This window comes from Salvelinus alpinus, chromosome 11 (genome assembly GCF_045679555.1).
Source record: "Salvelinus alpinus chromosome 11, SLU_Salpinus.1, whole genome shotgun sequence".
Lineage (NCBI taxonomy): Eukaryota > Metazoa > Chordata > Actinopteri > Salmoniformes > Salmonidae > Salvelinus > Salvelinus alpinus.
In genome coordinates this window covers 63,423,300-63,495,388 of record NC_092096.1, presented here as the reverse complement: position 1 = coordinate 63,495,388, position 72,089 = coordinate 63,423,300, and the positions used below count along the sequence as shown (strand labels likewise).

General features: G+C 43.5%; 3 protein-coding genes across 3 annotated transcripts; all 3 read right to left on the bottom strand.

Annotated features, from left to right (window-relative positions):
* Window positions 1-21,684: 21,684 nt before the first annotated feature.
* Window positions 21,685-49,010, bottom strand: LOC139533359 (macrophage mannose receptor 1-like). Its single transcript, XM_071331403.1, has 5 exons — window positions 48,962-49,010; window positions 45,929-46,208; window positions 22,149-22,519; window positions 21,743-21,949; window positions 21,685-21,692 (listed from the first exon to the last, which is right to left on the bottom strand). The coding sequence occupies exons 1-5, from the start codon at window positions 49,008-49,010 to the stop codon at window positions 21,685-21,687; spliced, it is 915 nt and encodes a 304-aa protein (XP_071187504.1).
* Window positions 49,011-52,679: 3,669 nt separating this feature from the next.
* Window positions 52,680-55,047, bottom strand: LOC139533357 (putative C-type lectin domain family 20 member A). Its single transcript, XM_071331402.1, has 3 exons — window positions 54,732-55,047; window positions 53,949-54,532; window positions 52,680-53,115 (listed from the first exon to the last, which is right to left on the bottom strand). Exons 1-2 carry the CDS (start codon window positions 55,045-55,047, stop codon window positions 54,111-54,113), a joined length of 738 nt encoding a protein of 245 aa, XP_071187503.1. The 3' UTR covers window positions 52,680-53,115; window positions 53,949-54,110.
* Window positions 55,048-62,463: 7,416 nt separating this feature from the next.
* Window positions 62,464-65,159, bottom strand: LOC139533440 (macrophage mannose receptor 1-like). Its single transcript, XM_071331466.1, has 4 exons — window positions 64,792-65,159; window positions 64,236-64,592; window positions 64,002-64,126; window positions 62,464-62,634 (listed from the first exon to the last, which is right to left on the bottom strand). Exons 1-4 carry the CDS (start codon window positions 65,108-65,110, stop codon window positions 62,473-62,475), a joined length of 963 nt encoding a protein of 320 aa, XP_071187567.1. The 5' UTR covers window positions 65,111-65,159; the 3' UTR covers window positions 62,464-62,472.
* Between the last annotated feature and the right edge of the window lie 6,930 nt (window positions 65,160-72,089).

Here is a 72,089-nt window from a genome sequence, read left to right as displayed (position 1 = left end):
TAAAGTTTGAAAAAACAATAATAATACATGATAAAACAATTGAAAGTATCTCAGATAAAGACCTGTTTCAGTTAAACAGAGACAATCTAGACCAGTACAGAATATTAATCTAAATGAAAATAGAAATGTAAGGAGAACATTTAACATAATACGAGTTCTCTCTTTATCGTCATCCTCTTCTTCCTCTTCTTCATCATCATCTTCATCTCCTCCTCTTCTTTCTTGGGAGACCCCTCTTCCTCCTTGTGGAAGACTTTACCATCTTTCTGCTTTTTCCACATCACTTTGGTGTCTGCAGGTAACCCCTGCTCCTTCAGCTTGTTCCTTATCTGGAGAAACAAACATACAGAACCCCACATTATTTCACTCTGTATTAGTCATTCTGAAGATCTACAACTACCATTCCTTCCTGCTGTACTGAGACGTTCTACACTTCAAACCTTTGACTCTATGAGGAGACGAGGCTTATATTTGACCTATTTCACATATGTAAAAGTGTGTTTTAATACACATGTGTGAATTGGACACCCACTCTCCCTGAGAACCCTCGGAGAGTGGGGTAATGGCCATGAGAGAAGGTCATCCACAACAGACTAGGACCCAGATCAGCGAGGAGGTCATCCACAACAGACTAGGGCCCAGATCAGAGAGGAGGTCATCCACAACAGACTAGGACCCAGATCAGAGAGGAGGTCATCCACAACAGACTAGGACCCAGATCAGCGAGGAGGTCATCCACAACAGACTAGGGCCCAGATCAGAGAGGAGGTCATCCACAACAGACTAGGACCCAGATCAGAGAGGAGGTCATCTTCAAACAGACTAGGAGGTCATCCACAACAGACTAGGAGGTCATCCACAACAGACTAGGAGGTCATCCACAACAGACTAGGAGGTCATCCACAACAGACTAGGACCTATACCAGAGAGGAGGTCATCCACAACAGACTAGGACCAGATCAGAGAGGAGGTCATCCACAACAGACTAGGAGGTCATCCACAACAGACTAGGACCTATACCAGAGAGGAGGTCATCCACAACAGACTAGGACCAAGGTCAGAGAAGAGGACATCCACAACAGACTTGGACCCAGACCAGAGAGGAGGTCATCCACAACAGACTAGGAGGTAATCTACAACAGACTAGGACCCAGACCAGAGAGGAGATCATTCACAACAGACTAGGACCCAGACCAGAGAAGAGGTCTGCAGGGTCACTGAGGTTCAGATTTTGATCCTTTGGGGTCATCTTCACTCTCACCGGCTCTTCAGTTGGGGTTTCTCAGGGGTCTCCACAGCTGGGCCTACAAGAGAATGCAATCCCACAATGACAGTAATGAATCATTGGGCAACTTTAGAGTTCTCCTGTCATCATCATAGCAGGTAGATCATGTGAGAATAGGGTACAGCATCAATTCAAGCTCTTAAAGTGACAGTACGCTACCTTGGGTGTACAGTTTTTAATTAAACCATTATTTATTCTGCAGTTATTCAGTTATTCTATTTATTATATTAGCAATAAAATGTACAGTACATGTTAATAGTATCTTCTGATTACAATTATTATGTCTATATCTATTCTCTTCCAAAATGTAAGTATGTTTATCTAGCTGTCCGATAACACATTCTGATTGAATGTCTTTGTAAAATCCCAGGGTGCATTGAGTGAATGTTGGAAAAAGATCTTGATTCTTTTCTAAACATAGAAATGTGAAGCAAAGAGGACTCTGTCCACAAAATAGGTGAAGTGAACTAGCAAAGAGTTGAGTCCTCATTCAAATCCAGAGACAGAGTGAATACAAAGAGAACAGAGTTATGTTGCTCTCTTTTTTACCACAGTTCACTTTAAACAGGACTGAGATCAGTTATTTTAAACAGGACAATATTTGTTTTATCTTTATATAACATGGCAAGCCAGTTAAGAACAATTTCATATTTACAATGATGGCCTTAGAACCAGGGAGTTAACTACCTTGTTCAGGGGCAGAACGACAGATTATGACCTTCTCAGCTCGGGGATTCAATCCACCAACCTTTTGGCTACTGGCCCAATGTTCTAACCATTAGGCTACCTGCCACCCCAAATATGTGAAAACACCTAACAGAAATTAAGGCTCATAAATATTACAATTTATTCATTCATTTAGCAATATTTGATTTAACTTGTACTAAATAAATGATACACACTGCTCAAAAAAAAAAGGGAACACTTATATAACACATCCTAGATCTGAATGAATGAAATATTCTTATTAAATACTTTTTTCTATACATAGTTGAATGTGCTGACAACAAAATCACACAAAAGTTATCAATGGAAATCAAATTTATCAACCCATGGAGGTCTGGATTTGGAGTCACACTCAAAATTAAAGTGGAAAACCACACTACAGGCTGATCCAACTTTGATGTAATGTCCTTAAAACAAGTCAAAATGAGGCTCAGTAGTGTGTGTGGCCTCCACGTGCCTGTATGACCTCCCTACAACGCCTTTGGCATGCTCCAGATGAGGTGGCGGATGGTCTCCTGAGGGATCTCCTCCCAGACCTGGACTAAAGCATCCGCCAACTCCTGGACAGTCTGTGGTGCAACGTGGCGTTGGTGGATGGAGCGAGACATGATGTCCCAGATGTGCTCAATTGTATTCAGGTCTGGGGAACGGGCGGGCCAATCCATAGCATCAATGCCTTCCTCTTGCAGGAACTGCTGACACACTCCAGCCACATGAGGTCTAGCATTGTCTTGCATTAGGAGGAACCCAGGGCCAACCGCACCAGCATATGGTCTCACAAGGGGTCTGAGGATCTCATCTCGGTACCTAATGGCAGTCAGGCTACCTCTGGCGAGCACATGGAGGGCTGTGCGGCCCCCCAAAGATATGCCACCCCACACCATGACTGACCCACCGCCAAACCGGTCATGCTGGAGGATGTTGCAGGCAGCAGAACATTCTCCACGGCGTCTCCAGACTCTATCACGTCTGTCACATGTGCTCAATGTGAACCTGCTTTCATCTGTGAAGAGCACAGGGCGCCAGTGGCGAATTTGCCAATCTTGGTGTTCTCTGGCAAATGCCAAACGTCCTGCACGGTGTTGGGCTGTAAGCACAACCCCCACCTGTGGACGTCGGGCCCTCATACCACCCTCATGGAGTCTGTTTCTGACCGTTTGAGCAGACACATGCACATTTGTGGCCTGCTGGAGGTCATTTTGCAGGGCTCTGGCAGTGCTCCTCCTGCTCCTCCTTGCACAAAGGCGGAGGTAGCGGTCCTGCTGCTGGGTTGTTGCCCTCCTACGGCCTCCTCCACGTCTCCTGATGTACTGGCCTGTCTCCTGGTAGCGCCTCCATGCTCTGGACACTACGCTGACAGACACAGCAAACCTTCTTGCCACAGCTCGCATTGATGTGCCATCCTGGATGAGCTGCACTACCTGAGTCACTTGTGTGGGTTGTAGACTCCGTCTCATGCTACCACTAGAGTGAAACCACTGCCAGCATTCAAAAGTGACCAAAACATCAGCCAGGAAGCATAGGAATGAGAAGTGGTCTGTGGTCACCACCTGCAGAACCACTCCTTTATTGGGGGTGTCTTGCTAATTGCCTATAATTTCCACCTGTTGTCTATTCCATTTGCACAACAGCATGTGAAATTTATTGTCTATCAGTGTTGCTTCGTAAGTGGACAGTTTGATTTCACAGAAGTGTGATTGACTTGGAGTTACATTGTGTTGTTTAAGTGTTCCCTTTATTTTTTTGAGCAGTGTATAAATAAATACCTATACATAAGAGATATAACTGATAAGTTTCCATAAGGTGGTCATCAACATAATTTTGGGGACCAAATGGGCCCAATACGGACAGCAGATCCAAAGAGTGGGCTTATTTCAGGAACAGTGAAGTCTGTCCTCACCAGATATGAGCTGCCAACACTGGGACACACTGGGCCAATGTCTTGGGGATAATATGGAACCGATTAGCTGGGACACACACACAGTAAACTGACCTGAGATTAGCAGGGTGAGATACAACAACGTTTCCATCACAGTGAAATGTAACGGATATATGATAAAATTAATGCATTTCAAGGTTGCAACACTTTACCAATGCAAACTGTATTTCTCCTTATTTACTGATATGATGTGACAGGACACGTGAAGGTAATGCTCCCCACATAGAGGGTTATCACCTGTTCAGAGACAGGAACAATCAGTGATTGTTAGGTTAGGTTTCTAAAGTATTGGAAGTGGGTATTGGTGAAAAACCTCAACATAACGTCTCCAGAGAGCCAACAAGGGTTAGAACACATTGTTGATTATTCGACAATGGAACCTTCAATTGGGGAATAAATAAAGTGTTAAATTAAAGTCAAGAAACAGGATGCACTGAACAGGATTCCTATGGTCACACACTGCCTGACTTTAAACACAATGAAAACACAATGAAGGGTTTTGAACACAAGACAGAGGATATACTTTTTCACAACACTGTATATCAACATAACTACAGATAACTCATTTACAGACATGATGTGTGAAAAGTCTATCTTGAGAACACGCCCTGTAATAAAACAACCAAGTCAAGAATATTATAGAGAAAAACATGTCATGATAAAACACTATTAATGTCCCGTGTGGCTCAGTTGGTAGAGCATGGCGCTTGCAACGCCAGGGTTGTGGGTTCATTCCCCACGGGGGGACCAGGATGAATATGTATGAACTTTCCAATTTGTAAGTCGCTCTGGATAAGAGCGTCAGCTAAATGACTTAAATGTAAATGTTTATAATTAAACAATTTACTTAATAAAACACATTTAATTAGGGCGAGAAAATACATCCCAGTACAGATTATTAATGTAAATAAAAAAGAGAAATGTAAAGAGAACATTTGACATAACTAGAGTTCTCCCTTTGTCATCATCCTCTTCATCTTCTTCTCCTCCTCTTCTTTCTTGGGAGACCCCTCTTCCTCCTTGTGGAAGACCTTCCCATCAGGCTGCTTTTTCCATGTCACTTTGATGTCTGCAGGTAACCCCTGCTCCTTCAGCTTGTTCCTTATCTGGAGAAACACAAAGACACACAGAGACCCACACTTTTATACCATCTATTGCATCTCATCTATACCGGTTGGTCATGGGCCATCCATATATTAATATGTACATATTCTTATTCCATCCCTTTAATTAGATTTGTGTGTATTAGGTAGTTGTTGTGGAATTGTTAGATTAGTTGTTAGATATTGTTGCACTGTCGGAACTAGAAGCACAAGCATTTCACACACTCGCAATAACTGCTAACCATGTGTACGTAACCAATAGCATCTGCTAACCATGTGTTTGTGAAAAATAAGATTTGATTTGATTTTAATATTTCACTCTGTATTAGTCATGTGTTTTTGGATATCCCAATGTCTCTGAGACACCCTTGGAGAGTGGGGTCACGGCCAGGAAAGAAGGTCGTCCACAAACAGACAAGGACCCAGACCAGAGAGGAGGTCATCCACAACAGACTAGATCCCAGACCAGAGAGAAGGTCATCCACAACAGACTAGGACCCAGACCAGAGAGGAGGTCAACCACAACAGACTAGGACGCAGACCAGAGAAGAGGTCATCCACAACAGACTAGGACCCAGACCAGAGAAGAGGTCATCCACAACAGACTAGGACCCAGACCAGAGAGGAGGTCATTCACAACAAACTAGGACCCAGATGAGAGGAGGTCATCCACAACAGACTAGGACCAAGACCAGAAAAGAGGACATCCACAACAGACTAGGACCCAGACCAGAGAGGAGTTCATCCACAACAGACTAGGACCCAGAACAGAGAGGAGGCCATCCACAACAGACTAGGACCCAGACCAGAGAGGAGTTCATCCACAACAGACTAGGACCCAGAACAGAGAGGAGGTCAACCACAACAGACTAGGACGCAGACCAGAGAAGAGGTCATCCACAACAGACTAGGACCCAGACCAGAGAAGAGGTCATCCACAACAGACTAGGACCCAGACCAGAGAGGAGGACATCCACAACAGACTAGGACCCAGACCAGAGAGGAGGTCATTCACAACAAACTAGGACCCAGATGAGAGGAGGTCATCCACAACAGACTAGGACCCAGACCAGAGAGGAGGTCATTCACAACAAACTAGGACCCAGATGAGAGGAGGTCATCCACAACAGACTAGGACCAAGACCAGAAAAGAGGACATCCACAACAGACTAGGACCCAGACCAGAGAGGAGTTCATCCACAACAGACTAGGACCCAGAACAGAGAGGAGGCCATCCACAACAGACTAGGACCCAGACCAGAGAGGAGTTCATCCACAACAGACTAGGACCCAGAACAGAGAAGAGGTCTCTACAATTTGTATCATTACTGAGTTGGTTCTTCATGATCAGGGTGAAACTCACCTATTGTAAGATGGCATCCTGAACAGCAGGATCACTGAGGTTCAGATTTTGATCCTTTGGGGTCACTTTCATTCTCACTACCTGTCTCTTCAGTTGGGGTTTCTCAGACGTCTCCACAGCTGGGCCTACAAGAGAATACAATCCAACAATGACAGAAGTGAATCATGGGGCAACGTTAGAGTTCTCCTGTCCTCATAGTATCTGGAGGAGAATATGGTAATTTACCATAGCAGATGAAAGGATTGCGGACGTCACAGGGCAGATTTCTCAATTTAAGATAAGAATAATTATCATCATAATAAAAATAATATTCATGAAAAGAAAGATCATAAGACACCACAGTGCAGTTATAACTCTGATCTTTTGTAGGATATCCTGGCTGCTAGTTTCTGAATGAGGAGTCACTCTGGTCTGACCATCTCCAGGAGTCTTGAAACAGACCGATCCACACAGGAAGTCCCCTCAGTGATATCTTCTTCTTTATCTCTGTGTTCTCAGTCTGGTTCTTCACACTGACCAGGTCTATGTGATGCTGTCTGCAGTAACTCTGAGCATCTATCCAGGTCTTGTTCTCCTGAATTAAGACGTATGTTAGGTTGGTGTCTTGTTTTCCTGCAAAAGTCAAAGTCAAAAGTCTAGCCTCCTAATAATCAATACAAATATCCAGTGAAATATAATCTACTGATCATCTATAGTACATGTTGTCATTGATTTGATCATTAGTATGTAAACACTCACCATCATAACAGATGAAGTGATGCTGGTCATCACAGGATGTGTTGTTCCACAGACCAGCTGTACTCATTAAAGCACAGTTACCATGTTGGGGCGTCCCAGTGTCCCAGTTTCTGAACTCAGTCTCCCCCTCTCTGTAGAAACGTCTGTCTGCCAGAGACCAGTTCCACTTCATGGAGTCTCCCTTCTTCAGTCTGATCCAGTATCTTACTTTATAATCATTGACACTGGTAATGAGCCTGTTCAGGTCCTCCATGTCATCTACAGTAGCCAGATCAGTGTAATTCTCTCTGCAGTATCTCTGGGCATCAGTCCAGTTCATATTGTTGGTAATGAGGTGATACTGATGAAGGCATGAGGAAGGTGTGTAGAACCCTGTTATAACAGAATAATGATTCATGGAGGTACATTTCTTCCAGCAACTTCTCAACACTCTCTATGGACCTGTTAACATACAGTACAGTACACCTTGGTCTGCAAACACACACACACACACACACACACACACACACACACACACACACACACACACACACACACACACACACACACACACACACACACACACACACACACACACACACACACACACACACACACACACACACACACACACACACACACACACACACAAACACCACAACATTTGCCCTGTGTGGGTATTCAGTGGCCAAGGTGGTTACGGGCTAGCCAACAGCAATCCCAACACAGGCTATCCAACAGCAAGCCCACAGCAACATCTCGGTGAATGACAGCAGCAACTCTGTTGTCTTTCTGGTGTAATGTAACACATAAGATAAATAAGGACATTTTCATACTTGGTCATTTTCAGCCAATTTCTGAGAACTCGGTGTAGTTCGCTTATTTTTGTGTGCAGATTGACCACTCCAAGGCAACTCAGACCCTCAAGTTCAATTCGCTCCCCACTGAGTTCAGTTCACTTGAATCCAATGTCCGGTTCCCTTTTTTAGGACAATGTGAACACAAAGCTCCTCAGGTTTGCTTGTCATTACTCCTGCATCACACGCTAGACTACTACAACACCGTTTCTCCTGACATAACCCCTCACACTAGACTACTGACATAACCCCTCACACTAGACTACTGACATAACCCCTCACACTAGACTACTGACAAAACCCCTCACACTAGACTACTGACATAACCCTTCACACTAGACTACTGACATAACCCCTCACACTAGACTACTGCAACACCAATTCTCCTGACATAACCCCTCACACTAGACTACTGACATAACCCCTCACACTAGACTACTGACATAACCCCTCACACTAGACGACTGACATAACCCCTCACACTAGACTACTGACATAACCCCTCACACTAGACTACTGCAACACCAATTCTCCTGACATAACCCCTCACACTAGACTACTGACATAACCCCTCACACTAGACTACTGACATAACCCCTCACACTAGACTACTGGCATAACCCTCACACTAGACTACTGACATAACCCTTCACACTAGACTACTGACATAACCCCTCACACTAGACTACTGCAACACCAATTCTCCTGACATAACCCCTCACACTAGACTACTGACATAACCCCTCACACTAGACTACTGACATAACCCCTCACACTAGACTACTGGCATAACCCTCACACTAGACTACTGACATAACCCCTCACACTAGACTACTGACATAACCCCTCACACTAGACTACTGACATAACCCCTCACACTAGACTACTGACATAACCCCTCACACTAGACTACTGACATAACCCTTCACACTAGACTACTGACATAACCCCTCACACTAGACTACTGCAACACCAATTCTCCTGACATAACCCCTCACACTAGACTACTGACATAACCCCTCACACTAGACTACTGGCATAACCCTCACACTAGACTACTGACATAACCCCTCACACTAGACTACTGACATAACCCCTCACACTAGACTACTGACACAACCCCTCACACTAGACTACTGACATAACCCCTCACACTAGACTACTGACATAACCCCTCACACTAGACTACTGACATAACCCCTCACACTAGACTACTGACAAAACCCCTCACACTAGACTACTGACATAACCCCTCACACTAGACTACTGACATAACCCCTCACACTAGACTACTGGCATAACCCCTCACACTAGACTACTGACATAACCCCTCACACTAGACTACTGACATGACCCCTTACACTAGACTACTGACATAAACCCTCACACTAGACTACTGACATAACCCCTCACACTAGACTACTGAAACACTGTTTCTCCTGACATAAACCCTCACACTAGACTACTGACATAACCCCTCACACTAGACTACTGACATAACCCCTCACACTAGACTACTGACATAACCCCTCACACTAGACTACTGGCATAACCCTCACACTAGACTACTGACATAACCCCTCACACTAGACTACTGACATAACCCCTCACACTAGACTACTGGCATAACCCCTCACACTAGACTACTGACATAACCCCTCACACTAGACTACTGACATAACCCCTCACACTAGACTACTGACATAACCCCTCACACTAGACTACTGACATAACCCCTCACACTAGACTACTGACACAACCCCTCACACTAGACTACTGACATAGCCCCTCACACTAGACTACTGACATATCCCCTCACACTAGACTATTGACATAACCCCTCACACTAGACTACTGACATAACCCCTCACACTAGACTACTGCCATTACCCCTCACACTAGTCTACTGCCATAACCCCTCACACTAGACAACTGACATAACCCCTCACACTAGACTACTGACAGTGACATAACCCATCACACTAGTCTACTGACATTACCCCCCTCACACTAGACTACTGACATAACCCCTCACACTAGACTACTGACATAACCCCTCACACTAGACTACTGACATAACCCCTCATACTAGACTACTGACATAACCCCTCACACTAGACTACTGACATAACCCCTCACACTAGACTACTGACATAACCCCTCACACTAGACTACTGACATAACCCCTCACACTAGACTACTGGCATTACCCTCACACTAGACTACTGACATAACCCCTCACACTAGACTACTGACATAACCCCTCACACTAGACTACTGGCATAACCCCTCACACTAGACTACTGACATAACCCCTCACACTAGACTACTGACATAACCCCTCACACTAGACTACTGACATAACCCCTCACACTAGACTACTGACATAACCCCTCACACTAGACTACTGACATAACCCCTCACACTAGACTACTGACATAGCCCCTCACACTAGACTACTGACATAGCCCCTCACACTAGACTATTGACATAACCCCTCACACTAGACTACTGACATAACCCCTCACACTAGACTACTGACATAACCCCTCACACTAGACTACTGACATAACATCTAACACTAGACTACTGACATAACCCCTCACACTAGACTACTGACATAACCCCTCACACTAGACTGCTGACATAACCCCTCACACTAGACTACTGACATTACCCCTCACACTAGACTACTGACATAACCCCTCACACTAGACTACTGAAACACTGTTTCTCCTGACATAAACCCTCACACTAGACTACTGACATAACCCCTCACACTAGACTACTGACATAACCCCTCACACTAGACTACTGACATAACCCCTCACACTAGACTACTGGCATAACCCTCACACTAGACTACTGACATAACCCCTCACACTAGACTACTGACATAACCCCTCACACTAGACTACTGGCATAACCCCTCACACTAGACTACTGACATAACCCCTCACACTAGACTACTGACATAACCCCTCACACTAGACTACTGACATAACCCCTCACACTAGACTACTGACATAACCCCTCACACTAGACTACTGACATAACCCCTCACACTAGACTACTGACATAGCCCCTCACACTAGACTACTGACATAGCCCCTCACACTAGACTATTGACATAACCCCTCACACCAGACTACTGACATAACCCCTCACACTAGACTACTGACATAACCCCTCACACTAGACTACTGCCATTACCCCTCACACTAGTCTACTGCCATAACCCCTCACACTAGACAACTGACATAACCCCTCACACTAGACTACTGACAGTGACATAACCCATCACACTAGACTACTGACAGTGACATAACCCATCACACTAGTCTACTGACATTACCCCCCTCACACTAGACTACTGACATAACCCCTCACACTAGACTACTGACATAACCCCTCACACTAGACTACTGACATAACCCCTCACACTAGACTACTGACATAACCCCTCACACTAGACTACTGACATAACATCTAACACTAGACTACTGACATAACCCCTCACACTAGACTACTGACATAACCCCTCACACTAGACTGCTGACATAACCCCTCACACTAGACTACTGACATTACCCCTCACACTAGACTACTGACATAACCCCTCACACTAGACTACTGACATAACATCTAACACTAGACTACTGACATAACCCCTCACACTAGACTACTGACATAACCCCTCACACTAGACTGCTGACATAACCCCTCACACTAGACTACTGACATAACCCCTCACACTAGACTACTGACATAACCCCTCACACTAGACTACTGACATTACCCCTCACACTAGACTACTGACATAACCCCTCACACTAGACTACTGACATAACCCCTCACACTAGACTACTGACATAACCCCTCACACTAGACTACTGACATAACCCCTCACACTAGACTCCTGCAACACTGTGTCCCTCACATTGGTGCATCATTTTTTTTGTTTATGTTTTATTTCACCTTAATTTAACCGGGTAGAACAGTTGAGAAAATGTTCTCATTTACAACTGCTATCTGGCCAAGATAAAGCAGATCAGTGTGACACAAACAACAACACAGTTACACTGTGTGGGATAAACAAAGTCAAATAACACAAAGTCAATAACACAATAGAAAAAGTCTATATATACTGTGTGCAAATGGCGTAATCAGGTAAGGCAATAAATAGGCAATAGGAGCGAAGTAATTACAATTTAGCAAATTAACACTGCAGTGATAGATATGCAAATGATGATGTGCAAGTAGAAATACTGGTGTGCAAACGAGCAAAAAAGTAAATAACATCTTATGGGGATGAGGTAGGTAGTTGGATGGGCTATTTACAGATGGGCTGTGTACAGCTGCAGCGATCGGTAAGCTGCACAGATAGCTGATGCTTAACATTAGTGAGGCAGATGCAAGTCTCCTACTTTTTGCAATTCGTTCTGGTCATTGGCAGCGGAGAACTGTAAGGAAAGGCGGCCAAAGGGGGTGTTGGCTTTGGGGATGACCTGTGAGATATACCTGCTGGAGCGCATGCTACGGGTGGGTGTTGTTATCATGACCAGTGAGCTGAGATAAGGCAGAGCTTTCCCTAGCAGAGACTTATAGATGACCTGGAGCCAGACCCTGGCGACGAATACGTAGCGAGGGCCAGCCGACGAGAGCAAACAGGTCGCAGTGGTGGGTGGTATATTGGTCTTTGGTGACAAAAAGGATGGCACTGTGATAGACTGCATCCAGTTTGCTGAGTAGAGTGTTGGAAGCTGTTTCATAAATGACATCGCCGAAGTCGAGGATTGGTAGGATAGACCGTTTTACGAGGGTATGTTTGGCAGCGTGAGTGAAGGAGGCTTTGTGACGAAATAGAAAGCCGATTCTAGATTTAATTTTGGATTGGAGATGTTTAATATGAGTCTGGAAGGAGAGTTTACATTCTAACCAGACACCTAGGTATTTGTAGTTGTCCACATATTCTAAGTCAGAACCGTCCAGAGTGGTGATGCTAGTCGGGCGGGCGGGCGGGTGCAAGCAGCGATCGGTTGAAGAGCATGCATTTAGTTTTAGTAGCGTTTAAGAGCAAATGGAGGCAACGGAAGGAGTGTTGTATGGCAATTAAGCTCGTTAGGAGGTTTGTTAAAACCGTAGCGTGCCACTACGACAACATCCAGTGAAATGCAGAGTGTGAAATTCAAAATACAAAAATCGTAATATTAAACATTCATGAAAATGCAAGTGTCTTACATTGTTTAAAAGCGTAACTTCTTGATAATCCAACCGCGTTGCCAGATTTCAAAAAGGCTTTACGGCGAAAGCATACCATGCGATTATCTGAGGACAGCACCCCACATCAAAATACTTTTCCAAACCAGCACAGGCGTCACAAAATCCCAAATAGGGATAAAATAAATCACTTACCTTTGAAGATATTCCTATGTTTGCAATCCCAAGGGTCCCAGCTACACAATGAATGGTTATTTTGTTAGTAAAAGATAAAGTCCTTCTTTATATCCCCAAAAAGTCAGTTTATTTGGCACGCTTGATTCAGTAATCCACTCGTTCAAAAGGCATACAAACGAATCCAAAAAGTTACCGGTAAAGATCTTCCAAACAAGTCAAGCGATGTTTCGAATTAATCCTTAGCCACTCTAATATCTAAATAAATGATCATATTTTAGACGGAGAATAGAATGTTCAATAGGGAAGATAAATAACGAAGAGCATGCACCTCATTCACGCGCTCAACAAGACTACATTTCTAACGAGGGACACCTTGGAAAAACTACAACTACTTGTTCATTTATAAAAAAAAACAAGCCTGAAACCCTTTCAAAAGACTGTTGACATCTAGCGGAAGCCATAGGAACTGCAATCTGGGTCCTATGTATTTGTTATTCCCATAGGCTAGCATTGAAAATGGCCTGTGACCTCCCCCAAAAAATTTGGATGGATTTTCCTCAGATTTTTGCCTGACATAGCAGTTCTGTTATACTCACAGACATTATTAAACATCAGAGTGTTTTCTATCCAATGCTACCAATTACATGCATATCCTAGCTTCTGGGCCTGAGTAACAGGCAGTTTACTTTGGGCACGTCATTCATCTGAACTTCCGAACACTGCCCCCGAGCCTTACGAGGCTAACACAGTGTCCAAAGAAGGGCCAGATGTATACAGAACGTTGTCATCTGCCTAAAGGTGGCATCGTTGATATATACAGAGAAAATAGTCGGCCAGAGAATTGAACCCTGTGGTACCCCCATAGAGACTGCCAGAGGTCCGGACAACAGGCCCTCCGATTTGACACACTGAACTCTATCTGAGAAGTAGTTGGTGAACCAGGCGAGGCAGTCATTTGAGAAACCAAGGCTGTTGAGTCTGCCGATAAGAATATGGTGATTGACAGAGTCGAAAGCCTTGGCCAGGTTGATGAAGACGGCTGCACAAGTACTGTCTTTTATCGATGGCGGTTATGATATTGTTTAGGACCTTGAGCGTGTCTGAGGTGCAACCATGACCAGCTCGGAAACCGGATTGCACAGCGGAGAAGGTATGGTGGGATTCGAGATAGTCAGTGATCTGTTTATTTACTTCTTATGGCTGCAGGGGCAGTATTTAATAGCTTGGATGAAAGGTGCACAGAGGTGCCCAGAGTAAACGGCCTGCTCCTATGTCATAGTTGCTAATATATGCATATTATTAGTAGTATTGGATAGAAAATACTCTGACGTTTCTAAAACTGTTTGAATTATGTCTGTGAGTATAACAGAACTCACATGGCAGGCAAAAACCTGAGAAGTTCCACTTCCTGTTTGTATTTTTTCTGGGGGTGCCAGATTTTCAACCAAGCTCTCATTGAAATTACAGCGAGATATTGATGAGTTTTCACTTCCTACGGCTTCCACTAGATGTCAACAGTCAATAAAATGTTGTCTGATGACTCTAATGTGAAGGGGGGCCGAAGGAGACAGGAATTAGTGACCACTGCCAGGAGATGATCGCGCATTGAAGAGGCGCGTTCACGTGAGAGGGAGCTTCGTTCCATCGGTCAACTGAATTCGATTAAATTCTCCGTTTGGAACGTTATTCAAGATATATGTTAACAACATTCTAAAGATTGATTCAGTACATCGTTTGACATGTTTCTACTGACTGTAACGGAACTTTTGGACATTTCGTCACGTTATAGTGGACGGTAGTGGACGCGCTTTGTGTTTGGCGTTTGGTAAACATGTCCAAAGTAGCTAATTGGACATAAATAACGGACATTATCGAACAAATCAAGCATTTATTGTGGACCTGGGATTCCTAGGACTGCATTCTGATGAATTCATCAAAGGTAAGGAAATATTTATCATGTATTTTCTGGTTTCTAATTTCTAATTTGGCTATTGTTCTGAGCTCCGTCTCAGATTATTGCATGGTTTATTTTTCCGTAAAGTTTTTTTGAAATCTGACACAGCGGTTGCATTAAGGAGAGGTATATTTATAATTCCATGTATATAACTTGTATTATCATCTACATGTATGATGAGTATTTCTGTTGAAACGATGTGGCTATGCAAAATCACTTGTTTTTGCAACTAGAGAATCTAACGCGCCATTGTAAACTCAGATTTTTTTATATAAATATGAACTTAATCAAACAAAACATGCATGTATTGTGTAACATGAAGTCCTATGAGTGTCATCTGATGAAGATAATCAAAGGTTAGTGATTAATTTTCCCTATTTCTGGTTTTTAAGAAATCTTTGTCTGGATAAATGGCTGTGCTTATTGTGGTTTTGTGGTGACCTAACATAATCGCTTGTAGTGCTTTCGCTGAAAAGCATATTTGAAATCAGACAATTTGGTGGGATTAACAACAAGATTACCTTTAAAATGATATAAAACACATCTATGTCTGAGGAATTTTAATTAATTATGAGATTTCTGCTTTTTTGAATTTGGCGCCCTGCACTTTCACTCGCTGTATAGTCATATCATCCCGGTAGCGGGATGGCAGCCATAAAAGGTTATTAACTTGGCTTTCGAAGACCTTAGATAGGCAGGGCAGGATGGATATAGGTCTGTAACAGTTTGGAACCAGGGTGTATCCCCCTTTGGGGATGACCGCGGCAGCTTTCCATTCCTTGGGGATCTCAGACGATATGAAAGAGAGGTTGAACAGGCTGGTGATAGGGGTTGCGACAATGGTGGCAGATAGTTTCAGAAATAGAGGGTCTAGATTGTCAAGCCCAGCTGACGGGATGAGGTTGATATCCTTCCAGGATACCCGGGCCAGGTCGATTAGAAATGCCTGCTCGCAGAAGTGTTTTACGGAGCGTTTGACAGTGATGAGGGGTGGTCGTTTGACCGTGGACTCGTAGCCGATACAGGCAATGAGGCAGTGATCGCTGAGATCCTGATTGAAGACAGCAGAGGTGTATTTGGAGGGCAAGTTGGTCAGGATAATGTCTATGAGGGTGCCCATGTTTACGCATTTAAGGTTGTACCTGGTGGGTTCCTTGATGATTTGTGTGAGATTGAGGGCATCTAGCTTAGATTGTAGGACCGCCCGGGTGTTAAGCATATCCCAGTTTAGATCACCTAACAGAACAAACTCTGAAGCTAGATGGGGGGCAATCAATTCACAAATGGTGTCCAGGGCACTGCTGGGAGCTGAAGGGGGGTTGGTAGCAGGCGGCAACAGTGAGAGACTTATTTCTGGAGGGATTCATTTTTAAAATTAGAAGTTCGAACTGTTTGGATATGGACCTGGAAAGTATGACATTACTTTGCAGGCTATCTCTGCAGTAGATTGCAACTCCTCCCCCTTTGGCAGTTCTATCTTGACGGAAAATGTTATAGTTGGGTATGGAAATCTCAGAATTTTTGGTGGCCTTCCTAAACCAGGATTCATACACGGCAAGGACATCGGGGTTGGCAGAGTGTGTTAAAGCAGTGAGTAAAACAAACTTAGGGAGGAGGCTTCTGATGTTGACTTACATGAAACCAAGGCTTTTTCGATCACAGAAGTCAACAAATGAGGGTGCCTGGGAAAATGCAGGGCCTGGGTTTACCTCCACATCACCGGAGGAACAGAGGAGGAGTAGGATGAGGGTGCGGCTAAAGGCTATCAAAACTGGTCGCCTAGAGCGTTGGGGACAAATAATAAAAGGAGCAGATTTTTGGGCGTCGTAGAATAGATTCAGGGCATAATGTGCAGACAGGGGTATGGTGAGGTGCGGGTACAGCGGAGGTAAGCCCAGGCACCGGGTGATGTTAAGAGAGATTGTATCTCTGGACATGCTGGTTATAATGGGTGAGGTCACCGCATGTGTGGGATGTGGGACAAAGGAGGTGTCAGAGGTATGAAGAGTGGAACTAGGGGCTCCATTGTAAACTGAAACAATGATAACTAACCTGAACAACAGTATACAAGGCATATTGACATTTGAGAGAGACATACAGCGAGGCATAAAGTAATCGCAGGTATTGATTGGGAGAGCTAGCTAAGACAGCAGGTGAGACAACAGCAGCTAATCAGCTAACACAACAACAGCAGGTAAAATGGCGATGACTAGGCAGAGAGGGTCGGATTAACTACACCCAGAGCCTGAGTTCGCGGCTGGGGCCGACAGATAAAAAATAAACAGAATGGAGTACCGTGATTAATGGACAGTCCAGCAGGCATCAGCTATGTAGCCAAGTGATCATAGTGTCCAGGGGGCAGTAGTAGATGGAACAGGGAAGCCACGGAGTAGTCGCCACTACGCTAGCACGCGGGTGACACAGTGTTTAAAGTTAGTAGCCCGGGGCTAGTAGGAGCGTCTGCTCCGATGATGGCCGGTTGAAGGCACAGCGGATGGAGTATTCGTCGGCAGACCAGTCGTGGTGGTGCGGCGGGGCGCCGTGTCGACAGAGGATCCAAGCCAGATGGCGAAAGAGGTTTTGTAGAATTTAGTTTGCTAGCCGGGAGATGCGCCTGGCTCACGGCTAACTGGTGCTAGCTTCGTGGCAGGGGCGTTAGCCACTAGCTAGCTGTGAAGATCAGAAGTAGTGGTCCAGGGATTACGGCAGGAATCCGGCGTTGTAGTGGAGAGACACTCCAATACTGGTATATTGGCGAGTATTATCCAGGCTAAAAACAGGGCTGGTATCTGTGCAGAAGGTAAAAGCCGCTAGCAGTGACCAACAATGACTAAATAGCTTGTAGTTAATTAGCTTGTTAGCTTCTGGTGGTTCTTGAATGTGTTCTAAAATTTAAAATAATAGCGATTCCATATCACATTGGGCGAGGCAGGTTACCGGAAGGTTTAATCGAATTAAAATGGAAAAGAGTGAAAATAAAATAGAAATATATTAAAAAATATATATATATAAGAAAAATACAAAAGTACACGAGAGGACGAACAAAAACACGTCTTCACTGCTACGCCATCAGATCTGAGACCAGGTTCGTTACTGATGTCACATGATTGTGTGTTCCAGGAAATATCCTGGGTCTGGCTTGATGTGGTAAAGTTCCCCTCTGTCTGATTTGAGGAAGTTATGTAAAATGTAACTAAAGCTCTGGTCAGCAGGACATGGTTCTAACTGGTACCAGTGTATCAGAGTCCTGAAGAGAGGACTTGATTACACATTATGTCTAGCTGTCTTTATCACTAAGGTAAAATGTGTCAAATATACATTAAAATAATATTAAGTTGAAACTTAAAAAATCACAACTCTAGACCTATACTGTCAATCTGCAACAAGTATTTATTTGATCATCAGAAAAGACATCTTCATTAACCAATTAAAAACATGCTGAGACTACATTTACTATGCAGTATGTAAACTATGGTCTAAATACATGTTCAATTAAAGAAAGTTACATTCCAATTAGAAAAACACATTGATACTTACAGTGCTGTGAAAAAGTATTTGTCCCCTTTCTGATTCTTTATTTTTACATATTTTTGATATTGAATGTTATCAGATCCTCAACCAAAACCTAATATTAGATAAAGTTAACCTGAGTTTCCAAGTAACATGAAATATTTATTCTTATTTTATCTATTTAATTAACAAAGTTATGCAACACCCAATCCCCTGTGTGAAAAAGTAATTGTCCCCTTTACACTCAATAACTGGTTGTTCCACCTTTAGCTCTAATGACTGCAACCAAACGCTTCCTGTAGTTGTTGATCAGTCTCTCACATTGCTGTGGAGGAATTTTGGCCCACTCTTGCATGCAGAACTGCTTTAACTCAGCAAAGCATCCCCAAACCATCACACTACCACCACCACGCTTGACAATTGAAATAATGTTTTTACTGTGGAATGCAGTGTTTGGTTATCAGACGTAATGGGACCCATTTAGTCCAAAGGTTAGAAGGAACCATGAGTTCTGCTCAGTATCAGAGAATTCTACAGGAGAATGTCAGGCCATCCGTCTGTGAGCTGATGCTGAAGAGCAGCTGGGTCATGCAGCAAGACAATGATCCAAAACACACAATCAACTCTACATGACTTCGACCGCCGAACACAGCCCGAACAAGGAGAGGGACCAACTTCGGCGGAAGTCGAGACAATGTCGCTGAGTTTAACTAGTTCTAAGTGGAAGAGTGGGCCTAAACTCTTCCATAGCGACGTGAGAGACGGATCAACAACTACAGGAAGCGTTTGGTTGGAGTTGTTGCAGTTAAAGGTGGCACAAACAGTTATTGATACATTTTTCACACATGAACAATGGGTGTTACATAACTTTGTTATGAAATAAATTAAATAAGTATGTAATTGTTGTGTTATTTGTTCACTCAGGTTCCCTTCATCTAATATTCTGTTTTCTTTGAAGATCAGATAACATTCAGCATCAAAAATATGTAAAAGTAGAGAAAATTAGAAAGGAGGCAAATACTTTTTCACAGCACTGTATATCAACATAACTACAGATAACTCATTTACAGACATGATGTGTGAAAAGTCTATCTTGAGAACACACCCTGTAATAAAACAACCAAGTCAAGAAAAACCTGTCATGATAAAACAATATTAATGTTTATAATTAAACAATTTACTTAATAAAACACATTTAATTAGGTTGAGAAAATACATCCCAGTACAGATAATTAATCTAACAAAAAAATAGAAATGTAAGGAGAACATTTTACATAACTAGAGTTCTCTCTTTGTCATCATCCTCTTCATCTTCTTCTCCTCCTCTTCTTTCTTGGGAGACCCCTCTTCCTCCTTGTGGAAGACCTTCCCATCAGGCTGCTTTTTCCATGTCACTTTGATGCCTGCAGGTAACCCCTGATCCTTCAGCTTGTTCCTTATCTGGAGAAACACAAAGACACACAGAGACCCACACTTTTATACCATCTATTGCATCTCATCTATACCGGTTGGTCATGGCCCATCCATATATTTATATGTACATATTCTTATTCCATCCCTTTAATTAGATTTGTGTGGATTAGGTAGTTGTTGTGGAATTGTTAGATTAGTTGTTAGATAATGTTGCACTGTCGGAACTAGAAGTACAAGCATTTTGCTACACTCGCAATAACATCTGCTAACCATGTGTTTGTGAAAAATGAGATTTGATTTGATTTGAATATTTCACTCTGTATTAGTCATTCTGAAGATCTACAACTACCATTCCTTCCTGCTATACTGAGACGTTCTTCACTTCAAACCTTTGACTCTATGAGGAGATGAGGCTTATATTTGACCTATTTCTCACTTGTACAATTGTGTTTTAATATACATGTGTAAATTGGAAATGTGTTTTTGGATATCCCACTCTCCCTGAGACACCCTTTGAGAGCGGGGTCACAGCCAGGGTAGAAGGTCGTCCACAACAGACTAGGACCCAGACCAGAGAGGAGGACATCCACAACAGACTAGGACCCAGACCAGAGAGGAGGACATCCACAACAGACTAGGACCCAGACCAGAGAGGAGGACATCCACAACAGACTAGGACCCAGACCAGAGAGGAGGACATCCACAACAGACTAGGACGCAGACCAGAGAGGAGGGCATCCACAACAGACTAGGACGCAGACCAGAGAGGAGGTCATCCACAACAGACTAGGACCCAGACCAGAGAGGAGGTCATCCACAACAGACTAGGACCCAGACCAGAGAGGAGGACATCCACAACAGACTAGGACCCAGACCAGAGAGGAGGACATCCACAACAGACTAGGACCCAGACCAGAGAGGAGGACATCCACAACAGACTAGGACCCAGACCAGAGAGGAGGACATCCACAATAGACTAGGACCCAGACCAGAGAGGAGGACATCCACAACAGACTAGGACCCAGACCAGACAAGAGGTTTGTACAGTTGGTATCATTGCTGAGTTGGTTCTTCATGAACAGGGTGAAACTCACCTCTTGTAAGATGGCGTCCTGAACAGCAGGATCACTGAGGTTCAGATTTTGATTCTTTGGGGTTACTTTCATTCTCACCACATGTCTCTTCAGTTGAGGTTTCTCAGGGGTCTCCACAGCTGGGCCTACAAGAGAATACAATCCCACAACGACAGTAGTGAATCATGGGGCAACATTAGAGTTCTCCTGTCATTATTATATAAGGTAGATCAGGTGGAGAATATGGTAACTTACCATAGCAGATGAAAGGATAAGATAACTCACAGGGATTATTTATCCATTTAGTTTTATCAGAATAATAAGGATGAAAAGACATCAGAGTGCAGTTATAACTCTGATCTGTTGTAGGATATCCTGGCAACCAGTTTCTGAATGAGGAGTCACTCTGGTCTGACCATCTCCAGGAGTCTTGAAACAGACCGATCCACACAGGAAGTCCCCTCACTGAAATCTTCTTCTCTATCTCTGTGTTCTCAGTCTGGTTCCTCACACTGACCAGGTCTGTGTGATACTGTCTGCAGTAACTCTGAGCATCTATCCAGGTCTTGTTCTCCTGAATTAAGACGTATGTTAGGTTGGTGTCTTGTTTTCCTGCAAAAGTCAAATGTAATAATCAATACAAATATCCAGTGAAATATAATCTACTGATCATCTATAGTACATGTTGTCATTGATTTGATAACAGATCAATAACTGATTAACAACTTAAAGTTATCATGAGTCTATGTTTCAACTCAATGGCAGCTCCAGCACTTAGAACAGGCTTCATCATTAGTATGTAAACACTCACCATCATAACAGATGAAGTGATGCTGGTCATCACAGGAGGTGTTGTGCCACAGACCAGCTGTACTCATTAAAGCACAGTTACCATTTTGGGGCGTCCCAGTGTCCCAGTTTCTGAACTCAGTCTCCCCCTTTCTGTAGAAACGTCTGTCTGCCAGAGACCAGTGCCAGTCTCCCTTCTTCAGTCCAATCCAGAACCAGTAATAACTACTGACACTGGTAATCAGCCTGTTCAGGTCCTCCATGTCATCTACTGTAGCCAGGTCAGTGTATTTCTCTCTGCAGTAACTCTGGGCATCAGTCCAGGTCATAGAGGTGCTATTGAAGTGATACTGACGAAGACATGAGGAAGGTGTGTAGAATCCTGTGAACAGAAAAATGATTTATGAGGTACATTTTCTCCATCACCTTCTCAACCCCAACCATATTATCTATGGATCTGTTAACATACAGTACACACTGGTGTGCAAACACACACACAAACACACACACACACACACACACACACACACACACACACACACACACACACACACACACTCACCTACATCCATAAACACACACACACAGCACACACACACACACACACACACACACACACACACACACACACTCACCTACATCCATAAACACACACACACACACACACACACACACACACACACACACACACACACACACACACACACACACACACACACACACACACACACACACACACACACACACACACACACACACACTCACCTACATCCATAAACACACTCACACACACACACACACACACACACACACACACACACACACACACACACACACACACACACACACACACACACCTACATCCATAAACACACACAGCATACATGACCACACTTTTCCTGTGTGGGTGTTCATTGGGTCTTTGTTGGGTTGGTGAGGGATCTTTGAGGGGCGGTAGACTTCCTTGGGTGTACAATTTTCAAATAAATCATTATTTATTCTGCGGTTATTTTGCAGTTGTCCTATTGCTATTATTTCTGTTAGCAATGAAATGTACAGTACATGTTAATAGTATCTTCTGATTATAATTATTGTCTTTATCTATTATCTTCCAAAATGTAAGTAGGTTTTTCTAGATGTCCAATAACACATTCTGATTGAATGGCTTGTCCTGCACTTTGTAAAATCCCAGGGTGCATTGAGTGAATGTTGGAAAAAGATATTGGTTCCCTTCTAAACATAAAAGTGTGAATGCAGAGAGGACTCTGTCCACAAAATAGGTGAAGTGAACTAGCAAAAGAGTTGATTCCTCATTCAAAGCCAGAGGCAGAGTGAATACAAAGAGAACAGAGTTATGTTTCTCTTAATACCACAGTTCACTTTAAACAGGACTGAGATCAGTTACTTTAAACAGGACTGAGATCAGTTACTTTAAACAGGACTGAGATCAGTTACTTTAAACAGGACTGAGATCAGTTATTTTAAACAGGACTGAGATCAGTTATTTTAAACAGGACTGAGATCAGTTATTTTAAACAGGACTGAGATCAGTTACTTTAAACAGGACTGAGATCAGTTACTTTAAACAGGACCATATGTGAAAACACCTCACAGAAATTAGTGCTCATAAATGTTACAATTTCTTAATGACTTTAGCAATATTGTATTTAACTTGTGCTAAATAAATTGTTTATACTTAAATTCCTATACATAAGAGATATATCTGAAAAATTACTATAAGGTGGTCAATACACATGGTGACAATACATAAGATCATTTTGGTGACCAAATGGACCCAATACAGACAGCTGATCCAAAGAGTCAGATTATTTCAGGAACAGTGAAGGCTGTCCTCAACAGATATGGGCTGTCCACACTGGGACACACTGGGCCAATGTCTTGGGGGTAATATGGAGCCGATTAGCTAGAACGTATCGGCCCAATGTGGGCATGTTTGCTGGGACACACACACAGTAAACTGACCTGAGATCAGCAGGGTGAGATACAACAACGTTTCCATCACTGTGAAATTCAAAGGATATATGATTAAAATGAATGCACTTCAAGGTTGCAACACTTTACCAAAGCAAACTGTCTTTCTCCTTCTTTACTGATATGATGTGACAGGACAGGTGAAGATAATGCTCCCCACATAGAGGGTTATCACCTGTTCAGAGACAGGAACAATCAGTGATTTTTAGGTTAGGTTTCTAAAGTATTGGAAGTGGGTAGTGGTGAAAAACCTCAACATAAAGTCTCCAGAGAGCCAACAAGGGTTAGAACACATGGTTGATTATTCTACACTGGAAACTTCAAATGGGGAATAAATAAAGTGTTAAATTAAAGTCGAGAAACAGGATCCCCTGAACAGGATTCCTATGGTCACACACTGCCTGACTTTAAACACAATGAAAACACAATGAAGGGTTTTGAACACAAGACAGAGGATATTACACAATTTGAGTTTGTGTTCAAAGAATTTTGGAAATGTACCATTTCATCTAAAATTGGCACCAACTTTTAAAATATTTATATTTAAATACATTTCACGACAACATAGTTGCTAGATTTCCAACATGATTATACAATCCAAAATGGCCTCACCTGTTGTTTGAAGGTAACTCTCTCTCTCTCTCCGCGTCTCTCCGGTTTTGCCCTATAAACCTTAGACTGTTCCTAATTTCTTTGAATGTGTTATTTATATACAAAAACAACTGTGACGTGACATTCATCCCACTGGATAAGGGGTTGGACAGAACCAGAGAAGGAAACAGCTAGAGAGGCGGTACAGAATATTTGCATGTGATGATGCTCTTGATCCAGAGGAGATAACCCAGTCCTCTAGACAGACATATCGCCCAGAAATTGTCTCATTGCTCAGAAAAGGACCCAACTCCTTACGTCTAAAAATGAAGGTTTGTGTGGTTTTAAGTATTGTTCAGGTCAGTGAGGCCTGAATTGAGAGTGACACTCGCAGGTAAAGCCACTTCACTAGAAGAGGGCTGGAGGTACACCACAGAGACAGGCAGTAACCCAGCTGCCCTGGTCTCAGCTCTCACTCCCTGAAAATGAGATTAACCAATAGCACCTGGGTATAAATATGTATGTTCTCAAGGTGGTTATTTTTGTTTTGCTTTGGTAAAAAGGAATAAAGTCCTACATTAACTCCTGGTTCATTGGGTGTTCTGCCCACTCTCTCCTCTGTCACTGAGTTCTCTGCCCTCTCTCTCCTCTGTCACTGAGTTCTCTGCCCCCTCTCTCTCCTCTGTCACTGAGTTCTCTGCCCACTCTCTCTCCTCTGTCACTGAGTTCTCTGCCCTCTCTCTCTCCTCTCACTGAGTTCTCTGCCCACTCTCTCTCCTCTGTCACTGAGTTCTCTGCCCACTCTCTCTCCTCTGTCACTGAGTTCTCTGCCCTCTCTCTCTCCTCTCACTGAGTTCTCTGCCCACTCTCTCTCCTCTGTCACTGAGTTCTCTGCCCACTCTCTCTCCTCTGTCACTGAGTTCTCTGCCCACTCTCTCTCCTCTGTCACTGAGTTCTCTGCCCACTCTCTCTCCTCTGTCACTGAGTTCTCTGCCCTCTCTCTCCTCTGTCACTGAGTTCTCTGCCCTCTCTCTCTCCTCTGTCACTGAGTTCTCTGCCCACTCTCTCTCCTCTGTCACTGAGTTCTCTGCCCAGTCTCTCTCCTCTGTCACTGAGTTCTCTGCCCACTCTCTCTCCTCTGTCACTGAGTTCTCTGCACCCTCTCTCTCCTCTGTCACTGAGTTCTCTGCCCACTCTCTCTCCTCTGTCACTGAGTTCTCTGCCCACTCTCTCTCCTCTGTCACTGAGTTCTCTGCCCCCTCTCTCTCCTCTGTCACTGAGTTCTCTGCCCCCTCTCTCTCCTCTGTCACTGAGTTCTCTGCCCACTCTCTCTCCTCTGTCACTGAGTTCTCTGCCCACTCTCTCTCCTCTGTCACTGAGTTCTCTGCCCACTCTCTCTCCTCTGTCACTGAGTTCTCTGCCCACTCTCTCTCCTCTGTCACTGAGTTCTCTGCCCTCTCTCTCCTCTGTCCTTGAGTTCTCTGCCCACTCTCTCTCTTCTGTCACCGTGTTCTCTTCCCACTCTCTCTCCTCTGTCACTGAGTTCTCTGCCCTCTCTCTCCTCTGTCACTGAGTTCTCTGCCACCCTCTCCTCACATTTTGGAAATCTGTGCATCCTTGACAACCTCTAATCAATGTTCAAATGCAGCACAAACAAAAAATCCTGCAAACGTACACATCACCATCTTCTCTTAGTTCGTTCTGTTAGGTGACCTAAACTGGGATATGCTTAACACCTCGGCAGTCCTACAATCTAGGCTAGATGCCCTCAATCTCACACAAATTATCAAGGAGCCCACCAGGTACAACCCTAAATACGTAAACACGGGCACTCTCATAGATATTATCCTAACCAACTTGCCCTCCAAAACACCTCTGCTGTTTTCAATCAGGATCTCAGCGATCACTGCCTCATTGCCTGCATCCGCTATGGGTCCGTGGTCAAACAACCACCCCTCATCACTGTCAAACGCTCCCTAAAAAACTTCTGCGAGCAGGCCTTTCTAATCGACGTGGCCTGGTTATCGTGGAAGGATTTGGACCTCATCCCGTCAGTAGAGGATGCCTGGTCATTCGTTAAAAGTAATTTCCTCACCATCTTAAATAAGCATGCACCATTCAAAAGTGTATAACTAAGAACAGATATAGCCCTTGGTTCACTCCAGACCTTACTGCCCTCGACCAGCACAAAAACTTCCTGTGGCGGAATGCACTTGCATCGAATTGTCCCAGCGATATGCAACTTTTCAGAGAAGTCAGGAACCAATACACGCAGTCAGTTAGGAAAGCAAAGGCTATCTTTTTCAAACAGAAATTTGCATCCTGTAGCTATAACCCCAAAACGTTTTGGGACACTGGAAAGTCCATGGAGAATAAGAGCACCTCCTCCCAGCTGCCCACTGCACTGAGGCTAGAAAACAATGTCACCACTGATAAATCCAAAATAATCTAGAATTTCAATAAGCATTTCTCTACGGCTGGCCATGCTTTCCTCCTGGCTACCCCAACCCTGGGAAAACTGCTCAGCATCCCCTGCAGCTACTTGCCCTGCAGAAACTTGCCCAAGCCTCCTAAGCTTCTCCTTCACCCAAATCCAGATAGCAGATGTTCTGAAAGAGCTGCAAAACCTGGACCCGTACAAATCAGCTGGGCTAGACAATCTGGACCCTCTCTTTCTAAAATTATCCGCCGCCATTGTTGCAACCCCTATTACCAGTCTGTCCAACCTCTCTTTCGTATCGTCCGAGATTCCTAAAGATTGGAAAGCTGCCGCGGTCATCACCCTCTTCAAAGGCGGTGACAATCTAGACGCAAACTGTTACAGACCTATATCCATTTTGCCCTGCCTTTCTAAAGTCTTCGAAAGCCACTAACCTCACTAGGGTAGGGGGCACTATTTTCACCTCCGGATGAAAAGCGTGCCCAAAGTAAACTGCCTGTGTCTCAGTCCCATAAGCTAGGATATGCATATAATTTACATTTGCATAGAAAACACTCTAAAGTTTCCAAAACTGTTAGAATAATGTCTGTGTGTATAATAGAACTGATATGGCAGGCGAGAACCTGAGAAAAATCCATCCAGGAAGTGGGATTTTTTTATTTTTGTAGTTTTCCACTGACTGCTTATACAGATTCCATTGACTTAGGACTCAAATTGCACTTCCCATGGCTTCCACTAGACGTCAACAGTCTTTAGAAATAGTTTCAGGCTTGTATTCTGAAAAATGAGGGAGAAAGACCACTTTGAATGAGTGGACCATTCAGTGTCTCAGAGGTTTTTCATGCGTGCGGCCGAGAGCACACCTTTCTTGTTTTCCTTTTATATTGACGAAGCTTTTGTCCGGTTGAAATATTATTGATTATTATGACTAAAAACAACCTGACGATTGATTATAAACATTGTTTGACATGTTTCTACAAACTTTACTGATACTTTTCAGATTTTTCTTCAGGCTGTTGTGATTGCCTTTGAGCCTGTGGATTACTGAAGAAAACGCGTGAACAAAACTGAGGTTTTTGGATATAAAGAGGGACTTAATCAAACAAAACTAAAATGTATAGAGTAAATTGGAGTCTTGTGAGTGCAACCATATGAAGATCATCAAAGGTAAGTGATTAATTTAATCACTACTTCTGACTTGTGTAACTCTTCTACTTGGCTGGTAACTGTTTGTAATGATTTGTCTGCTGGGCGCTGTTCTCAGATAATCTCATGGTGTGCTTTCGCCGTAAAGCCTTTTTGAAATCTGACACCATGGTTGGATTAACAAGAAGTTCATCTTCAAACCGATGTATAACACTTGTATGTTTTATGAATTTTTATAACGCGTATTTCTGTTTTTGAATTTGGCGCGCTGCAATTTCACTGGATGTTGGCCAGGTGGGAAGGTAGCATCCCACACCCCCTAGAGAGGTTAACAAGCAGATCACTGACCATTTCGAATCCCACCGTACCTTCTCCGCTGTGCAAGCTGGTTTCCGAGCTGGTCATGGGTGCACCTCAGCCACGCTCAAGGTCCTAAACAATATCATAACCGCCATCGATAAAAGACAGTACTGTGCAGCCGTCTTCATCAACCTGGCCCAGGCTTTCGACTGTCAATGACCGTATTCTTGTCTGCAGACTCAACAGCCTTGGTTTTTCAAATGACTGCCTCGCCTGGTTCACCAACTACTTCTCAGATAGAGTTCAGTGTCTTAAATCGGAGGGCCTGTTGTCCGGACCTCTGGCAGTCTCTATGGGTGTACCACAAGGTTCAATTCCCTGGCTGACTATTTTCTCTGTATATATCAACAATGTCGCTCTTGCTGCGGGTGATTATTGGTTCCACCTCTAGGCAGATGACACCATTCTGTATACATCTGGCCCTTCTTCGGACACTGTGTTAGCCTCTTAAGGCTCGGGGCAGTGTTCGGAAGTTCAGATGAATGACGTCCCCAAAGTAAACTGCCTGTTACTCAGACCCAGAAGCTAGGATATGCATGTAATTGGTAGCATTGGATAGAAAACACTCTGATGTTTAATAATGTCTGTGAGTATAACAGAACTGCTATGTCAGGCAAAAACCTGAGGAAAATCCATCAAAACATTTTTGGAGAGGTCACAGGCCATTTCAATGCTAGCCTATGGGAAAAACAAATCAATAGGACCCAGATTGCAGTTCCTATGGCTTCCGCTAGATGTCAACAGTCTTTTGAAAGGGTTTCAGGCTTGTTTTTTTAAATAAATGAACAAGTAGTTGTAGTTTTTCCAAGGTGTCCCTCGTTAGAAATGTAGTCTTGTTGAGCGCGTGAATGAGGTGCATGCTCTTCGTTATTTATCTTCCCTATTGAACATACTATTCTCCGTCTAAAATATGATAATTTATTTAGATATTAGAGTAGCTAAGGGTTAATTAGAAACATCGTTTGACTTGTTTGGACGATCTTTACCGGTAACTTTTTGGATCCGTTTGTATGCCTGTTGAACGAGTGGATTACTGAATCAAGCGCGCCAACTAAACTGACTTTTTGGGGATATAAAGAAGGACTTTATCGAACAAAACAACCATTCATTGTGTAGCTGGGACCCTTGGGGTTGCAAACAGAGGAAGATCTTCAAAGGTAAGTGATTTATTTTATCCCTATTTGGGATTTTGTGATGCCTGTGCTGGTTTGGAAAAGTATTTTGATGTGGGGCGCTGTCCTCAGATAATCGCATGGTATGCTTTCGCCGTAATGCCTTTTTGAAATCTGACAACGCGGTTGGATTATCAAGAAGTTAAACTTTTAAACAATGTAAGACACTTGCATTTTCATGAATGTTAAATATTACGAGTTTTGTATTTTGAATTTCGGGCTCTGCAATTTCACTGGATGTTGATGTAGTGGCACGCTACGGTTTTAACAAACCTCCAAACGAGCTTCAATGCCATACAACACTACTGCCGTTGCCTCCAACTGCTCTTAAACGCTACTAAAACTAAATGCATGCTCTTCAACCGATCGCTGCTTGCACCCGCCCTCCCGCCCGCCCGACTTGCATCACCACTCTGGACGGTTCTGACTTAGAATATGTGGACAACTACAAATTCCTAGGTTTTTGGTTAGAATGTAAACTCTCCTTCCAGACTCATATTAAACATCTCCAGTCCAAAATTAAATCTAGAATCGGCTTTCTATTTCGGCACAAAGCCTCCTTCACTCACGCTGCCAAACATACCCTCGTAAAACGTTCTATCCTACCAATCCTCGACTTCGGCGATGTCATTTATGAAATAGCTTCCAACACTCTACTCAGCAAACTGGATGCAGTCTATCACAGTGCCATCTGTTTTGTAACCAAAGAGCCATATACCACCCACCACTGCGACCTGTTTGCTCTCGTCGGCTGGCCCTCGCTACGTATTCGTCGCCAGACCCACTGGCTCCAGGTCATCTATAAGTCTCTGCTAGGGAAAGCTCTGCCTTATCTCAGCTCACTGGTCACGATAACAACCCCCACCCGTAGCATGCGCTCCAGCAGGTATATCCTTACAGTTCTCCGCCGCCAATGACCAGAACGAATTGCAAAAAGTTGGAGACTTATATCTGTCTCACTAATTTTAAGCATCAGCTATCTGTGCAGCTTACCGATCGCTGCAGCTGTACACAGCCCATCTGTAAATAGCCCTTCCAACTACCTACCTCATCCCCATAAGATTTTATTTACTTTGTTGCTCGTTTGCACACCAGTATTTCTACTTGCACATCTATCACTGCAGTGTTAATTGGCTAAATTGTAATTACTTCGCTCCTATTGCCTATTTATTGCCTTACCTCTTTACGCCATTTGCACACACTGTATTTAGACTTTTTCTATTGTGTTATTGACTTTGTGTTATTTGACTTTGTTTATCCCATGTGTAACTCTGTGTTGTTTTTTGTGTCACACTGCTCTGCTTTATCTTGGCCAGGTAGCAGTTGTAAATTAGAACTTTTTCTCAACTTGCCTACCCGGTTAAATAAAGGTGAAATTAAAATGAGGCACCAATGTGGGGGACACAGTGTTGCAGTAGTCTAGTGTGAGGGGTTATGTCAGTAGTCTAGTGTGAGGGGTTATGTCAGTAGTCTAGTGTGAGGGGTTATGTCAGTAGTCTAGTGTGAGGGGTTATGTCTGTAGTCTAGTGTGAGGGGTTATGACAGGAGAATTGGTGTTGCAGTAGTCTAGTGTGAGGGGTTATGTCAGTAGTCTAGTGTGAGGGGTTATGTCAGTAGTCTAGTGTGAGGGGTTATGTCAGTAGTCTAGTGTGAGGGGTTATGTCAGTAGTCTAGTGTGAGGGGTTATGGCAGTAGTCTAGTGTGAGGGGTTATGTCAGTAGTCTAGTGTGAGGGGTTATGTCAGTAGTCTAGTGTGAGGGGTTATGTCAGCAGTGTAGTGTGAGGGGTTATGTCAGTAGTGTAGTGTGAGGGGTTATGTCAGTAGTCTAGTGTGAGGGGTTATGTCAGCAGTGTAGTGTTAGGGGTTATGTCAGTAGTGTAGTGTGAGGGGTTATGTCAGTAGTCTAGTGTGAGGGGTTATGTCTGTAGTCTAGTGTGAGGGGTTATGACAGGAGAATTGGTGTTGCAGTAGTCTAGTGTGAGGGGTTATGTCAGTAGTCTAGTGTGAGGGGTTATGTCAGTAGTCTAGTGTGAGGGGTTATGTCAGTAGTCTAGTGTGAGGGGTTATGTCAGTAGTCTAGTGTGAGGGGTTATGTCAGTAGTCTAGTGTGAGGGGTTATGTCAGTAGTCTAGTGTGAGGGGTTATGTCAGTAGTCTAGTGTGAGTGGTTTTGTCAGTAGTCTAGTGTGAGGGGTTATGTCAGTAGTGTAGTGTGAGGGGTTATGTCAGGAGATTTGGTGTTGCAGTAGTCTAGTGTGAGGGGTTATGTCAGGGGAAAACGTTTTGCAGTACTCTAGTGTGAGGGGTTATGTCAGTAGTCTAGTGTAAGGGGTTATGTCAGTAGTCTAGTGTGAGGGGTTATGTCAGTAGTCTAGTGTGAGGGGTTATGTCAGTAGTCTAGTGTGAGGGGTTATGTCAGTAGTCTAGTGTGAGGGGTTATGTCAGTAGTCTAGTGTGAGTGGTTTTGTCAGTAGTCTAGTGTGAGGGGTTATGTCAGTAGTCTAGTGTGAGGGGTTATGTCAGTAGTCTAGTGTGAGGGGTTATGTCAGTAGTCTAGTGTGAGGGGTTATGTCAGTAGTCTAGTGTGAGGGGTTATGTCAGGATAATTGGTGTTGCAGTAGTCTAGTGTGAGGGGTTATGTCAGTAGTCTAGTGTGAGGGGTTATGTCAGGGGAAACCGTTTTGCAGTAGTCTAGTGTGAGGGGTTATGTCAGTAGTCTAGTGTGAGGGGTTATGTCAGTAGTGTAGTGTGAGGGTTTATGTCAGTAGTCTAGTGTGAGGGGTTATGTCAGTAGTCTAGTGTGAGGGGTTATGTCAGTAGTCTAGTGTGAGGGGTTATGTCAGTAGAATTGGTGTTGCAGTAGTCTAGTGTGAGGGGTTATGTCAGTAGTCTAGTGTGAGGGGTTATGTCAGGAGAATTGGTGTTGCAGTAGTCTAGTGTGAGGGGTTATGTCAGTAGTCTAGTGTGAGGGGTTATGTCAGGGGAAACCGTTTTGCAGTAGTCTAGTGTGAGGGGTTATGTCAGTAGTCTAGTGTGAGGGGTTATGTCGGTAGTCTAGTGTGAGGGGTTATGTCAGTAGTCTAGTGTGAGGGGTTATGTCAGTAGTGTAGTGTGAGGGTTTATGTCAGTAGTCTAGTGTGCGGGGTTATGTCATGTGATGTAGTCTAGTGTGAGGGGTTATGTCAGTAGTCTAGTGTGAGGGGTTATGTCAGGAGAATGAATCGGTCGGTCGGTCGGTCGGTCGGTCGGTGTGTGTGTGTGTGTGTGTGTGTGGGTGTGTGTGTTTGCAGACCAAGGTGTACTGTACTGTATGTTAATTAACAGATCCATAGAGAGTGTGGTTGGGTTGAGAAGTTGCTGGAAGAAATGTACCTCCATTAATCATTATTCTGTTATAACAGGGTTCTACACACCTTCCTCATGCCTTCATCAGTGTCACCTCATTACCAACTATATGAACTGGACTGATGCCCAGAGATACTGCAGAGAGAAATACACTGATCTGGCTACAGTAGATGACATGGAGGACCTGAACAGGTTGATTACCAGTGGCAGTGATTATGATCTGATCTGGATCGGACTAAAGAAGGGAGACTCCATGAAGTGGCACTGGTCTCTGGCAGACAGACGTTTCTACAGAAAGGGGGAGACTGAGTTCAGAAACTGGGACACTGGGACGCCCCAAAATGGTAACTGTGCATTAATGAGGACAGCTGGTCTGTGGTACAACACCTCCTGTGATGACCAGCATCACTTCATCTGTTATGATGGTGAGTGTTTACATACTAATGATGAAGCCTGTTCTAAGTGTTGGAGCTGCCATTGAGTTGAAACATAGACTCATGATAGCTTTAAGTTGTTAATCAGTTATTGATCTGTTATCAAATCAATGACAACATGTACTATAGATGATCAGTAGATGATATTTCACTGGATATTTGAATAGATTTTTAAATTTGACTTTTGCAGGAAAACAAGACACCAACCTAACATACGTCTTAATTCAGGAGAACAAGACCTGGATAGATGCTCAGAGTTACTGCAGACAGCATCACACAGACCTGGTCAGTGTGAGGAACCAGACTGAGAACACAGAGATAGAGAAGAAGATATCAGTGAGGGGACTTCCTGTGTGGATCGGTCTGTTTCAAGACTCCTGGAGATGGTCAGACCAGAGTGACTCCTCATTCAGAAACTGGACATCAGGATATCCTGATGCTTCAGGACAGAACTGTGTTGCATTGTTTTTTGAATCAGTTAATTTTGCTAAATGGATAAATCATCCCTGTGACCACAGACATTATTTCTTCTGCTATACTGGTAAATTACAATATTCTCCACTTGATCTACCTGATATTATGATGACATGAGAACTCTGTTTCCCCAAGATTCACTACTGTCATTGTTGGATTTTATTCTCTTGTAGACCCAGATGTGAAGACCACGACTGCCCCTCTGCCCACACCCACAACCACCCCTTACACCCCGACCACAACCACAACCACCACTTACACCCCGACCACACCCACAACCACCCCTTACACCCCGACCACAACCACAACCACCCCTTCCACCCCGACCACACCCACAACCACACCTTCCACCCCGACCACAACAACAACCACACCTTCCAACCTGACCACACCCACACCTTCCACCCCGACCACACCCACAACCACCCCTTACACCCCGACCACAACCACAACCACGGCTTCCACCCTGACCACACCCACAACCACCCCTTACACCCCGACCACAACCTCAACCACAGCTTCCACCCCGACCACAACCACAACCACACTTTCCACCCCGACCACAAGCACAACCACACCTTCCACCCCAACCACAACCACCCCTTCCACCCCTTCCACCCCAACCACACCTTCCACCCCTTCCACCCCAACCACAACCCAAACCACACCTTCCACCCCAACCACAACCACTCCTTCCACCCCGACCACAACCACCCCTTCCACCCCGACCACAACCACAACCACATCTTCCACCCCAACCACAACCACCCCTTACACCCCAACCACAACCACCCCTTCCACCCCGACCACAAGCACAACCACCCCTTCCACCCCGACCACAACCACAACCACACCTTCCACCCCGACCACAACCACAACCACGCCTTACAACCAGAGAACAACCACAACCACACCTACCACCCCGACAACAACAACAACCATGACTACCACCCCGACCACAAGCACGACCACCCCAACCACAACCACAACCATGACTACCACCCCAACCACAACCACGCCTTCCAACCAGACAACAACCATAAACACGACTACCACCACAACCTCAACCACGACTACCACCCCGACCACAACCACAACCATGACTACAACCCCGACCACAACCACAACCATGACTACCACCCTGACCTCAACCACAACCATGACTACCACCCCGAAAACAACAACAACCATGACTACCACCCCGACAACAACTATGACTGCCCCCCCGACCACAACCATAACCACGCCTTCCACCACAACCACAAACACGCCTACCACCCCGACAACAACCACAACCATGACTACCACCCCGACCACAACCACAACCACGACTGCCACCCCGACCACAACCACAACCACGCCTTCCACCACAACCACAAACACGCCTACCACCCCGACAACAACCACAACCATGACTACCACCCTGCCCACAACCACGATTGTCCCACAGATCTTACAGAAGACTACCACCCCGACCCCTGAGAAACCTCAACTGAAGAGACAGGTGGTGAGAATGAAAGTGACCCCAAAGGATCAAAATATGAACCTCAGTGATCCTGCTGTTCAGGACTCCATCTTACAAGAAGTGAGTGTCACCCTGTTCATGAAGAACCAACTCAGCAATGATATCAACTGCACAGACCTCCTCTCTGGTCTGGGTCCTAGTCTGTTGTGGATGACCTCCTCTCTGGTCTGGGTCCTAGTCTGTTTTGGATGACCTCCTCTCTGGTCTGGGTCCTAGTCTGTTGTGGATGACCTCCTCTCTAGTCAGGGTCCTAGTCTGTTGTGGATGGTCTCCTTTCTGGTCTGGGTCCTAGTCTGTTGTGGATGACCTCTTCTCTGGTCTGTGTCCTAGTCTGTTGTGGATGACCTCCTCTCTGGTCTGTGTCCTAGTCTGTTGTGGATGGTCTCCTCTCTTGTCTGGGTCCTAGTCTGTTGTGGATGACCTCTTCTCTGGTCTGGGTCCTAGTCTGTTGTGGATGACCTCCTCTCTGGTCTGTGTCCTAGTCTGTTGTGGATGGTCTCCTCTCTGGTCTGGGTCCTAGTCTGTTGTGGATGACCTCTTCTCTGGTCTGGGTCCTAGTCTGTTGTGGATGGTCTCCTCTCTAGTCTGGGTCCTAGTCTGTTGTGGATGACCTCTTCTCTCATCTGGGTCCTAGTCTGTTGTGGATGACCTCTTCTCTAGTCTGGGTTCTAGTCTGTTGTGGATGGCCTCCTCTCTGGTCTGGGTTCTAGTGACCAAACTCTCTGAGGTTGTTTCAGGGAGTGTGTTTGCAGAAAACACATTTCCAATTTACACATGTATATTAAAACACACTTGTACATGTGTGAAATAGGTCAAATATAAGCCTCATCTCCTCATAGAGACAAAGGTTTGAAGTGAAGAACGTCTCAGTATAGCAGGAAGGAATGGTAGTTGTAGATCTTCAGACTGACTAATACAGAGTGAAATATTCAAATCAAATCAAATCTCATTTTTCACAAACACATGGTTAGCAGATGTTATTGTGAGTGTGTGAAATGCTTGTGCTTCTAGTTCCGAAAGTGCAACAATATCTAACAACTAATCTAACAATTCCACAACAACAACCTAATACACACAAATCTAATTAAAGGGATGGAATAAGAATATGTACATATTAATATATATATATTTCATCAGACATAATGGGACCCATCTAGTCCAAACAGTTGACTAAAGTTAGCCAAAATGCACCTGGAAGCACAGGGATGATCATCCAGACTCTTAGAAGAATGTTTTATGGACAGATGAGTCAAAAGTTAGTCCAAACCTTTTGAATGACATGGGTCCCATTATGCCTGGCGAAAACCAAACACTGCATTCTATATATTTTTATATACTGCATTCTCTGAATGTAGGATCAACTCCCCCCTGTCCAAGTCATTTAATTCATTATGATCTGATAGGCCAAGGTGACAGGTCCACCTTGTGCTGGGGACAATAAAAGGCCACTCTAAAATGTGCAGTTTTGTTTTCCCGATCATGTGAAATCCATTGACTAGGGCCTAACTTATTTATTTAAATCGACTGATTTCCTCATATGAACTCTAACTGAGTAAAATCAGTGAAATATTATATTTTTGGTCAGACTATTATCTTCTCTAGGATAGGGTGCAGAGTTTTCACTTAGGGAAAAATAGCGTGCGCAATTTCAACTTCGTGCTACTCATCCCCAGAATATAAGATATGCATATAATTAGTAGATTTGGATAGAAAACACTCTGAAGTTTCTAAAACTGTTTGAATCATATCTGTAAGTATAACAGAACTTATATAGCAGTCAAAACCCTGAGGACTAACTTTTTTATTGTTCAGTTCCTCTATGTTCAATGGATTGTGTTGGGCAAACCAGAATTCTAATCAGTAAATGCGCAGTTTCTACTGCTTCCACTGGATGTCGCCATTGTATGGAAAATGGTTAAGGTTTTTCTTAGTGAGGTGAAAAAGATATTGACCCGGAAGTGGAGTGACGTCGTTTGTTTATGTTTGAGATTTGGGCAAGACATGAAATGTTCTGTGAGATTGTTGATATCCTGTATTGAAAACAGATTGACCTGTCTTCAATTTGATCGATTATTAACGTTTACAAATACCTTAAGCTGTATTACAAAAGTACTTTGAAATGTTTTGGCAAAGTTTAGAGGTAATTTTTTTTGATATTGTGTCGTGATTTTGCTCAAATTGAACGCTGTTTTTCCTGGTACAACGGCGCCAAAATAAATGGACAATTTGGATATATATGGACGGAATTAATCGAACTAAAGGACCACTTGTGATGTTTATGGGACATATTGGAGTGCCAACAAAAGAATCTCATAAAAGGTAATGCGTTTTTTATATTTTATTTCTGCCTTTTGAGTAGCGCCGGCATGGTTGAAATATGCTTCTCTCTCTTTGTTTACTATGGTGTATCCTCAGATAATAGCATCGTTTGCTTTCGCCGAAAAGCCTTTTTGAAATCTGACATGTTGGTTTCATTACATACAGTCGGGAGGAACTACTGAATATACGATTAACGTCAACTCATCATCGTTCCTACCAGGAATATGACTTTCCCGAAACGGATCCAGTGTTTTGCCTTCCACCCAATACAATGGATCTGATCCCAGCCGGCGACCCTGTGCGACGCCGTAAAAGGGGCAAACGAGGCGGTCTCGTGGTCAGGCTTCGGAGACGGGCACATCGCGCTCCACTCCCTAGCATACTACTCGCCAATGTCCAGTCTCTTGACAATAAGGTTGATGAAATCCGAGCACGGGTAGCATTCCAGAGAGACATCAGGGATTGCAACGTGCTCTGCTTCACGGAAACATGGCTAACTCAAGAGACGCTAACGGAGTCGGTGCAGCCAGCTGGTTTCTTCATGCATCGCGCCGACAGAAACAAACATCTTTCTGGTAAGAAGAGGGGCGGGGGGGTATGCCTTATGATTAACGAGACGTGGTGTGATCATCATAACAACACACAGGAACTCAAGTCATTCTGTTCACCTGATCTAGAACTCCTCACAATCAAATGTCGACCGCATTACCTACCAAGGGAATTCTCTTCAATCATAATCACAGCCGTATATATTCCCCCCCAAGCAGACACATCGATGGCCCTGAACGAACTTTATCTGACTCTTTGTAAACTGGAAACCACACACCCTGAGGCTGCATTCATCGTAGCTGGGGATTTTAACAAGGCTAATCTAAAAACAAAACTCCCTAAATTCTATCAGCATATCGATTGTGCTACCAGGGCTGGAAAAACCCTAGATCATTGTTATACTAATTTCCGCGACGCATATAAGGCCCTCCCCCGCCCCCCTTTCGGAAAAGCTGACCACGACTCCATTTTGTTGATTCCAGCCTACAAACAGAAACTAAAACAACAAGCTCCCGCGCTCAGGTCTGTTCAACGCTGGTCCGACCAATCTGAATCCACGCTTCAAGACTGCTTCGATCACGCGGATTGGAATATGTTCCGCATTGCGTCCAACAACAATATTGACGAATATGCTGATTCGGTGAGCGAGTTCATTAGGAAGTGCATTGACGATGTCGTACCCACAGCAACGATTAAAACATTCCCAAACCAGAAACCGTGGATTGACGGCAGCATTCGCGCGAAACTGAAAGCGCGAACCACTGCTTTTAACCAGGGCAAGGTGACCGGAAGCATGACCGAATACAAACAGTGTAGCTATTCTCTCCGCAAGGCAATCAAACAGGCTAAGTCCCAGTACAGAGACAAAATCGAGTCGCAATTCAACAGCTCAGACACAAGAGGTATGTGGCAGGGTCTACAGTCAATCACGGATTACAAAAAGAAAACCAGCCCCGTCGCGGACCAGGATGTCTTGCTCCCAGACAGGCTAAACAACTTTTTTGCCCGCTTTGAGGACAATACAGTGCCACTGACACGGCCCCCTACCAAAACCTGCGGGCTCTCCTTCACTGCAGCCGAGGTGAGTAAAACATTTAAACGTGTTAACCCTCGCAAGGCTGCAGGCCCAGACGGCATTCCCAGCCGCGTCCTCAGAGCATGCGCAGACCAGCTGGCTGGTGTGTTTACGGACATATTCAATCAATCCTTATCCCAGTCTGCTGTTCCCACATGCTTCAAGAGGGCCACCATTGTTCCTGTTCCCAAGAAAGCTAAGGTAACTGAGCTAAACGACTACCGCCCCGTAGCACTCACTTCCGTCATCATGAAGTGCTTTGAGAGACTAGTCAAGGACCATATCACCTCCACCCTACCGGACACCCTAGACCCACTCCAATTTGCTTACCGACCCAATAGGTCCACAGACGACGCAATCGCAACCACACTGCACACTGCCCTAACCCATCTGGACAAGAGGAATACCCATGTGAGAATGCTGTTCATCGATTACAGCTCAGCATTTAACACCATAGTACCCTCCAAACTCGTCATCAAGCTCGAGACCCTGGGTCTCGACCCCGCCCTGTGCAACTGGGTCCTGGACTTCCTGACGGGCCGCCCCCAGGTGGTGAGGGTAGGTAACAACATCTCCACCCCGCTGATCCTCAACACTGGGGCCCCACAAGGGTGCGTTCTGAGCCCTCTCCTGTACTCCCTGTTCACCCACGACTGCGTGGCCATGCACGCCTCCAACTCAATCATCAAGTTTGCGGATGACACTACAGTGGTAGGCTTGATTACCAACAACGACGAGACGGCCTACAGGGAGGAGGTGAGGGCCCTCGGAGTGTGGTGTCAGGAAAATAACCTCACACTCAACGTCAACAAAACAAAGGAGATGATTGTGGACTTCAGGAAACAGCAGAGGGAGCACCCCCCTATCCACATCGACGGGTCAGTAGTGGAGAAGGTGGAAAGTTTTAAGTTCCTCGGTGTACACATCACGGACAAACTGAATTGGTCCACCCACACAGACAGCGTTGTGAAGAAGGCGCAGCAGCGCCTCTTCAACCTCAGGAGGCTGAAGAAATTCGGCTTGTCACCAAAAGCACTCACAAACTTCTACAGATGCACAACCGAGAGCATCCTGTCGGGCTGTATCACCGCCTGGTACGGCAACTGCTCCGCCCACAACCGTAAGGCTCTCCAGAGGGTAGTGAGGTCTGCAGAACGCATCACCGGGGGCAAACTACCTGCCCTCCAGGACACCTACACCACCCGATGTCACAGGAAGGCCATAAAGATCATCAAGGACAACAACCACCCAAGCCACTGCCTGTTCACCCCGCTATCATCCAGAAGGCGAGGTCAGTACAGGTGCATCAAAGCAGGGACCGAGAGACTGAAAAACAGCTTCTATCTCAAGGCCATCAGACTGTTAAACAGCCACCACTAACATTTAGTGGCCGCTGCCAACATACTGACTCAACTCCAGCCACTTTAAAAATGGGAATTGATGGAAATTATGTAAAAATGTACCACTAGCCACTTTAAACAATGCCACTTAATATAATGTTTACATACCCTACATTACCCATCTCATATGTATATACTGTACTCTATATCATCTACTGCATCTTGCCATCTTTATGTAATACATGTACCACTAGCCACTTTAAACTATGCCACTTTATGTTTACATACCCTACAGTACTCATCTCATATGTATATACCGTACTCTATACCATCTACTGCATCTTGCCATGCCGTTCTGTACCACCACTCATTCATATATCTTTATGTACATATTCTTTATCCCTTTACACTTGTGTGTGTGTATAAGGTAGTAGTTGTGGAATTGTTAGGTTAGATTACTTGTTGGTTATTACTGCATTGTCGGAACTAGAAGCACAAGCATTTCGCTACACTCGCATTAACATCTGCTAACCATGTGTATGTGACAAATAAAATTTGATTTGATTTGATTTGATTTGATTTGATTCACAACGAGTGTAGCTTTAATTTGATATCTTATATGTGTGATTTAATCAAGTTTAATTTTATATAATTTTTTTGAATTTGGCGCTCTACATTTTGACATGGCTGTTGGGACGCAAGCGTCCCATCTATCCCAGAGAGGTTATAGACTATAGTATAAAATATAATTTTTCCATTGTTTAACTTTTATCCAAAAGTGACAGTGGTCAAGCATACATTTTCCATATTGACGTTCTCAGGGGGAATAAAACTCACAATCCTGGCACTGAAAGCACCATGAAACTCCCCAAATACAGGTGTGCCAAGCTTGTAGCATTATACCCAAGAAGACTCAAGGCTGTAATCGCTGCCAAAGGTGCTTCAACAAAGTACTGAGTAAAGTGTCTGAATACTTACGTAAATCTAATATTTCCATTTATATTTGTAATACATTTTGGCCCAAAAATCTAAGTACCTGTTTATTCTTTGTCATTATGGGGTATTGTGTGTAGACTGATGAGGGGAAAAAACGATTTAATCCACTTTATAATAAGGTTGTAACGTAGCAAAATGTGGAAAATGTCAAGGGGTCTGAATACCTTCCCAAATTCACTGCAGACCATAATATAAAATATAATATAACCTTTCATCAAAAAGTAGTCAAGCATACATTTTCCATATTGGTGGTCTCAGAGGAAACAAACCAACAATCCTGGCATTGAAAGCACCATGCTCTACAAACTGAGCCACACAGAACCACAACACACATGAGAGTTGGCAAGAGGCCACAAACAGATCTGAGAACAGGTTAGTTACTGATGTCACATGATTGTGTGTTCCAGGAAATATCCTGGGTCTGGCTTGATGTGGTAAAGTTCCCCTCTGTCTGGTTTGAGGAAGTTATGGAAAACGTAACTAAAGCTCTGGTCAGCAGGACATGGTTCTAACTGGTACCAGTGTATCAGAGTCCTGAAGAGAGGAGTTGATTACACATTATGTCTAGCTGTCTTTATCATTAAGGTAAAATGTGTAAAATAAACATTTAAAAAATATTAAGTTGAAACTTGAAGAATCACAACTCTAGACCTATACTGTCACTCTGCAACAAGTATTTATTTGATCATCAGAAAATACATCTTCATTAACCTGTTGAGGACAGAGGGCGCTGTTTTCACTTTGGGGGAAGATCGTGCCCAATTTAAATGGCCTCGTACTCAATTCTTGCTCGTACAATATGCATATTATTATTACTATTGGATAGAAAACACTCTCTAGTTTCTAAAACCGTTTGAATTATATCTGTGAGTAAAACAGAACTCCTTTTGCAGCAAACTTCCTGACATCTGAAATCGATGCACTGTTCTAGGGCCTGCCTATTAATGTCTTTGATATTTATTAGTATAGATGCACTTCATACGTCTTCCACTAGAAGAAATGGAGTGTGTAACTTGGGGAAGCACAGGGATGATCATCCAGACTCTTAGAAGAATGTTAGAAGAATGTTTTATGGACAGATGAGTGAGTCAAAACGTTTTGAACGACATGGGTCCCATTATGCCTGGCGAAAACCAAACAGAAAATACATCCCAGTACAGAATATTTATGTAAATAAAAAGAGAAATGTAAGGAGAACATTTGACATAACTAGAGTTCTCTCTTTGTCATCATCCTCTTCATCTTCTTCTCCTCCTCTTCTTTCTTGGGAGACCCCTCTTCCTCCTTGTGGAAGACCTTCCCATCAGGCTGCTTTTTCCATGTCACTTTGATGTCTGCAGGTAACCCCTGCTCCTTCAGCTTGTTCCTTATCTGGAGAAACACAAAGACACACAGAGACCCACACTTGTATACCATCTATTGCATCTCATCTATACCGGTCGGTCATGGGCCATCCATATATTAATATGTACATATTCTTATTCCATCCCTTTACTTAGATTTGTGTGTATTAGGTAGTTGTTGTGTAATTGTTAGATTAGTTGTTCGATATTGTGGCACTGTCAGAACTAGAAGCACAAGCATTTCACACACTCACAATAACATCTGCTAACCATGTGTTTGTGAAAAATGAGATTTGATTTGATTTGAATATTTCACTCTGTATTAGTCATCCTGAAGATCTACAACTACCATTCCTTCCTGCTATACTGAGACGTTCTTCACTTCAAACCTTTGACTCTATGAGGAGATGAGGCTTATATTTGACCTGTTTCACACATGTACAAGTGTGCTTTAATATACATGTGTGGATTGGAAATGTGTTTTTGGATATCCCATTCTCCCTGAGACACCCTTTGAGAGCGGGGTCACAGCCAGGGTAGAAGGTCGTCCACAAACAGACTAGGACCCAGACCAGAGAGGAGGACATCCACAACAGACTTGGACCCAGACCAGGTAGAAGGTTGTCCACAAACAGACTAGGACCCAGACCAGAGAGGAGGACATCCACAATCAGACTAGGACCCAGACCAGAGAGGAGGCCATCCACAACAGACTAGGACCCAGACCAGAGAGGAGGTCATCCACAACAGACTAGGACCCAGACCAGAGAGGAGGACATCCACAACAGACTAGGACCCAGACCAGAGAGGAGGTAATCCACAACAGACTTGGACCCAGACCAGACAAGAGGTCTGTACAGTTGGTATCATTGCAGAGTTGGTTCTTCATGAACAGGGTGAAACTCACCTCTTGTAAGATGGAGTCCTGAACAGCAGGATCACTGAGGTTCAGATTTTGATCCTTTGGGGTCACTTTCATTCTCACCACCTGTCTCTTCAGTTGGGGTTTCCCAGGGGTCTCCACAGCTGGGCCTACAAGAGAATACAATCCCACAACGACAGTAGTGAATCATGGGGCAACTTTAGAGTTCTCCTGTCATCATAGTATCAGGTAGATCAGGTAGATTTTTATTTTTATTTTTTTTATTTATTTATTTAACCTTTATTTAACCAGGTAGGCAAATTGAGAACACGTTCTCATTTACAATTGCGACCTGGCCAAGATAAAGCAAAGCAGTTCGACACATACAACAACACATAGTTACACATGGAGTAAAACAACATATAGTCAATAATACAGTGAAAAAAATAAAAAAAATAAGTCTATATACAATGTGAGCAAGTGAGGTGAGATAAGGGAGGTGAAGGCAAACAAATATATGTATAAATAAATAAAAATATAAAAGGCCATGGAGGCGAAGTGAGTACAACACAGCACGTAAAATAAAAACTAAAAAAACAATGGAATGGTTGGTTTGCGGTGGAAGAAAGTGCAAAGTAGAGACAGAAATAAAGGGGTGCAAAGGAGCAAAATAAATTAATAAATAAATACAGTAGGTAAAGAGGTAGTTGTTTGGGCTAAATTGTAGATGGGTTATATACAGGTGCAGTAATCTATGAGCTGCTCTGACAGCTGGTGCTTAAAGCTAGTGAGGGAGATAGGTGTTTCCAGTTTCAGAGATTTTTGTAGTTCGTTCCAGTCATTGGCAGCAGAGAACTGGAAGGAGAGGCGTCCAAAGGAAGAATTGGTTTTGGGGGTGACTAGAGAGATATACCTGCTGGAGCGCGTGCTACAGGTAGGTGCTGCTATGGTGACCAGCGAGCTGAGATAAGGGGGGACTTTACCTAGCAGGGTCTTGTAGATGACCTGGAACCAGTGGGTTTGGCGACGAGTATGAAGCGAGGGCCAGCCAACGAGAGTGTACAGGTCGCAGTGGTGGGTAGTATATGGGGCTTTGGTGACAAAACGGATGGCACTGTGATAGACTGCATCCAATTTATTGAGTAGGGTTTTGGAGGCTATTTTGTAAATGACAAGATCAGGTGGAGAATATGGTAACTTACCATAGCAGATGAAAGAAGTGGTGAAGTCACAGAGATCATTTATCCAATTAGTTTTATCAGAATAATAATGATAAGAAGACATCAGAGTGAGGTTGTAGCTCTAATCTGTTGTAGGATATCCTGGCCACCAGTTTCTGAATGAGGAGTCACTCTGGTCTGACCATATCCAGGAGTCTTGAAACAGACCGATCCACACAGGAAGTCCCCTCAGTGATATCTTCTTCTCTATCTCTGTGTTCTCAGTCTGGTTCCTCACACTGACCAGGTCTGTGTGATGCTGTCTGCAGTAACTCTGAGCATCTATCCAGGTCATGTTCTCCTGAATTAAGACGTATGTTAGGTTGGTGTCTTGTTTTCCTGCAAAAGTCAAATGTAATAATCAATACAAATATACAGTGAAATATCATCTACTGATCATCTATAGTACATGTTGTCATTGATTTGATAACAGATCAATAACTGATTAACAACTTAAAGTTATCATAAGTCTATGTTTCACCTCAATGGCAGCTCCAGCACTTATAACAGGCTTCATCATTAGTATGTAAACACTCACCATCATAACAGATGAAGTGATGCTGGTCATCACAGGAGGTGTTGTTCCTCAGACCAGCTGTACTCATTACAGCACAGTTACCATTTTTGGGCGTCCCCGTTTCTGAACTCAGTCTCCCCCTTTCTGTAGAAACGTCTGTCTGCCAGAGACCAGTGCCACTTCATGGAGTCTCCCATCTTCAGTCCAATCCAGGACCATTTATAAACACTGACACTGGTAATCAGCCTGTTCAGGTCCTCCATGTCATCTACTGTAGCCAGATCAGTGTATTTCTCTCTGCAGTAACTCTGGGCATCAGTCCAGGTCATATAGGTGCTAATGAATTGATACTGACGAAGACATGAGGAAGGTGTGTAGAATCCTGTGAAGAGAAAAATGATTCATGAGGTACATTTTCTCCATCACCTTCTCAACCCCAACCATATTATCTATGGATCTGTTAACATACAGTACACACTGGTGTGCAAACACACACACACACACACACACACACACACACACACACACACACACACACACACACACACACACACACCCATAAACACACACACACAGCACACATGACCACACTTTTCCTGTGTGGGTGTTCATTGGTCCTTTGTTGGGTTAGTGAGGGATCTTTGAGGGGCGGTTGACTTCCTTGGGTTTACAATTTTCAAATAAATCATTATTTATTCTGCGGTTATTCTGCAGTTGTTCTATTGCTATTATTTCTGTCAACAATGAAATGTACAGTACATGTTAATAGTATCTTCTGATTATAATTATTATGTCTTTATCTATTATCTTCCAAAATGTAAGTAGGTTTTTCTAGATGTCCAATAACACATTCTGATTGAATGTCTTGTCCTGCACTTTGTAAAATCCCAGGGTGCATTGAGTGAATGTTGGAAAAAGATCTTGAATCCTTTCTAAACATAGAAGTGTGAAGCAAAGAGGACTCTGTCCACAAAATAGTTGAAGTGAACTAGCAAAGAGTTGAGTCGTCATTCAAAGCCAGAGGCAGAGTGAATACAAAGAGAACAGAGTTATGTTTCTCTTAATACCACAGTTCACTTTAAACAGGACTGAGATCAGTTATTTTAAACAGGACTGAGATCAGTTATTTTAAACAGGACTGAGATCAGTTATTTTAAACAGGACTGAGATCAGTTATTTAAACAGGACTGAGATCAGTTATTTTAAACAGGACTGAGATCAGTTATTTTAAACAGGACTGAGATCAGTTACTTTAAACAGGACTGAGATCAGTTATTTTAAACAGGACCATATGTGAAAACACCTCACAGAAATTAGGGCTCATTAATGTTACAATTTATTAATGACTTTAGCAATATTGTATTTAACTTCTGCTAAATAAATGGTTTATACATAAATTCCTATACATAAGAGATATAACACAAAAATTACTATAAGGTGGTCAATACACATGGTGGCAATACATATAATCATTTTGGTGACCAAATGGACCCAATACGGACAGCTGATCCAAAGTGTCAGCTTATTTCAGGAACAGTGAAGGCTGTCCTCAACAGATATGGGCTGTCCACACTGGGACACACTGGGACACACTGGGACACACTGGGAAATAATGGGACACACTGGGACAGACTGGGACAATGTCTTGGGGGTAATATGGAGCCGATTAGCAAGAACGTATCGGCCCAATGTGGGCATGTTTGCTGGGACACACACACAGTAAACTGACCTGAGATCAGCAGGGTGAGATACAACAACGTTTCTATCACTGTGAAATTCAAAGGATATATGATTAAAATGAATGCACTTCAAGGTTGCAACACTTTACCAATGCAAACTGTCTTTCTCCTTCTTTACTGATATGATGTGACAGGACAGGTGAAGATAATGCTCCCCACATAGAGGGTTATCACCTGTTCAGAGACAGGAACAATCAGGGATTGTTAGTTTATGTTTCTAAAGTATTGGAAGTGGGTAGAGGTGAAAACCCTCAACATAACGTCTCCAGAGAGCCAACAAGGGTTAGAACACATGGTTGATTATTCTACACTGGAACCTTCAAATGGGGAATAAATAAAGTGTTAAATTAAAGTCAAGAAACAGGATCCCCTGAACAGGTTTCCTATAGTCACACACTGCCTGACTTTAAACACAATGAAAACACAATGAAAGGTTTTGAACACAAGACAGAGGATATTACACAATTTGAGTTTGTGTTCAAAGAATTTTGGAAATGTACCATTTCATCTAAAATTGACACCAACTTTTAAAATATTTATATTTAAATACATTTCACGACAACATAGTTGCTAGATTTCCAACACGATTATACAATCCAAAATGGCCTCACCTGTTGTTTGAAGGTAACTCTCTCTCTCTCCGCGTCTCTCCGGTTTTGCCCTATAAACCTTACACTGTTCCTATTTTCTTTGAATGTGTTATTTATATACAAAAACAACTGTGACGTGACATTCATCCCACTGGATAAGGGGTTGGACAGAACCAGAGAAGGAAACAGCTAGAGAGGTGGTACAGAATATTTGCATGTGATGATGCTCTTGATCCAAAGGAGATAACCCACTCCTCTAGACAGATATATTGCCCAGAAATGTTCTCATTTTACAGATAATGACCCAACTCCTTACGTCTAAAAATGAAGGGTTGTGTGGTTTCAAGTATTGTTCAGATGAGTGAGTGAGGCCTGAATTGAGAGTGATAGTCTCAGGTGAAGCCTCTTGACTGGAACAGGAATGGAGGTACACCACAGAGACAGGCAGGAACCGAGCGGCCCTGGTCTCAGCTCTCACTGATCTCAGCTCATACATGTACCTGTTTATATGTGCATTTTATAATTATTACATTTTTTACTTTTTATTTAACCTTTATTTAACTAGGCAATGTGCTCAAGGTTGTTATTGGGTTGCTATGGTAAAAAGAAATAAAGATCAACATAAACTCCTCTCTCATTGGGTGCTCTGACCTCCCTCTCCTCTGTCATTGGGATCTCTGACCTCCCTCTCCTCTGTCATTGGGTTCTCTGACCTCCCTCTCCTCTGTCATTGGGTTCTCTGACCTCCCTCTCCTCTGTCATTGGGTTCTCTGACCTCCCTCTCCTCTGTCATTGGGTTCTCTGACCTCCCTCTCCTCTGTCATTGGGTTCTCTGACCTCCCTCTCCTCTGCCATTGGGTGCTCTGACCTCCCTCTCCTCTGTCATTGGGTGTTCGGCCCTCCCCTCTGTCATTGGGTGCTCTGCAACCCAATCTCCTCTGTCATTGGGTGCTCTGCCCTCTCTCTCCTCTGTCATTGGGTTCTCTGCCCTCTCTCTCCTCTATCATTGCACTGTCATGTAAAACCCTTTCCACAGAGGGTTCTACAGAGGGTTCTATGATTGAGTGTAGTCTGGCCCAGGAGTGTGAAGGTGAACGGAAAGGCTCTGGAGCAACGAACCGCCCTTGCTGTCTCTGCCTGGCCGGTTCCCCTCTCTCCACTGGGATTCTCTGCCTCTAACCCTATTACAGGGGCTGAGTCACTGGCTTACTGGTGCTCTTTCATGCCGTCCCTAGGAGGGGTGCGTCACTTGAGTGGGTTGAGTTACTGACGTGATCTTCCTGTCTGGGTTGGCGCCCCCCCTTGGTTTGTGCTGTGGTGGAGATCTTTGTGGGCTAGGCCTTGTCTCAGGATTGTAAGTTGGTGGTTGAAGATTTCCCTCTAGTGGTGCGGGGGCTGTGCTTTGGCAAAGTGGGTGGGGTTATATCCTTCCTGTTTGGCCCTGTCCGGGGGTATCATCGGATGGGGCCACAGTGTCTCCTGACCCCTCCTGTCTCAGCCTCCAGTATTTATGCTGCAGTAGTTTATGTGTCGGGGGGCTAGGGTCAGTTGGTTATATCTGGAGTACTTCTCCTGTTTTATCCAGTGTCCTGTGTGAATTTAAGTATGCTCTCTCTAATTCTCTCCTTCTCTCTTTCTTTCTCTCTCTCGGAGGACCTGAGCCCTAGGACCATACGTCAGGACTACCGGGCATGATGCCTCCTTGCTGTCCCCAGTCCACTTGGCCTTGCTGCTATTCCAGTTTCAACTGTTCTGCCTGCGGTTATGGAACCCCTACCTGTCCCAGACCTGCTGTTTTCAACTCTTAATGATCGGCTATGAAAAGCCAACTGACATTTATTCCTGATTATTATTTGACCATGCTTGTCACTTATGAACATTTTGAACATCTTGGCCATGTTCTGTTATAATCTCCACCCAGCACAGCCAGAAGAGGACTGGCCACCCCTCATAGCCTGGTTCCTCTCTAGGTTTCTTCCTAGGTTTTGGCCTTTCTAGGGAGTTTTTCCTAGCCACCGTGCTTCTACACCTGCATTGCTTGCTGTTTGGGGTTTTAGGCTGGGTTTCTGTACAGCACTTCGAGATATTAGCTGTTGTACGAAGGGCTATATAAAATAAATCTGATTTGATTTGATTTGATTCGACATAGAACCCAAAAGAGTTCTACCTGTGTTAAAAAGGGTTCTACATGGAACCAGAAAGGGATATTATTCAAAGGGTTGTCATATGGATCCAGTCGAAGAACCCTTTTGGAACCTTTTTTTCTGAATGTAGGATCTTCTCCCCCCCCTGTCCATGTCGTTTCATTCATTATGATCTGAAAGGCAAAACTGATCCTAGATCAGCACACCTAAGATGCTTGTGGTATGGTGTGGTCGTTACAGTATGTAGCTTGCAGGTCCCAGATCTGTTGTGCTGTCTGGCAACTCCTATGTTCATTGTCATTTATAGCTTGATAATAACCAAACTACTGTCACGTTCTGACCTTAGTTCCTTTTTTATGTCTTTGTGTTAGGTTGGTCAGGGCGTGAGTTGGGGTGGGTAGTCTATGTCCTTTTTTCTATGTTGTTATATTTCTGTGTTTGGCCTGGTATGGTTCTCAATCAGAGGGAAAAACTATTTAATCCACTTTATAATAAGGTTGTAACGTAGCAAAATGTGGAAAAAGTCAAGGGGTCTGAATACTTTCCCAAATTCACTGCAGACCATAATATAAAATATAATATAACCTTTCATCCAAAAGTAGTCAAGCATACATTTTCCATATTGGTGGCCTCAGAGGAAACAAACCAACAATCCTGGCGTTGAAAGCACCATGTTCTACAAACTGAGCCACACAGAACCACAACACACATGAGAGTTGACAAGAGGCCACAAACAGATCTGAGACCAGGTTAGTTACTGATGTCACATCATTGTGTGTTCCAGGAAATATCCTGGGTCTGGTTGATGTGGTAAAGTTCCCCTCTGTCTGGTTTGAGGAAGTTATGTAAAACGTAACTAAAGCTCTGGTCAGCAGGACATGGTTCTAACTGGTACCAGTGTATCAGAGTCCTGAAGAGAGGACTTGATTACACATTATGTCTAGCTGTCTTTATCATTAAGTTAAAATGTGTCAAATAAACATTAAAATAATATTAAGTTGAAACTTGAAGAATCACAAATCTAGACTTATACTGTCAATCTGCAACAAGTATTTATTTGATCATCAGAAAATACATCTTCATTAACCAATTAAAACATGCTGAGACTACATTGGCTATAGAGTATGTAAACTATGTACTAAATACATGTTCAATTAAAGAAAGTTACATTCCAATTAGAAAAACACATTGATACTTACAGTTCTGTGAAAAAGTATTTGTCCCCTTTCTGATTTTCTCTATTTTTGCCAAATGTAATACTGAATATTATTAGATCTTCAACCAAAACCTAATATTAGACAAAGTGAACCTGAATTTAAAAATAACAAAACATATTTATACTTATTTTATCTATTTAATTAACAAAGTTATGCATCACCCAAATCCCCTGTGTGAAAAAGTAATTGCCCCCTTTACACTCAATAACTGGTTGTTCCACCTTTAGCTCTAATGACTGCAACCAAACGCTTCCTGTAGTTGTTGATCAGTCTCTCACATTGCTGTGGAGGAATTGTGGCCCACTCTTCCATGCAGAACTGCTTTAACTCAGCAAGCATCCCCAAACCATCACACTACCACCACCATGCTTGACTGTTAGTATGATGTTTTTACTCTGGAATGCAGTGTTTGGTTTTCATCAGACCTAATGGGACCCATCTAGTCCAAACAGTTGACTAAAGTTAGCCAAAATGCACCTGGAAGCACATGGATGATCATCCAGACTCTCAGAATAATATTTTATCGACAGATGAGTCAAAAGTGAGTCAAAACTTTTTGAACGACATGGATCCCATTATGCCTGGTGAAAACCAAACACTGCATTCCACAGTAAAAACCCTCTACCAACGGTCAAGCATGGTGGTGGTAGTGTGATGGTTTGAGGATGCTTTGCTGCCTCAGGACCTGGACGACTTGCCTTTATAGAAGAAACCATGAATTCTGCTCTGTATCAGAGAATTCTACAGGAGAATGTCAGGCCATCCGTCTGTGAGCTGATGCTGAAACGCAGGTTGGTCATGCAGCAAGACATTGATCCAAAACACACAATCAAGTCTACATGAAAATGGTTAAAAAGCAACACATTTGAAGTATTGGAATGACCTAGTCAAAATCCAGACCTAATGATCCCATTTGAGATGTTGTGGCTGGACTTGAAACAACCAGTTCATGCTTGAAAACCCACAAATGTCACAGAGTTTACTTTTTAACACGTGAACATTGGGTGTTACATAACTTTGTTATGAAATAAATTAAATAAGTATGTAATTGTTGTGTTATTTGTTCACTCAGGTTCTCTTCATCTAATATTCTGTTTTCTTTGAAGATCAGATAACATTCAGCATCAAAAATATGTAAAAGTTGAGAAAATTAGAATGGAGGCAAATACTTTTTCACAGCACTGTATATCAACATAACTACAGATAACTCATTTACAGACATGATGTGTGAAAAGTCTATCTTGAGAACACACCCTGTTATAAAACAACCAAGTCAAGAATATTATCAAGAAAAACATGTCATGATAAAACAATATTCATGTTTATAATTAAACAATTTACTTAATAAAACACATTTAATTAGGGTGAGAAAATACATCCCAGTACAGATAATTAATCTAAATAAAAATAGAAATGTAAGGAGAACATTTTACATAACTAGAGTTCTCTCTTTGTCATCCTCTTCTTCATCTTCTTCTCCTCCTCTTCTTTCTTGGGAGACCCCTCTTCCTCCTTGTGGAAGACCTTCCCATCAGGCTGCTTTTTCCATGTCACTTTGATGTCTGCAGGTAACCCCTGCTCCTTCAGCTTGTTCCTTATCTGGAGAAACACAAAGACACACAGAGACCCACACTTTTATACCATCTATTGCATCTTGTCTATACCGGTCGGTCATGGCCCATCCATATATTAATATGTACATATTCTTATTCCATCCCTTTAATTAGATTTGTGTGTATTAGGTAGTTGTTGTGGAATTGTTAGATTAGTTGTTAGATATCGTTGCACTGTCAGAACTAGAAGCACAAGCATTTCACACACTCACAATAACATCTGCTAACCATGTGTTTGTGAAAAATGAGATTTGATTTGAATATTTCACTCTGTATTAGTCATTCTGAAGATCTACAACTACCATTCCTTCCTGCTGTACTGAGACGTTCTTCACTTCAAACCTTTGTCTCTATGAGGAGACGAGGCTTATATTTGACCTATTTTACACATGTACAAGAGTGTTTTAATACACATGTGTATTGGAAATGTGTTTTTGGATATCCCACTCTCCCTGAGACACCCTTTGAGAGCGGGGTCACAGCCAGGGTAGAAGGTCGTCCACAAACAGACTAGGACCCAGACCAGAGAGGAGGACATCCACAACAGACTTGGACCCAGACCAGGTAGAAGGTTGTCCACAAACAGACTAGGACCCAGACCAGAGAGGAGGCCATCCACAACAGACTACGACCCAGACCAGAGAGGAGGACATCCACAACAGACTAGGACCCAGACCAGAGAGGAGGTCATCCACAACAGACTAGGACCCAGACGAGAGAGGAGGTCATCCACAACAGACTAGGACCCAGACCAGACAAGAGGTCTGTACAGTTGGTATCATTACTGAGTTGGTTCTTCATGAACAGGGTGAAACTCACCTCTTGTAAGATGGCGTCCTGAACAGCAGAATCACTGAAGTTCAGATTTTGATCCTTTGGGGTCACTTTCATTCTCACCACCTGTCTCTTCAGTTGGGGTTTCTCAGGGGTCTCCACAGCTGGGCCTACAAGAGAATACAATCCCACAACGACAGTAGTGAATCATGGGGGCAACATTAGTTCTCCTGTCATCATAGTATCATGTAGATCAGGTGGAGAAAATTGTAATTTACCAGTATAGCAGAAGAAATGATGTTGATGGTCACAGGGATGATTTATCCATTTAGCAAAATTAACTGATTCAAAAAACAATGCAACACAGTTCTGTCCTGAAGCATCAGGATATCCTAATGTCCAGTTTCTGAATGAGGAGTCACTCTGGTCTGACCATATCCAGGAGTCTTGAAACAGACCGATCCACACAGGAAGTCCCCTCAGTGATATCTTCTGCTCTATCTCTGTGTTCTCAGTCTGGTTCCTCACACTGACCAGGTCTGTGTGATGCTGTCTGCAGTAACTCTGAGCATATATCCAGGTCTTGTTCTCCTGAATTAAGACGTATGTTAGGTTGGTGTCTTGTTTTCCTGCAAAAGTCAAATGTAATAATCAATACAAATATCCAGTGAAACATCATCTACTGATCATCTATAGTACATGTTGTCATTGATTTGATAACAGATCAATAACTGATTAACAACTTAAAGTTATCATGAGTCTATGTTTCAACTCAATGGCAGCTCCAGCACTTAGAAAAGGCTTCATCATTAGTATGTAAACACTCACCATCATAACAGATGAAGTGATGCTGGTCATCACAGGAGGTGTTGTTCCACAGACCAGCTGTACTCATTAAAGCACAGTTACCATTTTGGGGTGTCCCAGTGTCCCAGTTTCTGAACTCAGTCTCCCCCTTTCTGTAGAAACGTCTGTCTGCCAGAGACCAGTGCCACTTCATGGAGTCTCCCTTCTTCATTCCGATCCAGAAATAATCATAAACACTGACATTGGTAATCAGCCTGTTCAGGTCCTCCATGTCATCTACTGTAGCCAGATCAGTGTATTTCTCTCTGCAGTATCTCTGGGCATCAGTCCAGTTCATATTGTTGGTAATGAGGTGATACTGATGAAGGCACGAGGAAGGTGTGTAGAACCCTGTTATAACAGAAAAATGATTAATGGAGGTACATTTCTTCCAGCAACTTCTCAACCCAACCACACTCTCTATGGATCTGTTAACATACAGTACAGGACTCAACTCTTTGCTAGTTCACGTCACCTATTTTGTGGACAGAGTCCTCTTTGCTTCACACTTCTATGTTTAGAAAGGATTCAAGATCTTTTTCCAACATTCACTCAATGCACCCTGGGATTTTACAAAGTGCAGGACAAGACATTCAATCAGAATGTGTTATCGGACAGCTAGATAAACCTACTTACATTTTGGAAGATAATAGATAAAGACAATAATTATAATCAGAAGATACTATTAACATGTACTGTACATTCACACACACACACACACACACACACACACACACACACACACACACACACACACACACACACACACACACACACGACCACACTTTTCCTGCGTGGGTGTTCATTGGGCCTTCGTTGGGTTGGTGAGGGATCTTTGAGGGGCGGTAGACTTCCTTGGGTGTACAATTTTCAAATAAATCATTATTTATTCTGCGGTTATTCTGCAGTTGTTCTATTGCTATTATTTCTGTCAGCAATGAAATGTACAGTACATGTTAATAGTATCTTCTGATTATAATTATTGTCTTTATCTATTATCTTCCAAAATGTAAGTAGGTTTATCTAGCTGTCCGATAACACATTCTGATTGAATGTCTTGTCCTGCACTTTGTAAAATCCCAGGGTGCATTGAGTGAATGTTGGAAAAAGATCTTGAATCCTTTCTAAACATAGAAGTGTGAAGCAAAGAGGACTCTGTCCACAAAATAGGTGACGTGAACTAGCAAAGAGTTGAGTCCTCATTCAAAGCCAGAGGCAGAGTGAATACAAAGAGAACAGAGTTATGTTTCTCTTAATACCACAGTTCACTTTAAACAGGACTGAGATCAGTTATTTTAAACAGGACTGAGATCAGTTATTTTAAACAGGACTGAGATCAGTTACTTTAAACAGGACTGAGATCAGTTATTTTAAACAGGACTGAGATCAGTTATTTTAAACAGGACTGAGATCAGTTATTTTAAACAGGACTGAGATCAGTTATTTTAAACAGGACTGAGATCAGTTATTTTAAACAGGACTGAGATCAGTTATTTTAAACAGGACTGAGATCAGTTCTTTTAAACAGGACTGAGATCAGTTCTTTTAAACAGGACTGAGATCAGTTCTTTTAAACAGGACTGAGATCAGTTATTTTAAATAGGACTGAGATCAGTTATTTTAAACAGGACTGAGATCAGTTATTTTAAACAGGACTGAGATCAGTTATTTAAACAGGACCATATGTGAAAACACCTCACAGAAATTAGGGCTCATAAATGTTACAATTTGTTAATGACTTTAGCAATATTGTATTTAACTTCTGCTAAATAAATGGTTTATACATAAATTCCTATACATAAGAGATATAACTGAAAAATTACTATAAGGTGGTCAATACACACGGTGACAATACATATAATAATTTTGGTGACCAAATGGACCCAATACGGACAGCTGATCCAAAGTGTCAGCTTATTTCAGGAACAGTGAAGGCTGTCCTCAACAGATATGAGCTGTCCACACTGGGACACACTGGGACACACTGGGACACACTGGGACACACTGGGCCACACTGGGATACACTGGGATACACTGGGATACACTGGGACACACTGGGACACACTGGGACACACTGGGACACACTGGGACACACTGGGACACACTGGGACACACTGGGACACACTGGCATACACTGGGACACACTTGGACAATGTCTTGGGGGTAATATGGAGCCGATTAGCAAGAACGTATCGGCCCAATGTGGGCATGTTTGCTGGGACACACACACAGTAAACTGACCTGAGATTAGCAGGGTGAGATACAACAACGTTTCCATCACTGTGAAATTCAAAGGATATATGATTAAAATGAATGCACTTCAAGGTTGCAACACTTTACCAATGCAAACTGTCTTTCTCCTTCTGTACTAATATGATGTGACAGGACACGTGAAGATAATGCTCCCCACATAGAGGGTTATCACCTGTTCAGAGACAGGAACAATCAGGGATTGTTAGGTTAGGTTTCTAAAGTATTGGAAATAGGTTTTGGTGAAAAACCTCAACATAACGTCTCCAGAGAGCCAACAAGGGTTAGAACACATGGTTGATTATTCTACACTGGAACCTTTAAATGGGGAATAAGTAAAGTGTTAAATTAAAGTCAAGAAACAGGTTCCCCTGAACAGGATTCCCACAATTTGAGTTTGTGTTCAAAGAATTTTGGAAATGTACCATTTCATCTAAAATTGGCACCAACTTTTAAAATATTTATATTTAAATACATTTCACGACAATATAGTTGCTAGATTTCCAACATGATCATGCAATCCAAAATGGCCCTACCTGTTGTTTGAAGGTAACTCTCTCTCTCTCCGCGTCTCTCCGGATTTGTCCTATAAACCTTACACTGTTCCTAATTTCTTTGAATGTGTTATTTATATATAAAAACAACTGTGACGTGACATTCATCCCACTGGATAAGGGGTTGGACAGAACCAGAGAAGGAAACAGCTAGAGAGGCGGTACAGAATATTTGCATGTGATGATGCTCTTGATCCAGAGGAGATAACCCAGTCCTCTAGACAGACATATTGCCCAGAAATTGTCTCATTGCTCAGAAAAGGACCCAACTCCACACGTCCAAAAATGAAGGTTTGTGTGGTTTCAAGTATAGTTCAGGTCAGTGAGGCCTGAATTGAGAGTGACACTCTCAGGTAAAGCCACTTCACTAGAAGAGGGCTGGAGGTACACCACAGAGACAGGCAGTAACCCAGCTGCCCTGGTCTCAGCTCTCACTCCCTGAAAATGAGATTAACCAATAGCACCTGGGTATAAATATATATGTTCTCAAGGTGGTTATTTTTGTTTTGCTTTGGTAAAAAGGAATAAAGCCCTACATTAAAACTTCTTGTCAATATGGGGGCGCTGTTTTCACTTTGTAAAAAAATCGTGCCCAAATTAAACTGCCTCGTACTCTATTCTAGATCGTACAATATGCATATTATTATTACTATTGGATAGAAAACACTCTCAAGTTTCTAAAACCGTTTGAATTATATCTGTGAGTAAAACAGAACTCATTTTGCAGCAAACTTCCTGACAGGAATTGAAAAATCTGAAATCAAGGCTCTGCTCCAGGGCCTTCCTATTCATTTGCTTGAAATCTATGGATATACATGCACTTCATACGCCTTCCACTAGATGTTAACAGGCAGTGGGAGGTGGAATGGGGTGTCTAGCTTGATCTGAGGTTGAACAAGAGCTCTTGGAATGACGTGACCACTATTTCCTTTGTCTACCAAGGCACGGGAAGGACATCAGCATTGGCTTCTGAAAAGCGTTCGGTATAGACGGCTAATATCTCCGGCTTTGATTTTATTTGATACATGTGATAATATCATCGTAAAGTATGTTTTTTCAATATAGTTTTCTCAGATTATTCAACGTTTATCGGGAGTTTTGGAGTTTTCCGTTCTCTGCGTTAGGTGAAGATGGACATCTTCGCACCACTTGGCTAGCTAATGTTGCTAATTCGACAGGAGAAGAGGACATTCTAAAACCAAACAACGATTTATTCTGGACAAAGGACTCCTTGTACAAGATTCTGATGGAAGCTCAGCAAAAGTAAGAACCATTTATGATGTTATTTCGTATTTCTGTGGAAAATGTTTAGTCGTATTTTCCTTCCTTTTTGCGGGCGCTGTCTCGCTATAACGTAAGCTGTTTGTTATGGTAAAGTTATTTTTAAAAATCTAACATGGCGATTGCATTAAGAACTAGTGTATCTTTCATTTGCTGTCCAACATGTATTTTTTAGTAAAGTTTATGATGAGTTCTTTGATTAGATTATGTGACTGTCCAAAATATCTCCGGAGATTCTGGTGAATCGATGCTACATATTCACAATGTATAACCACGGTTTTCAGCTCAAAATATGCACATTTTCGAACAAAACATAAGTGTATTGTATAACCTGATGTTATAGGACTGTCATCTGATGAAGTTGATCAAGGTTAGTGATAAATTTTATATCTTTTGCTGTTTTTTTGCGATCGCTACCTTTGCAGCGAATGAATGCGGTTGTGTGTTCTCTGCCCACTCTCTCTCCTCTGTCACTGAGTTCTCTGCCCTCTCTCTCCTCTGTCACTGAGTTCTCTGCCCACTCTCTCTCCTCTGTCACTGAGTTCTCTGCCCCCTCTCTCTCCTCTGTCACTGAGTTCTCTGCCCACTCTCTCTCCTCTGTCACTGAGTTCTCTGCCCACTCTCTCTCCTCTGTCACTGTGTTCTCTTCCCACTCTCTCTCCTCTGTCACTGAGTTCTCTGCCCCCTCTCTCTCCTATGTCACTGAGTTCTCTGCCCTCTCTCTCTCCTCTGTCACTGATTTCTCTGCCCACTCTCTCTCCTCTGTCACTGAGTTCCCTGCCCACTCTCTCTCCTCTGTCACTGAGTTCTCTGCCCCCTCTCTCTCCTCTGTCACTGAGTTCTCTGCCCACTCTCTCTCCTCTGTCACTGAGTTCTCTGCCAACTCTCTCTCCTCTGTCACTGAGTTCTCTGCCAACTCTCTCTCCTCTGTCACTGAGTTATCTGCCCACTCTCTCTCCTCTGTCACTGAGTTCTATGCCCACTCTCTCTCCTCTGTCACTGAGTTCTCTGCACACTCTCTCCTCTGTCACTGAGTTCTCTGCCCACTCTCTCTCCTCTGTCACTGAGTTCTCTGCCCACTCTCTCTCCTCTGTCACTGAGTTCTCTGCCCACTCTCTCCTCTGTCACTGAGTTCTCTGCCCACTCTCTCCTCTGTCACTGAGTTCTCTGCACACTCTCTCTCCTCTGTCACTGAGTTCTCTGCCCACTCTCTCCTCTGTCACTGAGTTCTCTGCACACTCTCTCTCCTCTGTCACTGAGTTCTCTGCACACTCTCTCTCCTCTGTCACTGAGTTCTCTGCCCACTCTCTCCTCTGTCACTGAGTTCTCTGCACACTCTCTCTCCTCTGTCACTTAGTTCTCTGCCCTCTCTCTCCTCTGTTACTGAGTTCTCTGCCCTCTCTCTCCTCTGTCATTACTCTCTCATATAAAGCCTTTTCCACAGAGGGTTCTACATGGAACCCAAAATGGTTCTACCAGGGCAAAAAGTGATTTACCTGGAACCAGGAAGTGTTCTTCAAAGGGTTCTCCTATGGAGACAGCCGAACAACCCTTGTGTAATGTTTTTTCTGAATGTAGGATCAACTCCCCCCTGTCCAAGTCATTTAATTCATTATGATCTGATAGGCCAAGGTGACAGGTCCACCTTGTGCTGGGGACAATAAAAGGCCACTCTAAAATGTGCAGTTTTGTTTTCCCGATCATGTGAAATTCATTGACTAGGGCTTAACTTATTTATTTCAATTGACTGATTTCCTCATATGAACTGTAACTGAGTAAAATCAGTGAAATATTATATTTTTGTTCAGACTATTATAGACTAAAGTATAAAATAGAATATTTCCATTGTTTAACTTTTATCCAAAAGTGACAGTGGTCAAGCATACATTTTCCACATTGACGTCCTCAGGGGAAACAAACTAACAATCCTGGCATTGAAAGCACCATGTTCTACAAACTGAGCCACACAGAACCACAACACACATGAGTTGTCAAGAGGCCACAAACAGATCTGAGACCAGGTTAGTTACTGATGTCACATCATTGTGTGTTCCAGGAAATATCCTGGGTCTGGCTTGATGTGGTAAAGTTCCCCTCTGTCTGGTTTGAGGAAGTTATGTAAAACGTAACTAAAGCTCTGTCCAGCAGGACATGGTTCTAACTGGTACCAGTGTACCAGAGTCCTGAAGAGAGGACTTGATTACACATTATGTCTAGCTGTCTTTATCATTAAGGTAAAATGTGTCAAATAAACATGAAAATAATATTAAGTTAAAACTTGAAGAATCACAACTCTAGACCTACACTGTCAATCTGCAACAAGTATTTATTTGATCATCAGAAAAGACATCTTCATTAACCAATTAAAAACATGCTGAGACTGCATTTACTATGCAGTATATAAACTATGGTCTAAATACATGTTCAATTAAAGAAAGTTACATTCCAATTAGATAAACACATTGATACTTACAGTGCTGTGAAAAAGTATTTGTCCCCTTTCTGATTTTCTCTATTTTTGCAAAATGTAATACTGAATGTTATTAGATCTTCAACCAAAACCTAATATTAGACAAAGTGACCCTGAGTTTACAAATAACAAAACATATTTATACTTATCTATTTAATTAACAATGTTATTTAACACCCAATTCCCCTGTGTGAAAAAGTAATTGTCCCCTTTACACTCAATAACTGGTTGTTCCACCTTTAGCTCTAATGACTGCAACCAAACGCTTCCTGTAGTTGTTGATCAGTCTCTCACATTGCTGTGGAGGAATTGTGGCCCACTCTTCCATGCAGAACTGCTTTAACTCAGCAAAGCATCCTCAAACCATCACACTACCACCACCATGCTTGACTGTTAGTATGATGTTTTTACTGTAGAATGCAGTGTTTGGTTTTCATCAGACATAATGTGACCCATCTAGTCCAAAAAGTTGACTAAAGTTAGCCAAAATGCACTTGGAAGCACATGGAGGATCATCCAGACTCTGGTGATCATCCAGACATTGATCCAAAACACACAATCAAGTCTACATGAAAATGGTTAAAAAGCAACACATTTGAAGTATTGGAATGAACTAGTTAAAATCCAGACCTAATGATCCCATTTGAGATGTTGTGGCAGGACTTGAAACGACCAGTTCATGATTGAAAACCAACAAATGTCGCTGAGTTTACTTTTTAACACATGAACATTGGGTGTTACATATCTTTGTTATGAAATAAATTAAATAAGTATGTAATTGTTGTGTTATTTGTTCACTCAGGTTCTCTTCATCTAATATTCTGTTTTCTTTGAAGATCAGATAACATTCAGTATCAAAAATATGTAAAAGTAGAGAAAATTAGAAAGGAGGCAAATACTTTTTCACAGCACTGTATATCAACATAACTACAGCTAACTCATTTACAGACATGATGTGTGAAAAGTCTATCTTGAGAACACACCCTGTAATAAAACAACCAAGTCAAGAATATTATCGAGGAAAACATGTCATGATCAAACAATATTAATGTTTATAATTAAACAATTTACTTAATAAAACACATTTAATTAGGTTGAGAAAATACATCGCAGTACAGATAATTATTCTAACTAAAAAATAGAAATGAAAGGAGAACATTTGACATAACTAGAGTTCTCTCTTTGTCATCATCCTCTTCTTCATCTTCTCCTCCTCTTCTTTCTTGGGAGACCCCTCTTCCTCCTTGTGGAAGACCTTCCCATCAGGCTGCTTTTTCCATGTCACTTTGATGTCTGCAGGTAACCCCTGCTCCTTCAGCTTGTTCCTTATCTGGAGAAACACAAAGACACACAGAGACCCACACTTTTATACCATCTACTGCATCTTGTCTATACCGGTCGGTCATGGCCCATCCATATATTAATATGTACATATTCTTATTCCATCCCTTTAATTAGATTTGTGTGTATTAGCTAGTTGTTGTGTAATTGTTAGATTAGTTGTTAGATATTGTTGCACTGTCAGAACTAGAAGCACAAGCATTTCACACACTCACAATAACATCTGCTAACCATGTGTTTGTGAAAAATGAGATTTGATTTGATTTTAATATTTCACTTTGTATTAGTCAGTCTGAAGATCTACAACTACCATTCCTTCCTGCTATACTGAGACGTTCTTCACTTCAAACCTTTGTCTCTATGAGGAGATGAGGCTTATATTTGACATATTTCACACATGTACAAGTGTGTTTTAATATACATGTGTGAATTGGAAATGTGTTTTTGGATATCCCACTCTCCCTGAGACACCCTTTGAGAGCGGGGTCACAGCCAGGGTAGAAGGTCGTCCACAACAGACTAGGACCCAGACCAGAGAGGAGGTCATCTTCAAACAGACTAGGACCCAGACCAGAGAGGAGGACATCCACAACAGACTAGGACCCAGACCAGAGAGGAGGACATCCACAACAGACTAGGACCCAGACCAGAGAGGAGGACATCCACAACAGACTAGGACCCAGACCAGAGAGGAGGTCATCCACAACAGACTAGGACCCAGACCAGAGAGGTCATTTTCAAACAGACTAGAACCCAGACCAGAGAGGAGGACATCCACAACAGACTAGGACCCAGACCAGAGAGGAGGTCATCCACAACAGACTAGGACCCAGACCAGAGAGGTCATCTTCAAACAGACTAGAACCCAGACCAGAGAGGAGGACATCCACAACAGACTAGGACCCAGACCAGAGAGGAGGTCATCCACAACAGACTAGGACCCAGACCAGAGAGGAGGACATCCACAACAGACTAGGACCCAGACCAGAGAGGAGGACATCCACAACAGACTAGGAACCAGACCAGAGAGGAGGTCATCCACAACAGACTAGGACTCAGACCAGAGAGGAGGTCATCCACAACAGACTAGGACCCAGACCAGAGAGGAGGTCATCCACAACAGACTAGGACCCAGACCAGAGAGGAGGACATCCACAACAGACTAGGAACCAGACCAGAGAGGAGGTCATCCACAACAGACTAGGACCCAGACCAGAGAGGAGGTCATCCACAACAGACTAGGACCCAGACCAGAGAGGAGGTCATCCACAACAGACTAGGACCCAGACCAGAGAAGAGGTCTGTACAGTTGGTATCATTACAGAGTTGGTTCTTCATGAACAGGGTGAAACTCACCTCTTGTAAGATGGAGTCCTGAACAGCAGAATCACTGAATTTCAGATTTTGATCCTTTGGGGTCACTTTCATTCTCACCACCTGTCTCTTCAGTTGGGGTTTCTCAGGGGTCTCCACAGCTGGGCCTACAAGATAATAAAATCCCACAATGACAGTAGTGAATCATGGGGCAACTTTAGAGTTCTCCTGTCATCATAATATCAGGTAGATCAGGTGGAGAATATGGTAACTTACCATAGCAGATGAAAGAAGTGTTGTAGTGACAGAGATAATTTATCCATTTAGTTTTATCAGAATAATAAGGATAAGAAGACATCATAATGCAGTTGAAACTCTGATCTGTTAAAAGCCATTCTGGCTTCCAGTTTCTGAATGAGCAGTCACTCTTGTCTGACCATCTCCAGGAGTCTTGAAACAGACCGATCCACACAGGAAGTCCCCTCAGTGATATCTTCTTCTCTATCTCTGTGTTCTCAGTCTGGTTCCTCACACTGACCAGGTCTGTGTGATGCTGTCTGCAGTAACTCTGAGCATCTATCCAGGTCTTGTTCTCCTGAATTAAGACGTATGTTAGGTTGGTGTCTTGTTTTCCTGCAAAAGTCAAATGTAATAATCAATACAAATATCCAGTGAAATATCATCTACTGATCATCTATAGTACATGTTGTCATTGATTTGATAACAGATCAATAACTGATTAACAACTTAAAGCTATCATGAGTCTATGTTTCAACTCAATGGCAGCTCCAGCACTTAGAACAGGCTTCATCATTAGTATGTAAACACTCACCATCATAACAGATGAAGTGATGCTGGTCATCACAGGAGGTGTTGTGCCACAGACCAGCTGTACTCATTAAAGCACAGTTACCATTTTGGGGTGTCCCAGTGTCCCAGTTTCTGAACTCAGTCTCCCCCTCTCTGTAGAAACGTCTGTCTGCCAGAGACCAGTGCCACTTCATGGAGTCTCCCTTCTTCAGTCCAATCCAGTACCAGTAATTATAACTACTGTCACTGGTAATCAGCCTGTTCAGGTCCTCCATGTCATCTACTGTAGCCAGATCAGTGTATTTCTCTCTGCAGTAACTCTGGGCATCAGTCCAGGTCATAGAGGTGCTAATGAAATGATACTGACGAAGACATGAGGAAGGTGTGTAGAATCCTTTGAACAGAAAAATGATTCATGAGGTACATTTTCTCCATCACCTTCTCAACCCCAACCATATTATCTATGGATCTGTTAACATACAGTACACACACACACACACACACACACACACACACACACACACACACACACACACACACACACACACACACACACACACACACACACACACACACACACACACACACACACACACACACACACACACACACACACACACACACACAGCACACATGACCACACTTTTCCTGTGTGGGTGTTCATTGGGCCTTTGTTGGGTTGGTGAGGGATCTTTGAGGGGCGGTAGACTTCCTTGGGTGTACAATTTTCAAATAAATCATTATTTATTCTGCGGTTATTCTGCAGTTGTTCTATTGCTATTATTTCTGTCAGCAATGAAATGTACAGTACATGTTAATAGTATCTTCTGATTATAATTATTATGTCTTTATCTATTATCTTCCAAAATGTAAGTAGGTTTTTCTAGATGTCCAATAACTCATTCTGATTGAATGTCTTGTCCTGCACTTTGTAAAATCCCAGGATGCATTGAGTGAATGTTGGAAAAAAATCTTGATTCCTTTCTAAACATAGAAGTGTGAAGCAAAGAGGACTCTGTCCACAAAATAGGTGAAGTGAACTAGCAAAGAGTTCAGTCCTCATTCAAAGCCAGAGGCAGAGTGAATACAAAGAGAACAGAGTTATGTTTCTCTTAATACCACAGTTCACTTTAAACAGGACTGAGATCAGTTACTTTAAACAGGACTGAGATCAGTTATTTTAAACAGGACTGAGATCAGTTATTTTAAACAGGACTGAGATCAGTTACTTTAAACAGGACTGAGATCAGTTACTTTAAACAGGACTGAGATCAGTTATTTTAAACAGGACTGAGATCAGTTACTTTAAACAGGACTGAGATCAGTTATTTTAAACAGGACTGAGATCAGTTACTTTAAACAGGACTGAGATCAGTTATTTTAAACAGGACTGAGATCAGTTACTTTAAACAGGACTGAGATCAGTTATTTTAAACAGGACTGAGATCAGTTATTTTAAACAGGACTGAGATCAGTTACTTTAAACAGGACTGAGATCAGTTATTTTAAACAGGACTGAGATCAGTTATTTTAAACAGGACTGAGATCAGTTACTTTAAACAGGACTGAGATCAGTTATTTAAACAGGACTGAGATCAGATACTTTAAACAGGACTGAGATCAGGTATTATAAACAGGACTGAGATCAGTTATTTTAAACAGGACTGAGATCAGATACTTTAAACAGGACTGAGATCAGTTATTTTAAACAGGACTGAGATCAGTTATTTTAAACAGGACTGAGATCAGTTATTTTAAACAGGACTGAGATCAGTTATTTTAAACAGGACTGAGATCAGTTACTTTAAACAGGACTGAGATCAGATACTTTAAACAGGACTGAGATCAGTTACTTTAAACAGGACTGAGATCAGTTATTTAAACAGGACTGAGATCAGATACTTTAAACAGGACTGAGATCAGTTATTATAAACAGGACTGAGATCAGTTATTTTAAACAGGACTGAGATCAGATACTTTAAACAGGACTGAGATCAGTTATTATAAACAGGACTGAGATCAGTTATTTTAAACAGGATTGAGATCAGATACTTTAAACAGGACTGAGATCAGTTATTTTAAACAGGACTGAGATCAGTTAATTTAAACAGGACCATATGTGAAAACACCTCACAGAAATTAGGGCTCATTAATGTTACAATTTATTAATGACTTTAACAATATTGTATTTAACTTCTGCTAAATAAATGGTTTATACATAAACTCCTATACATAAGAGATATAACAAAAAAATTACTATAAGGTGGTCAATACACATGGTGACAATACATATAATCATTTTGGTGACCAAATGGACCCAATACGGACAGCTGATCCAAAGAGTCAGCTTATTTCAGGAACAGTGAAGGCTGTCCTCAACAGATATGGGCTGTCCACACTGGGACACACTGGGACACACTGGGACACACTGGGCCACACTGGGACACACTGGGCCACACTGGGACACACTGGGCCAATGTCTTGGGGGTAATATGGAGCCGATTAGCAAGAACACATCGGCCCAATGTGGGCATGTTTGCAGGGACACACACACAGTAAACTGACCTGTGATCAGCAGGGTGAGATACAACAACGTTTCCATCACTGTGAAATTCAAAGGATATATGATTAAAATGAATGCACTTCAAGGTTGCAACACTTTACCAATGCAAACTGTCTTTCTCCTTCTTTACTGATATGATGTGACAGGACAGGTGAAGGTAATGCTCCCCACATAGAGGTTTATCACCTGTTCAGAGACAGGAACAATCAGTGATTGTTAGGTTAGGTTTCTAAAGTATTGGAAGTGGGTAGTGGTGAAAAACCTCAACATAACGTCTCCAGAGAGCCAACAAGGGTTAGATCACATGGTTGATTATTCTACACTGGAACCTTCAAAACTGGGAATTAAAAAAGTATCTAATAAATACTATAAACATTTCTCTACAATGAAATATCTATGAAATATGAAATATCTACAATCCAAAATGGCCTCACCTGTTGTTTGAAGAAAACTCTCTTACTCTCGCTCTGTCTCTCTATCTCTCTCTCGGTATCCAACTCTATCCCCTTTCTGTCTCTGTGTCTCTCCTACTGTGTGTCTGTCATCCCATGTTTGTCCCTATTTAAACCTTACACTGTTACTCATTTGCTTGAATTTGTTATTCACCTCAAAACAAAACAAAACTGTGATGTGACATTCATCCCACTGGATAAGGGGTTGGACAGAACTAGAGAAGGAAACAGTTAGAGAAGCTATACAGAATATGTTCATGTGATGGTTCTGTTGATCCAAAGGAGATAACCCACTCCTCTAGACAGACATATTGCCCAGAAATTGCCTCATTGTACCGTAATGATCCTTGTATCCTTTTCCCTCTCGCTCTCATCCAACACTTCCCACACTGCCCCTACTCGGATGGTATCGCGCCGTCCCAACCTTCGCTCTCTCTCCCCCGCTACCCTCTCCTCTTCCATCCTATCATCTCTTCCCTCTGCTCAAACCTTCTCCAACCTATCTCCTGATTCTGCCTCCTCAACCCTCCTCTCCTCCCTTTCTGCATCCTTTGATTCTCTATGTCCCCTATCCTCCAGGCCGGCTCGGTCCTCCCCTCCCGCTCCGTGGCTCGACGACTCATTGCGAGCTCACAGAACAGGGCTCCGGGCAGCCGAGCGGAAATGGAGGAAAACTCGCCTCCCTGCGGACCTGGCATCCTTTCACTCCCTCCTCTCTACATTTTCCTCTTCTGTCTCTGCTGCTAAAGCCACTTTCTACCACTCTAAATTCCAAGCATCTGCCTCTAACCCTAGGAAGCTCTTTGCCACCTTCTCCTCCCTCCTGAATCCTCCTCCCCCTCCCCCCCCTCCTCCCTCTCTGCAGATGACTTCGTCAACCATTTTGAAAAGAAGGTCGACGACATCCGATCCTCGTTTGCTAAGTCAAACGACACCGCTGGTTCTGCTCACACTGCCCTACCCTGTGCTCTGACCTCTTTCTCCCCTCTCTCTCCAGATGAAATCTCGCGTCTTGTGACGGCCGGCCGCCCAACAACCTGCCCGCTTGACCCTATCCCCTCCTCTCTTCTCCAGACCATTTCCGGAGACCTTCTCCCTTACCTCACCTCGCTCATCAACTCATCCCTGACCGCTGGCTACGTCCCTTCCGTCTTCAAGAGAGCGAGAGTTGCACCCCTTCTGAAAAAACCTACACTCGATCCCTCCGATGTCAACAACTACAGACCAGTATCCCTTCTTTCTTTTCTCTCCAAAACTCTTGAACGTGCCGTCCTTGGCCAGCTCTCCCGCTATCTCTCTCAGAATGACCTTCTTGATCCAAATCAGTCAGGTTTCAAGACTAGTCATTCAACTGAGACTGCTCTTCTCTGTATCACGGAGGCGCTCCGCACTGCTAAAGCTAACTCTCTCTCCTCTGCTCTCATCCTTCTAGACCTATCGGCTGCCTTCGATACTGTGAACCATCAGATCCTCCTCTCCACCCTCTCCGAGTTGGGCATCTCCGGCGCGGCCCACGCTTGGATTGCGTCCTACCTGACAGGTCGCTCCTAGCAGGTGGCGTGGCGAGAATCTGTCTCCTCACCACGTGCTCTCACCACTGGTGTCCCCCAGGGCTCTGTTCTAGGCCCTCTCCTATTCTCGCTATACACCAAGTCACTTGGCTCTGTCATAACCTCACATGGTCTCTCCTATCATTGCTATGCAGACGACACACAACTAATCTTCTCCTTTCCCCCTTCTGATGACCAGGTGGCGAATCGCATCTCTGCATGTCTGGCAGACATATCAGTGTGGATGACGGATCACCACCTCAAGCTGAACCTCGGCAAGACGGAGCTGCTCTTCCTCCCGGGGAAGGACTGCCCGTTCCATGATCTCGCCATCACGGTTGACAACTCCATTGTGTCCTCCTCCCAGAGCGCTAAGAACCTTGGCGTGATCCTGGACAACACCCTGTCGTTCTCAACTAACATCAAGGCGGTGGCCCGTTCCTGTAGGTTCATGCTCTACAACATCCGCAGAGTACGACCCTGCCTCACACAGGAAGCGGCGCAGGTCCTAATCCAGGCACTTGTCATCTCCCGTCTGGATTACTGCAACTCGCTGTTGGCTGGGCTCCCTGCCTGTGCCATTAAACCCCTACAACTCATCCAGAACGCCGCAGCCCGTCTGGTGTTCAACCTTCCCAAGTTCTCTCACGTCACCCCGCTCCTCCGCTCTCTCCACTGGCTTCCAGTTGAAGCTCGCATCCGCTACAAGACCATGGTGCTTGCCTACGGAGCTGTGAGGGGAACGGCACCTCAGTACCTCCAGGCTCTGATCAGGCCCTACACCCAAACAAGGGCACTGCGTTCATCCACCTCTGGCCTGCTCGCCTCCCTACCACTGAGGAAGTACAGTTCCCGCTCAGCCCAGTCAAAACTGTTCGCTGCTCTGGCCCCCCAATGGTGGAACAAACTCCCTCACGACGCCAGGACAGCGGAGTCAATCACCACCTTCCGGAGACACCTGAAACCCCACCTCTTTAAGGAATACCTAGGATAGGATAAAGTAATCCTTCTCACCCCCCCCTTAAAAGATTTAGATGCACTATTGTAAAGTGGCTGTTCCACTGGATGTCATAAGGTGAATGCACCAATTTGTAAGTCGCTCTGGATAAGAGCGTCTGCTAAATGACTTAAATGTAAATGTAAAATGTAAAGGACCCAACTCTTAAAAATGGGTTTTGTAATTTCAAGAATTGTTCAGGTCAGTGATGCCTGAATTGAGAGTGATACAAGGTATCAAGAGAGTTCCAGAAGGACGATGGCCCAAGTCAACACCAATGCTTCCCACTGTTGTGTCAAGTTGGCTGGTAGTGGATCTCTACTCCAAATAGCTCGTTCCATCTAATCCCTCATGATCAATTGGCTTGATATCAGCTGACTGGTGAATGACTGTTAACTGTCATGGAGAGAGCAGGTGGTCCTGATGTTGTGAATATGTCTAGAAAAACACCTCCAGCATTGTGTTCTCTGACCTCCCTCTCCTCTGTCATTGGGTTCTCTGACCTCCCTCTCCTCTGTCATTGGGTTCTCTGACCTCCCTCTCCTCTGTCATTGGGTTCTCTGCCCTCCATCTCCTCTGTCATTGGGTTCTCTGATCTCCCTCTCCTCTGTCATTGGGTTCTCTGACCTCCCTCTCCTCTGTCATTGGGTTCTCTGAACTCCCTCTCCTCTGTCATTGGGTTCTCTGACCTCCCTCTCCTCTGTCATTGGGTTCTCTGAACTCCCTCTCCTCTGTCATTGGGTTCTCTGACCTCCCTCTCCTCTGTCATTGGGTTCTCTGACCTCCCTCTCCTCTGTCATTGGGTTCTCTGCCCTCCCTCTCCTCTGTCATTGTGTTCTCTGCCCTCCCTCTCCTCTGTCATTGTGTTCTCTGATCTCCCTCTCCTCTGTCATTGGGTTCTCTGACATCCCTCTCCTCTGTCATTGTGTTCTCTGCCCTCCCTCTCCTCTGTCATTGTGTTCTCTGCCCTCCCTCTCCTCTGTCATTGGGTTCTCTTCCCTCCCTCTCCTCTGTCATTGGGTTCTCTGACCTCCCTCTCCTCTGTCATTGTGTTCTCTGACCTCCCTCTCCTCTGTCATTGGGTTCTCTGCCCTCCCTCTCCTCTGTCATTGTGTTCTCTGCCCTCCCTCTCCTCTGTCATTGTGTTCTCTGACCTCCCTCTCCTCTGTCATTGGGTTCTCTGACCTCCCTCTCCTCTGTCATTGGGTTCTCTGTCCTCCCTCTCCTCTGTCATTGTGTTCTCTGCCCTCCCTCTCCTCTGTCATTGTGTTCTCTGCCCTCCCTCTCCTCTGTCATTGTGTTCTCTGCCCTCCCTCTCCTCTGTCATTGTGTTCTCTGCCCTCCCTCTCCTCTGTCATTGGGTTCTCTGACCTCCCTCTCCTCTCTCATTGTGTTCTCTGCCCTCCCTCTCCTCTGTCATTGTGTTCTCTGCCCTCCCTCCCTCTCCTCTGTCATTGTGTTCTCTGCCCTCCCTCTCCTCTGTCATTGTGTTCTCTGCCCTCCCTCTCCTCTGTCATTGTGTTCTCTGCCCTCCCTCTCCTCTGTCATTGTGTTCTCTGACCTCCCTCTCCTCTGTCATTGTGTTCTCTGCCCTCCCTCTCCTCTGTCATTGTGTTCTCTGCCCTCCCTCTCCTCTGTCATTGTGTTCTCTGCCCTCCCTCTCCTCTGTCATTGTGTTCTCTGCCCTCCCTCTCCTCTGTCATTGTGTTCTCTGCCCTCCCTCTCCTCTGTCATTCTGTTCTCTGCCCTCCCTCTCCT

Excerpts from the sequence above, each read along its gene's own strand:
- LOC139533359 (XM_071331403.1), bottom strand. The coding sequence starts at position 49,010 with ATGGCAGAGGAGAGGGAGGTCAGAGAACCCAATGACAGAGGAGAGGGA. Across the intron at positions 46,209-48,961 it reads CAATGACAGAGGAGAGGGAG|GATTCTACACACCTTCCTCA; the intron begins GTCAGAGAACCC and ends TTCTCTTCACAG. Across the intron at positions 21,950-22,148 it reads TCACTTCATCTGTTATGATG|GAAAACAAGACACCAACCTA; the intron begins GTGAGTGTTTAC and ends TGACTTTTGCAG.
- LOC139533357 (XM_071331402.1), bottom strand. The coding sequence starts at position 55,047 with ATGAACTGGACTGATGCCCAGAGATACTGCAGAGAGAAATACACTGAT. Across the intron at positions 54,533-54,731 it reads TCACTTCATCTGTTATGATG|GAAAACAAGACACCAACCTA; the intron begins GTGAGTGTTTAC and ends TGACTTTTGCAG.
- LOC139533440 (XM_071331466.1), bottom strand. The coding sequence starts at position 65,110 with ATGACCTGGACTGATGCCCAGAGTTACTGCAGAGAGAAATACACTGAT. Across the intron at positions 64,593-64,791 it reads TCACTTCATCTGTTATGATG|GAAAACAAGACACCAACCTA; the intron begins GTGAGTGTTTAC and ends TGACTTTTGCAG. Across the intron at positions 64,127-64,235 it reads CACTTCTTTCATCTGCTATG|GCCCAGCTGTGGAGACCCCT; the intron begins GTAAGTTACCAT and ends ATTATCTTGTAG.